Source organism: Amia ocellicauda, chromosome 2 (assembly GCF_036373705.1).
Source record: "Amia ocellicauda isolate fAmiCal2 chromosome 2, fAmiCal2.hap1, whole genome shotgun sequence".
Classification (NCBI taxonomy): domain Eukaryota; kingdom Metazoa; phylum Chordata; class Actinopteri; order Amiiformes; family Amiidae; genus Amia; species Amia ocellicauda.
In genome coordinates, this window is record NC_089851.1 from 55,845,741 (window position 1) to 55,917,829 (window position 72,089).

Sequence of the window (72,089 nt, forward strand, 5' to 3'; positions counted from 1 at the left end):
GGCCGCCTCAAATTTAGGCTGGCTTTTTTCAGACACCCTGTTCACACTTGCGCTTTTAGGAGGCCTAAGTGCGTCACATATGCGGGCGAAAAGCCGGCCTAAACGAAATGCATGCCGGGAAGTAAACAAATCTGCTCAAACAAACCAGTGACGCAGGACATTAGTTCTGCTTACAGGTGTATGCGATGTGTTTATAATCACAACTTATTAATATTGATTGGCTTAACCCTTTGCAGCCAAAGCTTTCTAAAATAATTAAAAATGTGCTGGTTCAATGGGGAATCTAATTCATATATTTCCCTTTTCAGATGTCTATCTTCGGTTCTGCAAGTTTAAAAGTGCTGTTATACAATTCACCCGAAAGCGAAGCACCTTTATTAGGACATCTGCATTAAATCACAAGAAATTGTGTTCATTAGTATGCAATCGTCTGCATCGAAAGCAGCCTGTGTGACGTGTCTATAGTTATATATCCTCAGACAGCAGCGCTGTGCACTTCCTGTGGTTTCTGTTTTAACTTCATCTTCATCCACATTGTAAACAGCGCTGTCATTTCTGCATCATCCCAGTTGTCACCTCTAACGCTGGCATTTGTGAATGTACAGCTCAGCTCAATATAATCGAATTTCGGATTGCATAGTAAATAGCTGGTTTCGTATTAAAATGCACTGATTTGAATGTAAACCTGCTTCGGTTAAATTTATATCGTTTTAATGCAACATTCGGAAAATTAATAAAGTTATGGTCCCGTTCACAATTTCACAATGCAATTTCCACCTGTAAAATGCATACTGTTAAATTTCAGACCTCAATCATACTTAGTACAAGAACAAACAATAGCAAGTTTACCAGCTACACACTTTTATTTTAATCGACCGAGTAGTTTGAACTGTTTACATTATAACTCATTACTTAGCCTAGACTTTTATAATATATATAAAGATGTGAGCTAGCGAAATGTATCAGTACATTTAACGCTATAGATCGATATGACATTCAAACAATAGAGACAATACTGGGCCCTGGGCCAATAGAGACAATACTGGGCCCTGGGCCGGCCTAAATCTCAAGTGTGAACGGGGTCTTATATTCATTATCAGTATTTATTGTATTAGATTTGCACCTGTTATAGTTCTCGTCTGCCTTTCCTTGACTCAGCAAGTTTCTAACTTTCTTTGGAATTCAATCTTGAATATGTTGCAAACCCAATTCTCTGGAACAATGCCTTGATCAATCACCTGTTTGATCATGAATGCTAATTCTTCTGTATTAGGTTTAGGGCTGGTGACAGGTTGACTATTGCACAGAATAATGCATACTCATGTGTTCATTCCATCCACGGAAGACAAAGTACATTTATCTTTTTGTCCACAAAATTGCCAAGCACGAAATAAGCATTTAATGGGACAAAATGTGAATGATGTGCACGGAATTATGAATGACAATAGTAATATAGGGCACTTTTTCGGAAGGGGGGGTGTGGGGGGTTTGACCTTTGACCTGAACTTGAGTTGAAGTCGGGGGGGGGGGGGCTTCCTAGGAGGTGGGGGGGCCCCTTCCTAGGGGGTGGGGGGTGCTTGTACCACGTCACAGAATAATTACCATATTGATGGATTCCGAAGGAATGTGCAGGGTGGTGGGGGTCTTCAACTGTTTTCAAACCCTCCAAAAGATTTGTCTTTAAGCCAGACTGATTCTTTAGTAAAATAGCTATTTTTCTCTATACGTGTGAAGCTCCAAAAGAGCGCTATGTATACCCTTCAGATTCTTTAGAAAACATAGATATTTTTCCCTACGCTAGTGAAGATCCAAAAGAGTTTTAGGGCCTCAACTTAGTTTTCTTTATTGTCACAAATGAGTAAAATGTTGTTGTTTTTTTATTTAAAGTTACGCATTTGTTTCTTTTATCTTACTTTGAAAACCTTTTTCAGCCAACTAATGTCATAAAGACGGAAAGTCTTTGTAAACAGTTATTTCTGATGTGTTTGAGATATTTGGTATTTGAAATTACGTACTAATCTAAGCAGATTCCCCCTGAGTATTTGTTATAAGCTCCCTGTTTGTATTCAGCATTGTGATTTATAATAATGCATTTGATTAAGGTTGAATAAATCCAAAACAATAAAATAAAATAAAATCTTGATCTTTGTTAAAATGAACCTTTGTCTTTAGCCTGTATTTTACTGATAAGTCAAATCCCGCTTAAAAATTGCTTGTACATCGGGCCCAAAAGCCAAATATGTCCACCAGTATAAAAACTGTGTTCATGTGATTTAAAATACATGTGCTGAATAAAACAACAAATCAATAAGATTTTATTAAACATGCTGTTAGAAGGCGATACACATGGCACCATACTTCTTGACAGACCAGAAAAACTGATGTGGTTGAGGCTGTACTTTTCATTTCAGGGGTAATGCAGACAGATGACGGGGTACGAGAGTCAGTGTCCTATGCTGTGGGATGTGTGACGGTGGTTCAACCCCCTTAAAGCCTGAGAAATCCTGTCCCCCAATTTGTGTAACGCACCAGATGATCACTAGTGTTGTATTTTGAATAATGTTCAACCAGGCTTAATAGCCCTGCCCGTTCATTAACTGTGTTGCCCTGAATTCAAGGTAACCATTAAGATGCTACTTATTCTTACAATTACTAATCTGTTAAATCTCAATCATTTAATTTTAAACCCCTCTTAGATGCAATCTTTACACTTTCAAGTTAGTGTATTTTTAATGTCACTATTTGGAAAGTTTAATTTGTCTTTAGTGCGCTCACAGACAGGCGGTGGTGGGTGGTCAGTTTAGTTATTATTGAAGTTATTTGTAATACAAATCAATACAAATGTAAAGTGAAATTAATCTTTTAAAGCACAAACATTTCATTTTATTTTCCTTTAGTTTACTGATCCTGTCTGGAAATGATAATACCTTAGTAAGGAAAAATAAAAACATCAAGACCTTGCAGTTCTCATGCGTTTCTGTACAGCCTTAACAGTGTCAATGCTGAGAATTCATACAACTATCTAACTAACTAGACAGACACCCTGCATTTGCACTGCTGTAATGTGACATTGTGCTGTCCGGTCGGCTCTGGAGGATCTGTGTCAGGGGGTTCAGATCAGAGAGGGGCTGTGAATGTACGGGCCGCATTTCTCGCAGCTTTTCAGGCGGCTCTCCACAGAGGCCGGAGCTTTTTTTTATTTTCTTAGCTGGACTCTCCACCCCCATCGATTTCTCCCCAGCACGGTCAGATCAGACCTTTTTAGCAAAACGTTGGATGACTCAGAGTGTACAGGAGTCAAGGAGGTCATTAAAACAATACTTCTTTAATTTGTATACAGGGACACATCGAACAGGTTGATGTGCATAACTTTTGTCTTTTTAACTACTTTACTTATTTTGAACGTTATTTGGGGTACGAGTTGTACAGTAAAGTGAAATCAGATTTAGCAGAGAGAGACACAAGCCGGTAAGAACATGTTTTTGTACAAGATAAGAATCAGAGAGATATCTATTTTATTAAATGCTTCTTTATTGTTAATAACATACACAAGGTGGGAAGGATGAAAATGATGCTACATCAGCTCAATGTATAGAATATTAATCTGAATTGTGCTGGTGCTGTTTCTGCTCACGTTTCAAAGATAATCAGTAAACTATTGGCCGGGTGACTGAGAATCTGCGATGCGTTTTAATTGGCTAGGGGGGCCCATCGTCTCAAATGTAAACAGAGCCGCTTCTTAAATTGAAAACAGACCCCACCTGTCATCAGTGCCGTTAGCTCCGCCCCCAAATATTTAAATTCTTCAAACCAAACTGTAACGTGATAGGCTATTTCTTCAGTGCCCTGTCAACTCCGCCCCCAAATATACTAATTCTTCACCGATCCGAGGTTACTAAAGACGTAGACATGTCCTCGCCACCCCCACTAGCTCAAAAAGCTCCAGACCGACATAACCCTTGTCCATTTGAAAGAGGTAACCGCTTTGGCCCTGTTGAAGAGGCAGCCTTGCGGATCTCGCTTAAGTAGAAGTATCTATGTTACTAAAGAATCGGGAGGGCTTTAATAGAGCTCTTTTGGAGCCTCACTCGCGTAGGGAAAAATAGCTATTCTACTAAATAAATCGGGAGGACTTAAATACAACTCTTTTGGATCTTCACTAGCGTAGGGGAAACATATCTATGTTTTCTAAAGTATCTGAAGGGTATACATAGTGCTCTTTTCGAGCTTCACATGTATAGAGAAAAGTAGCTATTTTACTAAAGAATCAGTCTGGCTTAAAGACAAATCTTTTGGAGGGTTTGAAAACAGTTGAAGACCCCCACCACCCTGCACATTCCTTCGGAATCCATCAATATGGTAATTATTCTGTGACGCGGTACAAGCACCCCCCCACCCCCTAGGAAGGAGCCCCCCCGAGTTCAACTCAAGTTAAGGTCAAAGGTCAAATCCCCCGCAGCCCCCCCTTCCGAAAGAGATGCATTTTAAATACTTTCGTCACCACATTGTCGACCTTCTGCAGCGCCTACAGACATTCATTGTACGCCAGTCGCCCCAGCACTGCGCGATTGTATCGCGGCTCTCATAATACCCCTGCTCAACCAATCAGCGCTTGCTGGACACACAGGACTGCTGAGACGTGCAACGCGTTGAGCTTTTGAAGGGGTGCACATTGGCTCCTCAGCGAGCTACACTTCTCCTCATCGCTACACAGAGACGCTTAATTGCATCTTCGCAGAAGCATAAATCAGGCTTTAACACACAGAGTCACTCACAGAGTCACTCACAATCTCTTTCGGGGAGGAATTTCAAGGGAGTTCGAGTCCAGTCGGCCTCTGCTCCTCTACTGTGAAGTAGAGCTTGTCAGTTTCGGAGGAGGCAGGATAGAGGTTACAGAGAGGTGGAGACATTTGAACACCCCTCATTGTCTCGCTACATCCCCTATCTGGAGACAGGGCAGAACAGGGACACATCCTCAGTTTGTCAGCTTAAAAAAAAGAACAACGACTTAGAAACAGATCTCCACCATTGCTCTGTTACTAAATTGACTGAATGGTTTGACTAAGAGAACAGTGAAATGAAAATGGTGAGCAGCAGGGACAGCACTTTGTGGAAACTAGTTTCTATTGAAGACAAGAGATGCATTACTACCGCTTCATTGTCATGATTAAATCTTTCTAAAGATCTCTGAAACCACAGTCCCACCGCCTGCTCTCACACACCTTGCAGGCTTATCTGAAATGAATAAGCTTTACAATTCAGAGCCACCTCAGCCGTTGGTCTGGCTGTGAAGACCAATGTATGATTTTAGGTTGCCAAAGAATGATGGACCAGTTTTCTTAAAATATACATTAAAACAAGAAGAGCACTGAAATTAAACCTTAGAAAATTGAATTAATCAGCCTCCATATTGACACTGGGCAGTTTAGTGCATGTATTAGTACTACTGCTGTTGCATAGTTCTTTTGAAATTATACTGAATTACCAAATCATGGCAACTTTTCTCTGTCTCCATCTACACTGACGTTAATTACCTTACTCATAGTCTGCACAGTTTAGCGTGCATTAGGGGGCAAGCCAGGACAGTCCCACTGCAGGACACTGTGCCGGTCCAGAGAGGACAGGGTCAGGTTGCAGGGGTGGGCCACAGGGATGGACTGGGACTGAAAACAGGCCTTGGACTTTGACCGAGACCGGCACACCACAACCGGTCTGTGGATGCTTCACATCGCTGACGCACTCGTTCACACACCAGTACTATTTTCAGAGCACTACAGAACACACACACACACTCGGTAAACTGTTATAAGAGTTGAACAACATCCCATCTTTATCTGAAGCCTAGTATAAAACAGGGATGGTATAACAGCTAGAACACTCACTGAGCCACAGAACAGTGTCTGGCAGGCTTTCATGAAGGGCTGGCTGGCTTCACTCGGTCATAGCAGACAGCTCTACCACAGTTCACAGAGCTGATGGCACAACTACAGACAGCACAGTGGACCAGGAAACATAGACACCAGAAACTCAAGTTACAGAAAAAACTGCTCCTCCAATAAGGTAGGACATATTTCTCAGCAGCTCACACTTCTCTGCAGTTCACCATGTCATTATTCAGGGTCATTCAAATGTGCTTCTCAGAGGTGTCAGAATGAAGGCCTCTAGGTGTTCTTGCAAGAAAGCTTCTCTTAGAGGTAGAGAAACTTTGCTCACAAGCTACCTGGGTGACTAAGAGGGAGAAACTTATATCCAATGCCAATGATAGGATATGCATCAGTCAGCAAGTTGTACGGTCTCAGCATCTGGTAACAACACAGTGGACACTCTTTGCAGGATGAGCAGCTTTTATTTAGAATTTCCACCTCATTTTCTTCTTCATCAGGTCCATCCTCCACTGTCCTGGTCATGTATTGCTCCAATCCTGAGGTTTTCAGTCTTTTCCACTTTTCAGCGAGGCTCCTCAGCTCACACTGCACATTGTTGATAGATGCTCTGCTGTCAATCATAAGCAATCATTTGCCGAGATCTTGAAGGGTTGTCTGGGCAGACCACTGGATAGGACTTGGGCAAAGTTTCTGGGGTCCTGAAGGGCTAGGTCAGCATATAGAGTTCCATAAATTAGAAATCGCCTTACCAATGCACTTGCTCATGTCCAATTTTAGTTTTTCCACGACTACTACTGTCAGCAACTTGACAAAATACTGTGCAGTGGATGCCTCATACTTTACAACAGCCACAAGCCTCTCACGTATGACATCCGTCACATACCTCACAATGACAGAGCACTGGTTGTCCTGAGTTGTGCCGATCTGGACAGAGAACATTCCAGCATCCTCAATTTCACTTGACGTGGTCTCCTGGATAATGCATTGAATTGTGCTAATGACTGTATTGACAGTATTTGTAGCATTTTTGTGCTTAAAGAACCTCTGACTCTTGCCCCAGACTGGTGTAGTTTCCTACTTTTCTCAATGCATTCAGCGAGATGTTGTTTCAAGCAGGCGTCATACTTTCCAAGTAGTATTATCATCTCTAAAAAAGTACCATGATCACCACTGGTGTCCTCTAAAGTATATGCAGCCTCTGACTGAATCCCCCTCTAACTAACAGCCCCTTCTTACCAATGACTTTCTACATCAATGACACGCTCAGCATACGCCTCAGCTATACTGCCTCAGCACTGCTTCTACACATTGACAGCCCCTCTATTTGATCAAATTAATCAATTAGTAATTATTAATATTATTAACCTTTACTGGGCTGGAGAAAAGTAGCTTAGCACTAAAATTCAGTTGAAATTCCTAGTTGTTTTAACTACAGATTATAAATATAACAATAGTGGAAACAATAGCTTATAGTCAGGCTGAATCATGATGAATTTAATTAATAAAAGTGTATTACACATTCTCCACTTAAATAGTGCCATATAAGTAAATTACACATGCATTCATATTTTAGCTGAAGTTGCTCTGAATCCATAGCTACCAAGAACATTGCGGTTCATAACAAAAGCGTGTCATTTATAAACTGAAATGTAAAATTCTCTCAATTAAGTTCAATTTTGCTTTATTGGCATGCCAAAGCATTATACATAATACACAATATTTAAATACTACATAATACATATAAATGTATCGCCCCTCCCTTCACACAGCCCAATTATTAACAGAACAGGTCCCTTCCCACCTCCGCCTTTTCTTTTGATCATCTCAGACAAATATCAGTTACGCAGCTTAAAAAAAAAACATCATATCACAAATTGTTTCCCTATGAATTCATACTTAGTAATAGATTTAGAATTGGGTGAATCTGCCCAAAATTGGGGCTTCACAATTAACAGTGTCAGGGGGTCTCTGAAGGAAAGCGGTGGGGCTACGGGCCAGTCCTGGGACCGCTTGCACAAAAGGTCTTAAATGCTTTTTGACATTTTACTTGGATCTTAGACTTAAATTTAAGCCAAATATAAATAGGCCTGTTGCACAAAAATAGTTTGGCCTTAAATTTAAGTAATTTGTTAAGCCTTGCCTATACCAGGCATAAATGGGAAAAAGGTATGTCTTGCTATATAAACTGACATGAAAGCAACATGGCAGCACATATGCCAGTTCAATTTGAATTTTTAAGGGGCATCTATCTCATAGAGGAAAAATATTTAAGGACAAGTGTAGACAAATTGGTAGTTTGACCCTCTGTGCCAGCCATACCATGATTACGTTCTAACACACTGGCGTGTGCACGTCACAGAAATACATACCTAATGCCGTTATGCATGCTTGCACCTTGGTCTGGTGGTTAATAAAGGTTACCTACTGTTCTCCAATACAAGTGCCTCCACTCGAAAAAATAGCAGTTTTATTTCAGTTCCATATGCCATGTGTGAGAGAGGAAAAATTAAGCATTATTACTTGAAAGCCTTTATGGAAGCACGAGGCCCTGCTCCTTTCCCCGGCTAGATCTTAGAGGGTTTATTCCATTTCTCAAAGGTTTAATTCTGCATTCTGCCTAACAAGATGTTAGAAACACACCATCGACCCTTCAAAGCCAATAGATGAAGCGTGTGTCCACTCCCCACCGACTGACCAGAGAGATCTTGGTCTTCTGCCCCCACTGACCCTCCTCTTTCCAGACACCCCATGAATGTAGCATTGTGTGAAATTACCACCCCGGGCAATTTCCCCATCACTCCCCCTAATTTGTCCTCAAGTTTGAAAACAATTCTGAAATTAAATCCCTTTCAAGACTGCCACGGAGGAGAAAATGGAAACCTCTGCATTTAAAAGCTATACCTGATTTGACTTGTGACTTTTTACAGGAAGAGAAACGACTTACTGGGAGGTGTGTGGCTGTACATCTGTACCAGGGCGGTTTCTCACTGGGCACAGAGCTGGCCAATTCACTTTGGACGAAACTTGATTAAATGACCTACAAGCAATAAGGATTATGGTCATACAAACTTGGCAGACAGTCATAAGGAAGTTTACAAACGAGAGGAGGCCATTCGACCCATCATGTTCATTTGGTGTCCATTAATAACTGAGTGATACAAGGATCCTATCCAGTCTGACTTTAAATGTTCCCAACTTTTCAGCTTCTACCACATCGCTAGGGAGTTTTTTCCAGATTGTGACAACTCTCTGTGTGAAGAAGTGTCTCCTGTTTTCCGTTATGAATGCCTTGAAGCCCAATTTCCATTTGTGTCCCCGGTTGTGTGTGTCCCTGCAGATCTGGAAAAGCTCCTCTGCTTTGATGTGGTCAATGCCTTTCATGATTTTGAAGACTTGGACCAAGTCCCCATGTAGTCTCCTCTGTTCCAGGGTGAAAAGGTTCAGTTCCCTCAGTCTCTCAGTTGGACATTCCCTTCAGACCTGGAATAAGTCTGGTTGCTCTCCTCTGAACTGCCTCTAGAGCAGCAATATCTTTCTTGAAGTGTGGAGCCCAGAATTGTACACAGTATCCAGATGAGCTCTAACTAGTGCATTGTACAGTCTGAACATTACTGCCCTTGTTCTCAATTCTACACTTTTGACAATATATCCTAACAAGCTGTTTGCCTTTTTTATTGCTTCCCCGCATTGTTTGGATGGAGAAAGTGAGGAGTCCACTTTCAATCTACACACGTTTGACTACAAAACGTCAGTACAACGAAATCATGAGTGCTCCTACCATAGCAATACTATACAATCCCAGGCTCTCTCAGCGCTACACAAGCCCAGGTCCAGCGCAGTTTCAGGACATGAAGCGGCAGCAGCAGCTTTAGAGACCCATCAGACCCGCACACAGAGCCGCTGTTTCCAGCGCAGGGGCTGATGGGATTGCTCTGGTGAGCTGCGGTGCTGTGACATGACGTCACTAAATGCCCCTCGAGTGCCAGGCTAATGAATGTGCAGAACAAAACAACATGCCGAGTGAGCCGTCTGTGCACTTTCTTATGTGTCTGTAATGGGAAGAAATAACCACTGTAATCTGTCGCACTTTGTGTTCATTATTATTTGAGTCTATCGGTCCCTCAATACAGAGCCTCTGCATCAGCAGCACTGCGGACCGATGCCAGTGGCTGTTTATTGAAGCTGGGCTTTTATCGCAGTTTGTCAATATGTATTGATTATTACATATGGAGAAGCCAATCAGAAATCAAACTTTGGTGTTCAGTTTCATTGCATTCATATTATTCACTGCATATCATTCTGGTACCATAGTAATAAAGATACTCAGTCGAGGACACTTTATAAGATATTTTTTCTCTCCTCTATGTGGCGCTGCAGGTTAAACATTCTCAGTCTTGGAGTGGCGGCACCAGAGCAGCACTGGGCCCCCAAACAGTGTGGCTTGAAACCTAGATAGAGCCAATCATTTTAACCTTTTGACTTGTCCATTATAACTCCAATTAAATCATTAATATATAACTATTTTAATAATCATTATTGTAATTATCGCTTCACTGCACCGGCTCTTTTCATGTTGTATTACAGCTCGGGCAGTGCTCTGTTCACACAATCTCTCTCTCTCTCTCTCTCTCGTTGTGGGGGTGACTCACGAGAGGTTTATAGACTGTTTTATTCTTTGTTCATGTTTGATTTTAAATAGTTCTAATTGTTCCTTTGTTAGGTTATTGTGGTGGTCTTTTTTGGGCCATTATGGCCCAAAGCGGAGGGGATCCTGTAGACACGGGGTGAGGATCAATACAGAGGAGTATGTCTCTGTGCAGGAGTGTGTTCTTGCTGTGGGGAAGGTAGTTGGGTGTAAGCATGTGTGGCACTATGTGTGCTGAACTTAATGAAAAACATTGCACCCCCATAGTACAGGCCTTTAAATTGGGATAATACAATAGACTGCGTTGTTATAGCTTCCGACCAGCAGGTGGCGAGCGTTATGTCTTCTTTCACTGAAATGCGTCAGTAACGCAATAGTAAACAAGTCCAAAGAAGACGCAAGATAGAACTGCAGTCTGAATAAGTAAAATAATACCCTTTTTCTGTGTTTTACAGAAACAATAAATGTGTTGCACCGGGATGGACTCCGTTCTCTTAATTCTATAAATGCAACATAATATGGCGAGCCAGCCAGGAGAAGTAAATTAGAAGAAAGACTACTTCTCACTCAGAGACGATAACACCACGAGGAAGGGGACCTGCTTCTATATAATAGATTAAAAAAAAAGTCCCACTAGAAGAAACAAAAATAATAATAACAACCAAAAAAAAAAAAAAAAAAAAAAAATGGAGCATTTGCAAGATGAAGTGAGTGAAATTCTACCACAGCTGGAGAAAACTAATCTTATTGAAATTTGTCGATACCTAAAGTGCCCAGAAAAAAGTGATGCAGTTTTCTTCACTAAAACCAGACGAGCTCTTATTAGGATGGCAGAGAAAGTTTTGGAGGAGATTGAGGACAAGCAGGAGGAGGAAGAGGTCTGCCAGTTTCTGAAACACCTCCTGGCATTCATCAAGGGGAGGAAGCAGGGTGTCATGGATGTAGGACCACCACCAGAAGAACTCACCCAGATGAAAGATTTACAGGACAAATACCTCCAATTACAGCAATCTTAAGAACAGGCTCACAAGACTTTAGCAGAAGAGATCAAAGCACTAGGAGATAAAATGAGAGCAAACGGCAACAGGGTGATGAAAGTGGAGGAAATATCAATGCCACTACCAGCCGCTGTGCCAGAAGTGACTCTTCGGAGGGAGTTCAGAATCTGTGGACAGATTGGAGCAGGAGGGCAGAAGGACAAGCTGTCCTATGCAAGCCTGGTCCACCAGATTGAAGCAGGACTCCGAAAGGGACATTCAGAAGTCGAGATCATTGAGGCAGTTATTCGTGCAGTCAGCCCTGGACTTCATCTCAGAGATATGTTGGAGATCAAGAGTGGACTTACTCTCTTGCACATTGAAAACCATACTCAAAGGACACTACAAGGAAGACAGCTCATCTGATTTATTCCACAAGCTGATGAATATATCCCAGGAGCCCAGAGAGTCAGCTCAGAACTTTATATTCAGAGCAATTGAGTTAAAAGAGAAGTTGCGGTGGAAGTCAACCGACAAAGAGACTGAAGATCAGTCTAACCAAACAGAGATACCTTTCATTGGCTGGATTGAGGTGAGATTTCAGTTGGACTGTGATCTAACTGTGACAGAGACACGTACAGTTCCAATTTTAGTATCAAGTGACTCAAATGTGGCTGAAGATCCAATTATTGGTTTCAATGTAATTGAAGAGATAGTAAACCGAGGGAAGGGGGCAACAAAAACAACAACTGATGTTATCCAGATGATGAGTGCAGCGTTTTCTGTACCAGTGAAGACCGCTGAATCCATGTTGAGGCTCATGCAGACCCAAGATGTAGGACATGATGCAGGCATTGCGAGAACAGGACGCAAGAGAGTAGTTCTGCCAGCAGACCAGATTACCCCTGTCCATGCCCGTGCACATGTAGGAGCGCTGTATAAAGACCAAGAGATGCTCTTTGTCCCATCTGAGCTGTGTCCACTTCCAGAAGGCCTCCTCATCAGTGAAGCATTGGTGGCTGTTCGGGAGGTGAGTCCTATCTATGTGCCTGTCCCCATTGCAAATACCACAAAGCATGACATCATACTAGACCAGCACATTATCCTGGGCCACCTACAAACAGTGAAAGCAGTGTATCCAGCAGCAGTGGTACCAGCAAATGATCAGGAACAACAGCAAGAACAAACATGCAACCACTCTGACAATTTGTTTAAGCCTGAAGAAGCAAAATTGAAGGAGCAGGCTGATGTCAGTAGCGGAAGCACTCAGAAGTGGGACCCTCCTGTGAATTTGGACCACTTAAGTGAGGCTCAACAACAAGCGGTTAGACAGATGTTGAGAGATGAGTGTAATGCTTTTGCCTTTGATGACAACAATATTGGTTGCATTCCATCCCTTAACATTCATATTACACTTAAGGACACCATACCTGTTCAGAAAACCTACATGTCAATTCCAAAGTCTCTCCACCAAGAAGTAAAAGAGTATATACAGGATCTGCTCAACCGGGGGTGATTGCCTGTTAAAGCCACCTGTCCTGGGATACCCGGACTTCACACAGCCATTTGTGTTACACTGTGATGCATCACAGGAAGGACTTGGAGCGGTGTTATAACAAAGGCAGTGAGGTAAGATGGTAGTAATTGCATATGGCTCAAGAACACTAACACTGCCAGAGAAAAACTACCATATGCACTCAGGAAAATTATAATTTGTAGCCTTAAAATGGTCTGTTTGTGAGCGATTTAGGGATTATCTGTACCATGCACCATCATTTGTGTTATACACAGACAATAACCCTCTCACCTATGTCCTCACAACAGCCAAATTAAATGCAACAGGCCACCGGTGGGTAGCACAGCTTGCGGATTTCAACTTTACCATCAAATACCGCCCTGGCAAGTCTAATGCTGATGCAGATGGCCTGTCCCGGATGCCATTGGACATAGACAGTTACATGAACCAGTGCACTGAGGAAATACAACTGGTGGTCTGGTGGTTACGGCTTTTGGAGGCCATGGAACACAATGGACATACAGCCTGTTTATTAGTGCGTTACATTGAATATTGTACATTGTTACTATGGACATTAGAATGTGTTTACCTGTAAATTATGGTAAATATGTGTTTATATTTCTTGATTAATACATGAGGACAGTATATCAATGTCTGCTGAAAGGGAAAAAGTATTATCAGACTAAGGTAAACTATGCCGTAAGATTGAGTGTGGTTACAGAAAAGAGTAATGGTAATAAGGGAAGAGAAAAAAACTGGTTAGAGTGAACAATTGTTCTAAAACCCTCAGGTGAAAAGTGACAATTACAGTAGCAAAATAAATATGGTTTAAGCTTAGAGTGCACAATGAGCTTTTCCATAGCCCTTGGTAGACCGTAAGGAGTGTCACTACCAAGCTAATGTCATAGTCCTGTGAATATATAGATTTCGTTTTTTTTAAGAAAACCTACTTCTAACTAGCCAGTTATAAAAAAAAAAAAACGAGCAGACAAAATGTGTTAGCCTTCTGGAAGGGTAAATGTCAGGTAACATTAAAAAGTTTGAGGGGGAGAGTATGGCACTATGTGTGCCTTAACTTAACTTAACGAAAAACATTGCACCCATAGTACAGGCCTTTAAATTGGGATAATACAATACACTGCGTTGTTATAGCTTCCGACCAGCAGGTGGCGAGCATTATGTCTTCTTTCATTGAAATGCGTCAGTAACGCAATAGTAAACAAGTCCAAAGAAGACGCAAGATAGAACTGCAGTCTGAATAAGTAAAATAATACCCTTTTTCTGTGTTTTACAGAGACAATAAATGTGTTGCACCGGGATGGACTCAGTTCTCTTCATTCTATAAATGCAACACATGTCAAGTCCGCGTCCTGTATGAATCGGCCAGTGGTTATATTTTTAGGTAGCGAAATGCTGGTGAATAGACTGGTGGAAGAAGGCGTTATTATGTGTGACATTTTTTTTCCCCGTTTTGCCACTTGCTTCACCTGTAAGTAGGATCACCATTTCTAACGTCCCTCCTTTTATGAGGAATGCGGTTCTGGAGCAGGAGTTGCTTCGATATGGTAAATTAATGTCCCCGATCAAGCGCCAAAACTTTTCCGAGGCAAGTATCATTGATATGCATGACCCGAACATGGTGATAAACACTGTGATGAAATGTAGTGTGGATGGCAGTGTTTATAATGTGTTTGTAACCTCTGAGAAATGTTTTGTTTGTGGTAAAGTGCGGCACATGAAGAGGATGTGTCCTGACAGGAATCATGAGGGCTTGGCAAGGGAGAATGTTGCTGCCATGGACGGCGGGGTTGAGGAGACTGAGCCCCAGGAACGGCAGGAGGGGGGCGGCCGCTCAGTTGAGTTTTTGTAAACCAGCCCTGTTCTGAGGGCAGCGCTGCCCCAGGGGCAGAACAGGATGACGCGCCTGATTGGCTACTATGCCTTTAGAAGGCGGGTCGTAGATCACGCGTTTGATTGGGTTGTTTAATTGTTCTTGGATGCGGGACTTGGCTCTGAGGTGGATTTATTTTGAAGTAAAAAAACGCGAAAAGATTAGTGGAATTAGCAAATGTTACCCTACCAGGCTGTAATCTTAATCATGAAATGTAAGTACAATATATACCGTTTTATATATTTACATTTTGCATAGCATTACTGAGATTAACAAGAATAATTAATATGTATATGTATTGTATATACCCACTGGCACAGGCATGGCTGGAGTCCCATATGTTGCTCAGGCAGCATAAAAAGCAATCCAAAAAAACAAACCCATACTGCAAAAGGCAATCCAAATCCACAGAAATGCAGTACAAAAGCAGTTAAACAACCCAAACAAAACTTGGGTAAAAAAGAACTCCAATTTGGAAGTGTTTTCCACAAAGAGAGCAGTGTGCTGAAACACACTGCCTCCTCTCACAAACTCGCCAAACCGGTATGGTCACTCCCGCAATCAAGCACAAGGTGCGTTCAGGACAGTGTGGCCACAAGCCGAGAGGCCTGGCTGCATGATGTCTCTTAAAGGCAGGCGGGTATTGATGCAACTTCCAGCAAAAAAAAAAAAATGGAGGGAAAAATATCAGTACAGGAAAGGGTGTTGAAAGTAGCCGGGTAGGTGTAGAATACTTCAATTATATCTCCTCCAGACAGAAAGAGAGTAATAAGAGCTATGATGAAGTTACCCAGGAGATGTAAAAAGCTTGCAGCACCTGGTATTTCCAGGAGGTCTCCCATCCAAGTACTGACCAGGTCCTGCCCTGTTTAGCTTCCGAGATCTGACGAGATCAGGTGCATTCAGTACGGTGTGGCCGCAAGATGAGAGGCCTGGCCTCATTATGTCTCTTAAAGGCAGGCGGGCATTGATGCAACTTCCAGCAAAAAAAAAAAAAAAAAAATGGAGGGAGAAATTTCAGTACAGGAAAGGGTGTTGAAAGTAGCCGGGTAGGTGTAGAACACTTCATTTATATCTCCTCCAGACAGAAAGAGTAATAAGAGCTATGATGAAGTTACCCAGGAGACATAAAAATCTTGCAGCACCTGGTATTTCAAGGAGGTCTCCCATCCAAGTACTGACCAGGTCCTGCCCTGTTGAGCTTCCGAGATCGGACGAGATCGGGCATGTTTTTTTTTTGTTTTTTTTTCTTTGTTTTTTTTTTTTTTTTTTTTTGATCTCAGATTGTGCTGAACAACGGATCATTTTGTCGTTCACGTGCATAAAACAGCAAATTGTCATCATCGATCACAGGTAAATGTAAACCAAAAGCAATACTTAGAAAGTATAGAACAGACAGGAGTATCAAGAAAATCATACAGAAAGAATCAGATCATCACCCATCAGTTTTACGATTACATTATTATATAAAAATATCTCTTTGAAACGAGTCATGGCCCTCTCATCCCTCTTACAAAACGAATACACTGAATAGATATCCCGTTTCAGACTCAGTGTGAATAGGTGAACTACATCCAGTGTTTCACCACTAAACAGAGATCGATTTCGCCTCTTGTAAACTGCATGTCGAGCATGACTAAGAAGAAAGTTAATGAATTCCACATTGACTTTGGGGAATACCCCGTGTAACCCAAATAAGAAAAGAGAATCCCAGGACACCGAGTGAAGGTCTTGTTGAATCTCCACATCAGCAAACCCATAGAACCCCTCTAACAACTGGTGTAGATAAATCCCCAACCCCTTCAACTCTGCACACTGTACAAAAAAGTGCATAATGCCTTCCACCCGCTGCTGACACACTGAGCACAAACTAGTGTCTGCAAGATGCAACTTATGGAGAAGCCACTGTGAAAATATGCAGTTGTGCCGCAACCTAAAGTTGAGATCCTCACAGTCAGGGGAATTAAAAGCAATACGTAAGTTCCTCCATAAGTAGGAAACAGACATGGTCGGGCACCTCCTCTGCCAAAGCAATTCAGACTCTGGCCGGACAAAAACGGCACGCAAGAGGGACAGATAAAACAACTGTGTCACACAATCAAGAAAGGGGACAGGAAACTCCCTCCCCTGCAAAATAAATTGCGGGGCAGACCTTGTGGGACAAAGGATAGTGTTACACCCCTCATTAATTACTCTTATCCAACTCTCAGGAAGAGCACGCTTAATGGTATCATACTCCACAGCCACGATTCTAAAAGGCACATCCTCATTCTTCTCCCAAACTGAGTCTGCAAATTGCCTGAGTGGGCAAAAACCCCTCCCAAACCACATACATGATATCCTGCACCCGAAGCACCCCCGCCTCCACAAAACACTGCACATAAAGGGACTTGCCACCTGATTGAAGCAAAGGGTTAAGAAAGAGTGGCTGATTAAGAATCTGCTCCCTACTATCAGGACTAAAAGACAGAGATGGCAAGAATTCGGCCCATGATAGCAACACTTCCTGATAAAACTGGGGAATACCCCGCAGCATAGAAGGTCGAAGACACATACACAAAATACTCTCACCCATCCCCAACCCCCCCCATTTATTAAAATAGTGCAGCAGAAACCCTTTCCACACACTACAATTCCCCCGGTCTAAAAAACGCTTCAGTACTACAATGCAAAAGCTCTTCTTCTTTAATGGCAGGTCTGCAAGCATCAACCCCCCCCTACGAACTTCCCCAATCATGGTGTTATAGCCAATTTTCGCCGGCTTACCCTCCCACAAAAACCTGCCCACTAAGCTTTTCACCTGCATCTCAACCCACTGAGGAAGCTCCATCACATTCAGCAAAAACCAGAGCCGGGAGAGCAACAGGCTATTAATAACCAGAACTCGACCTTTTAAAGTTAAAACTCTGCAAGACCAGAGATTTAAAATCGCCACTAATTTCTGGATCCTGCCCCGCCAGTTCAACTCCACAACCACCTCCTCCTCCAACCCAATGTACACTCCCAAAATCTGTAGCGCATCCCCCACCACCTTAAAAGGAATAGAAAGAGTAGACATTGCAACACTCGGATGAATGGCCAAAATTTCTGATTTGCCTACATTCACCTTTGCCCCTGAAGCTGAGCAGTACATATCAAACACTGCCATCACTGTGGGAACACAAGTCAAACTAGAGAGCGTGAGAGTTGTATCGTCTGCATGTTGATAAAGAAGAGACTGAGTTATGCAATCAGGGATAGCAATACCCACAATCTCCCTATTCTGCTGTAAGGCCAAACTCAAAGGCTCCACCACCAGAGAATAAAGCAAAGCAGATAAAGGGCAACCCTGTCTTACCGACCTCTCCACTGGAAAAAAGTCTGTCAGGTACCCGTTGCATTTAACCCGGCTATAAATACCTGTGTAAAAAATCCCAACCCAAGAAATAAAATGCTTACCAAACCCAAACCGCTGAAGCACCTCAAGAAGATAATCATGCTCTACCCTATCAAAAGCCTTCTCTTGATCGATCTTCAAGATATAGCCCTCCTGCTGCTCCTCCTTCAAATAAGGGACAGGACAGGCTGCTCTCCACGAGTCTCTCAATCCCCTCATTAAAATCCACCTCTTTCAAAAGTTGATTATTAAAACACCAAAGCCCAGGCCCCTTCTGCAATTTACAAAAATTAAGCTCAAAGGAAAAGAAAGCATGGTCACTGAAAGAAGTGTACCCATAAGAGACTTTCCCTATATTGCTCAAAAAAGAGCCATGACAGAGTCCAAAATCAATACGACTCTGCTTTAAAACATTTTGAACGATCTGTCTCCGAGAGAACTCTCTCTTGAATACATTCCTGCTACGCCAGAAATCAATGAACCCACTTTCGAAAAGCAACTGGCCCAACCGATCCCTGGAACAATCCAATCTACTCATAGATACATTAAAATCCCACACCACCAGTACATTATCTCTTAACAAATGTTTCCCCAACCCCTCAAAAAAGGCAAAACAATCTCTCTGCTCATTAGGACAATAAACAGTCAACAACTCAAAACTAAATCCTTGAGTAGAAACAAGCAACTTCAAAAACCTCCCTTCTGAATCGCCTTCAACCCTTGAAACTGTCCCTGGAAAGCAAGATCTCACTAATACTGCCACCCCCCTCCTATGGTTAATGAAATTACTAAAAAATATCTGCCCATCCCACAAATGCTGAAAGCTCCGAACCAAATCATCGTCCCAAAAGGTTTCCTGCAAACAAACCATATCCGTTTTACGGACAGTAGAAAACAGCTTCTGTAACTTGCCCAAGTCACGCAACCCATTCATGTTGAGTGAAAGACAAGAAACCATAATGAAAACAAAAAAACAAAGTCCACAATTCAAACCCATCATCAAGCTTCCTCTTCTTGCAAAACCTCAAATCCACCCCTTTCAACTTTACTTGCCTGCAAAAGCTTGACCTGCTTGGTCTTGTGCTTAACCCTGGAAGTAATATTTTTCAGACAGGGCTTGACCACGACCCTCTTCCTTTTCGGCAACAATTGCAAGCATGTTCCTGACTGACCCCCTTGATGTACCACACCACTCTCAGCTGCCATCCATAGATTCACAGTGGCAGTACATGGGCTTTTTGCGACACCCCAAACATGATGGGGCAGTGCAGCGTCGAACAGAATGGCCCTGTACCCCACAATCAAAGCAAATAAAGGAAGGGCAATTCTTCATCAAGTGGTCAGGGGACAAACAGAGGGAGCAAATTTTATGCTGGTTATTATGCAGAACCCGGAAGTGTCTAAGTCCCTCAGCAGTCATGAACTTGGCACTATAGGGAAGGGATGAAACATATAAAACAAATACAAAATAAATAAAACTACAATTTCGAAGTGTTTTCCACAAAGAGAGCAGTGTGCCGAAACACACTGCCTCCTCTCACAAACTCGCCAAACCGGTCCGGTCACTCCCACAATCAAGGCGCATTCAGGACGGTGTGGCCGCAAGCCAAGAGGCCTGGCTGCATGATGTCTCTTAAAGGCAGGTGGGTATTGACGCAACCTGCAGCAAAAAAAAAAAAAATGGACGGAACAATGTCAGTACAGGAAAGGGTGTTGAAAGTAGCCGGGTAGGTGTAGAACACTTCATTTATATCTCCTCCAGACAGAAAGAGTAATAAGAGCTATGATGAAGTTACCCAGGAGACATAAAAAGCTTGCAGCACCTGGTATTTCAAGGAGGTCTCCCATCCAAGTACCGACCAGGCGCTGCCCTGTTGAGCTTCCGAGATCGGACGAGATCGGGCGCGTTCAGGACGGTGTGGCCGTAAGCCAAGAGCCCTGGCTGCATGATGTCTCTTAAAGGCAGACTAGGTTTTGGCTTGTGCGGGGCGCGATATAAGGCCGCTATACAAGTGATAGCTCATAGAGGATCTTTCATTATGGGTCATGAAGGTGGAAGAGGGAGGATTCTATGTAACGCTGCCTAGTAACGCGTCCCTCGACATTTATCCTAACAACACCATTTCTAGTTTTACGGTCAAATTTGTAAAACCTATAGAACTACAGGGTACCTGGGAGGTGGGGTTGTCAGAATACAGTATCCCCACACTTGGGCTGTAGTACGTGATGGAGACTCTGTCTTTTCAATTTTGGACATCGGAATTAACAAATAGTGGACTTTCGTATTAAAAACGGCTATTATGAAAATATTGAAAAATTATTAGAAGAGATGAACAAACAGATCTCTGTAGGGAAACAACCTGTCAGATTACATTACAGTTCGATTAAAAATAAAGTTTACATGGAGGCCGCGCCTACGATAAGATTTAAAACCAGCGGTAACCTAGGCCGGATTTTAGGGTTTTACGCCAACAATGAGGATGAATTTAAGGATATAATAGCTCCATACCCCGCGGATATCCGCGCAGGATTTTACACCCTTTATGTCTACACGGACATCATTTCACACCATTAGGGCCTGGAGGTAATAAAACCCTTTGAAGCGGGTGAGAGCCGAAATCCCGAAATAGAGCTATGAACCCAGGCCAACCGGCGATTCCAAAAGATGGCATGGATTGACATCAGGCATAAATCGAGCCTCCTCCAATAGGAGACTGGGGGCTGAAACTGAAATCCAATCTCACAAACTCAAGAACCAATCACCTATGATCTATCAGGCATAAAAAGTAAAGCACAGCACTTCTTCTCTCTCTCTCTCTCTCTCACCTGAACCGGTAACTCGCTGCCTCAACTCAACTCTTTTGCCAGAACCGGAACCCGAAACCAACCAAGTCTTTGCTGGCAACAGAAGAGTTTAACTGGGAGAAGGAGATTGAGCTGTATGAAGAATTCTTTTAAAGGACTTTATTTAGTAAAGTACTTTAGAAACTGCGCATGCCCGCCTATACCCATCTGATCAGTGGAGTTTTACAGCTGGACAATCGACTGCAATACGAAAGTGTTCAGTCATTTAAATAGCTATTGAGTCTTAAGAAACTTGACCCTTGGAAACGAACAGGGCCCTGCTTTCCTCAAAGATTTTGTCTTCAAGTAACTACGGTGGAAAATCCTACTTACAAAGAAGACATCCTGTGCACAAACTTGGAGCCTTCAAACCAGTGGAAAATCTGTTTGGAAAAGACTCTATTTTCGCGAAACCCCAACTTCCAGGTGGATCAACTGAGTGGAAGTTATTGGACAAAGCCGAACCAGACTGCCTTCCAGTTTTGAGTCCAGAGCCCTAACCACTACTCCATCTACATACATTACCCTGAATGCCTACAGCTTCCAATTTGAGGATCAGTCTTTGGTGTGGAACCTTATCAAAAGCTTTTTTGAAATCTAAATATATCATATCATATGCTTTCACCTGATCTACAGCTGCAACTGCATTTTCAAAAAATTCTAATAAATTAGTAAGTCATGATCTGCCTCATCTAAACCCATGTCGACTATCTCCAAGAATATGGTTTTCATTAAGATGCTCCTCTATTTTCTGTCTAATCATTTTTTCCAACATTTGCAGTGGTGCAGTGGATTGGTATGAAATTCGCTGTCTTCCAGTCAGTTGGCACATCCCCTGTTCTAAGTGTCATTTGGAATATTTGAGTTAGCGGCCTATAAATAATTTCCCTAATTTCTTTAAGTACCATTGGAAATATCCCATCTGGCCCAGGTGATTTGTTTGTTTTTAATTCTGCTAGTCCCTTTAGTACCTCCTCCTCATTTATCCTGATCTCTTGTTCAAAAGTTTCACCCACAAAGATTCTGTTCCGTTACTGGGATGTAATTTGAGTTCTTCTGCCTCAATGTCATTTTTCACGTATACAGTGAGGGAAAAAAGTATTTGATCCCCTGCTGATTTTGTACGTTTGCTCACTGTTATGACCCCAAGTGGCTGATGTAAGGGGATAAGAGGAACATAACATAAAACACACAAATGCAGTAGTGGGAGAGTGAAGGGAGTGCAAAAACCAACACAATATCAATAAGATATATATATATATATATATAAGAAGGGTTTATTTACAATGGGGAGGGGAGTATGTACAAGTATGTACAGTATACAAAAACACGTGATGATAATGGTACAAATAATGAACAAATATACAGAGGAAAACACCCTGGGCGGTGTCGGCTAACACTGAAACAAAACAAAACCTATCTAAGCTAGTCTAAAAGAGTAAACCACTACCTGACTTGTAGGATGACCCTAACTAGCTACACTAACTAAACTATCTAAACCTAACAACTAGTACAGAGGGGTGATCACCGCCCCTACCTAAATACCTAATGTGCTAGACAACATACATCCCTACGTGTAACCGTGTAAACCCATGGGTATCTCACCTATCTACCCGTTCTCCCCTGAACAGAGCACAATACAGAATACAATGTAAACGGAAACAAAACAGAGAAGAAACAGTGGATATTTACACAAGGAAAAACAATCAATCACAAAGGTATTTTAAACAAACAGACAGGGTAGCAACATGAAATGGCATTGCAATCGGTAGTCTCTCGTAATGGAGGAATGACGGGGTATTTAAGCAGTAGTTGGAGACATCTGATTGGACAGGAACAGCACGGAACAGCGGGGTTGAGTGACGGGGACGAGAGCCAATCACAGCGGGACACCTGCGTACAATAGGGATAGGAGGAGAACAGACACAGAGCACACGCACGTAACGATCAGTGTATACAACAATCGGCAGAGCACTGGAACCAATATAAACTTCAAATAACTGCAATGCTAATAATAATGCTAATTCTTCCTGCTTGATTGTGGAGTAATTGACTTTGCACTTATTGAATTTCTGTGAGAAATAACACACAGGGTGATCAACACCATCACCACCCCCCTGTAACAGGACAGCAGCCGCACCTCGAGCACTCGCATCCACCTCCAACTTGAAAGGACGTCCAAAGTCAGGGGCAGCGAGAACAGGAGTACTGCACAGGAGTGCTTTAGCCTGCTCAAAAACATCCTGGCATTCATCGGACCAAACAAATGCAGACGAGGGACTAAGGAGACTGGTGAGTGGAGCGACTACCGCAGAAAAGTTTCTACAAAAACTACGATAGTAGCCCGCCATGCCTAGAAAACGCTGCAACTCGCACCGGGTCGTGGGCATGGGGAAGGAGACAATAGCAGATACCTTGGCGTCCAGTGGACGCACCTGACCGTGGCCAACCTGTTTGCCAAGGTAGGAAACCGTAGCTTTTCCAAATTCACATTTAGCCAGGTTGAGTGTTAATGACGCCTGTGCGAAACGCTCAAATACAGCTCGTAACGTCATGATATGAGACGACCAGTCGGATGAATAAACAACTAAGTCATCCAGATATGCATCACAGTGTGGAACGTCAGACAAGATTAAATTCACCAAATGCTGAAAAGTGGCAGGAGCGTTGCGCATGCCGAAGGGCATGACAGAGTACTGCAGAAAGTTATCTGGGGTCACGAGGGGTTAATGGTACTTGCCAGTAACCTTTCAGGAGATCCAGCTTACTGACAAAGATGGCGGAGCCAACCTTATCTATGCAATCATCTAATCTTGGTAACGGGAATGAATCTGGGACAGTCACAGCATTCACCTTCCGGTAATCCGTACAAAATTGGTAGGTACCGTTGGGTTTAGGGACCAAAATACAAGGGGAACTCCAGGGACTAGAACTCGGCGTAGCAAGGCCATTTTCTAGCAGATATGCTACCTCCTGTTTCATGATGTCCCTTTTGGTAGAATTAATGTGATAGGCATGTTGTTTAATAGGAGCAGCATTTCCCACGTTTAAATTGTGTTCCAAAACTGTAGTGCGAGTGGGGACATCACCGAAAAGACAGGGGAAATCCTGGATTAATTCCATAATGTCCTCTCTTTGTTCACTAGGTAGATGGGCTAATTGGGAAGGGAAAACCAGCAACATTTCAGAATTAAGCAACCGAGCTCACTGCTGAGGAGTGTTTCGCAATACCAAGCCATCCTCATCACCAAAACTAACCTCCATAGTGTCAACCACAGAGGCTGGGACAGCAGAGCAGACATCGGGCTCTGCAATCTTCTCTGACGACTTTACTGGAGGGGTCAGTCTCGAGTGATATAACTTTAACATGTTAATGTGGCACACTCGAGACTGGCGTCTGCGGTCGGGAGTTCGAATCACATAATCAGTGTCACTTAACTTTTTATCAACCAGGTATGGACCTGAAAACCGGGCAGAGAGGGAGGACCCTGGAATATGCAACAAAACCAGAACCTGGTCACCTGGCTGTAGAGAACGTGTGACCAGGTTCTGGTTTTGTTGCCTCCGCATCCGCACCCGTATTGGCGGCCTCCGCGCTGCCCACACTCTCCTTCAGACCGGGCACGGGCCGCACTGCCGGGGCCGCCGTGCGCATCACCGGGGTGACTGGGGCAGGGGCAGGATCAGGGACACGGGCAGGATCAGGCAACACCGGAGGCACAACGAGCACTTGTCCTTCCACCAACTTATCCATGACGATCTGTCTAAGCTGAGCTTTAACAATGTTCCTCGAAACTGTGAAACAGAAGTGATCCGCTAAAGCATATAAATCAGCCTTGCGACACACATCAAGCTGATCCAGAGACGGGACACTCAGAAAAGTACTTAAATCAAAACTGGCCATAATTGTGACAAAATACACCACAAAAACCAATACCAATAATATAAACACACCACCTGCACAGCACAACACCCACACAAACACTACCACTATTTGCATGCAACTACGGGAAAGAATATAACTCCCGGACGAGCCCCCAATTATGTTACGACCCCAAGTGGCTGATGTAAGGGGATAAGAGGAACCCACCTGCACACAACAAAGAAAAAAGAAATGACAAAGAAATGATAAGTCTATAATTTTAATGGTAGGTGTATTTTAACAGTGAGAGACAGAATAACAACAAAAAAATCCAGAAAAACGCATTTCAAAAAAGTTATACATTGATTTGCATGTTAATGAGGGAAATAAGTATTTGACCCCTTCGACTTAGTACGTGGTGGCAAAACCCTTGTTGGCAATCACAGAGGTCAGACGTTTCTTGTAGTTGGCCATCAGGTTTGCACACATCTCAGGAGGGATTTTGTCCCAATCCTCTTTGCAGATCCTCTCCAAGTCATTAAGGTTTCGAGGCTGACGTTTGGCAACTCGAACCTTCAGCTCCCTCCACAGATTGTCTATGGGATTAAGGTCTGGAGACTGGCTAGGCCACGCCAGGACCTTAATGTGCTTCTTCTTGAACCACTCCTTTGTTGCCTTGGCTGTGTGTTTTGGGTCAATGTCATGCTGGAATACCCATCCATGACCCATTTCCAATGCCCTGGCTGAGGGAAGGAGGTTCTCACCCAAGATTTGACGTTACATGGCCCCGTCCATCGTCCCTTTGATGCGGTGCAGTTGTCCTGTCCCCTTATCAGAAAAACACCCCCAAAGCATAATGTTTCCACCTCCATGTTTGACGGTGGGGGATGGTTTTCTTGGGGTCATTCCTCCTCCTCCAAACACGGCGAGTTGAGTTGATGCCAAAGCGCTCGATTTTGGTCTCATCTGACCACAACACTTTCACCCAGTTCTCTTCTGAATCATTCAGATGTTCATTGGGAAACTTCAGACGGGCCTGTACATGTGCTTTCTTGAGCAGGGGGACCTTGCAGGTGCTGCAGGATTTCAGTCCTTCACGGTATAGTGTGTTACCAATTGTTTTCTAGGTGACTATGGTTATTCCTCACCGTTCTCATGATCATTGAAACTCCACGAGGTGAGATCTTGCATGGAGCCCCAGACCGAGGGACACTGACAGTTATTTTGTGTTTCTTCCATTTGCGAATAATTGCACCAACCGTTGTCACCTTCTCACCAAGCTGCTTGGCGATGGTCTTTTAGCCCATTCCAGCCTTGTGTAGGTCTACAATCTTGTCCCTGACATCCTTGGACAGCTCTTTGGTCTTGGCCATGGTGGAGAGTTTGGAATCTGATTAATTGATTGCTTGGTTTCAACCCCGTAATAACTGGGTGCTGGGTAGGGTCCTCTATAATTCTGTGTTTCGACCATGTTAAAAAAGTGGCCGCTCAATTTCATGGGTAGGAAGTTGAACGAGTCTATGTACCAAAACTTAGCAAATTGAGGACCAAAAAACATTGGTCAAAATGGTTTAATAGAGGTATGCAAAAAAATATCAAGAGAAAAACAATGTTGTATAGCACATACAAAAGGGACGGAGATTAAACAAAATACATAGAATATGTTGAGCTGCAAGGAGACCTTAAGAAAGGGGTCAGGAAAGCAAATAGGGAAATAGAAAGAAACATAGCTCTTGGAACTAAAACTAATGCAAAGAGCTTTTCAATACTGCCACAGCAAGAGGTCAATAAAGTAGGAAGTGAAACAGATAAAGGGCAAAAATTGAAGTATCTTGGAAAATGAACAAGATGTGGCAAATGTTCTAAATGAGTTTTTCACAGAGATTTTTACAAAGGAAAAAAACAGATAACATGCCACAGGTTAACAACCAGTCCAGTCAAATCCTAAGAGAGATTAGGGTAAAGGATGAGGAGGTACTAAAGGGACTTGCAGAATTAAAAACAAACAAATCACCTGGGCCAGATGGTATATTTCCAACAGTACTTAAAGAAATTAGGGAAATTATTTATAGGCCTCTAACTCAAATATTCCAAATGACACTTCAAACAGGGGATGTGCCAACTGACTGGAAGACAGCAAACGTCATACCAATCCACAAGAAAGGGGACAAAACTGAGCCAGGAAATTACAGACCAATCAGTCTCACCTGCATCACCTGTAAAATATTGGAAAAAATGATTACACAGAAAATAGAGGAGCATCTTAATGAAAACCATATTCTTGGAGATAGTCAACATGGGTTTAGACGAGGCAGATCATGTTATACTAATTTATTAGAATTTTTTGAACATGCAACTGCAGCTGTGGATCATGTGAAAGCATATGATATGATATACTTAGATTTTCAAAAAGCATTTGATAAGGTTCCATACCAAAGACTGAGCCTCAAATTGGAAGCTGTAGGCATTCAGGGTAATGTAAGTAGATGGATTATGAACTGGTTGATGTATAGGAAGCAGAGGGTGTCGATTAGAGGAGTTGCTTCTAACTGGAGTGAGGTTGTTAGTGGAGTTCCACGGTGATCAGTACTAGGGCCTGTGCTTTTTCTAATCTATATTAATGATCTGGACTCTGGGATAGTTAGCAAACTTGTCAAATTTGCAGATGATACTAAAATAGGTGGCTCAGCAGATACAATCTCGGCAGCACAGGCTATTCAAAGGGACTTAGATAATATTCAGTTGTGGGCCGACACCTGGCAAATGAAATTCAATGTGGACAAGTGCAAGGTAATACATACAGGTAACAAAAATGTCCACTATAATTACTCTATGGGAGGAATAGAAGTAATGCATGAGAAAGACCTAGGAGTCTATGTGGACTCCTCACTTTCTCCATCCAAGCAATCTGTGGAAGCAATAAAAAAGGCAAACAGAATGTTAGGGTATATTGTCAAAAGTGTAGAATTGAGAACAAGGGCAGTAATGTTGAGACTGTACAATGCACTAGTTAGAGCTCATCTGGAATACTGTGTACAGTTCTGGGCTCCACACTTCAAGAAAGATATCGCTGCTATAGAGGCAATTCAGAGGAAAGCAAGGAGGCCCCAAGGCATTCAAGACACTTCTTCACACAGAGAGGCGTCACAATCTGAACAAACTCCCCAGCAATGTGGTAGAAGATGAAAGTTTGGGAATATTCAAAAACAGACTGGATAGGATCCTTGGATCACTTAGTTATTAATGGACACCAAATGAGCATGATGGGTCGAATGGCCTCCTCTCGTTTGTAAACTTTCTTATGTTCTTATACATTGTAACGAGTTGAGGGGGCGGGTCTTCGATCACCGCTATGTGCCTGCCCTAATGCTCTCTTTTGCCATAGACAGGACCATGGACAGCAGAGCCAGACACTCCATGGATCAGGACCATGGACAGCCCAATGGAAAAACACTGGCGAGGCAGCAGAACAGCCGCACCTGCCTTTGATTACAAATCACCCAGACTGCAAGCAGGTGTGGCTGATCAGTACAGACTATTTAAACTCACACTGTGGTTTCTTCTTTGTCTTAGAAGTGGGGGGGGGTGGACGGAAAGACAAGGAGGGTGAACAGAGGAGCAAAAGAAAGGACAAAGTAACTGGATTGGAAACTAGATGACAAGTTGGACTGGCTGAGGACCTTGAAAGGCGTTTGGATTGTTTTGGAAGACTACGACCCTGGTGAAGACCCCTGAAACCCTTTTTGACCACGAGACTACCTAACCCCTCAAGACTGTTTAGTTTGTCTGTCTTTGTTTTGTTAACCCTGGGAAACAGCTTAGCTTTCCAAGGCTAGTCAGGGATTTTGTTTTTGTGTAGCAGACCATTCCTGCTACAGAAAGTGCTCTGTACAAAGAGCTAGGTTTTTGTTTTCAAGTTTCAATATCCACGACAGAACTAAAATAAACCAACAGCGTGGGCTTTATTATCCTCTTCCTTGGTTTGTCTTGTGTTTTGACATTTATTCCCCGCCTAAAATCATTTGGCTGCAGTAACCCAACCCCGCACCTCGTTACAGTGGTGAAGAATGCAGACAGGTTCAGATTTCACAACATAGAACCAGAAAGGAGAACATGGACGATCTGCTGAAACAACTTGTTACTGCCAATCAGGCTCAACAGGAGACCAACCGCCTCCTGTTGGAAGAACAACAAAGATGTCAGCAGAAGATGGAGCTGGACATGCAGATGATGTCTGCTGAACTAGCTGTTGCCAAGGTCAACTTCCAAGCAGCCTCAGTCCCCATCGTTGCTACACGATCCCTCCAAAAAAATAACTCTGGCTGATGACGTGGAAGCCTTCCTGAAGACGTTCGAGCGGACGGCTGAGCGTGAAGGCTGGACGGAGGACAAGTGGGCTGGAATCCTTGCACCGTTCCTCTGTGGGGAAGCACAAAAAGCCTGCTCCGACTTGGAGGCTGCTGATGCCAATGACTATAAGAAATTAAAGAGAAATTCTTGCTCGGATAGGGGTCACCCCAGCGTTACGGGCTCAGCGGTTTCATGCTTGGACATTTCAAACTGAGCAAGCACCTCGATTGCAAATGTTTGACCACTTGGCCAAGAAATGGTTAGAACCGGCTAGCCTCAACCTGGGGGCTATGGTGGAACGAACCGTGGTGGACCGGTTCATTAGGGGACTGCCTTTTGAACTCAAAAAAATAATCCGCCAGTGCAGCCCTACCACAGCTGATACGGTTGTGGACTTGGTGGAGCGATGTCACACCTCAAACGAACTGTTGAAGCCAGAGGATTGAGAAACCTGGGGAGAAGAAGAACCCCAGCCCCCGCCCCTAAACTGGATGACCAGGAGCGATCACCAGCGCCAGGGAAGCAACACCCACCCAGAACCCCAGGGGACTAGTGGACAGAGATGGACGGGAATGTTTCATCTGTGGGGACAAAGGACATGTATCATGGAACTGCCCCAAGAGAGAGGAACCCATGCAGGTGGGCATGGCCTCCACCAAACCCGGTCATGTGAAATCCACCCATGGGAGTTCCAGTAATGAACCTCCCCGTCTCAGCCCGGTCAACATAGGGGGCCGCAGAGTTGATGCCCTGCTGGATTCAGGTAGCATGGTCACCTTGGTGATCCCTGACATCATGCCCAAAACCCAGAGGAAGCGGCTTGCTCCTATTTCAATCACCTGCATACATGGGGACATGAAAAGATACCCCTTTGCCCAAATGAGGATCTACACACCGAAAGGACGATGCGTGATTTCCACCAGATCTGACCCAGTACTGTGGGAGATTTGGGACTGCCCAGATGGAAGACCTTACCCTTCAAAACGCCCGGCGGAATGTGCAGGTAATAAATGGGACGGCTGTGGACCCCACCCGACCACTTTCATATCCTCATTTCGCCATGCGCCCTAACCTGTTGTATCAAATGACAAAGAAAAATAATGTTGTCTATGCACAGCTCCTTGTACCCACCCCTTTCAGGCACACTGTTCTGAATCTCTCCCATAGCCACCTGCTTGGGGGACACCTGGGAAGAGCGAAAACCCTGGAGAGGCTGCTGCAAAGATTCTTTTGGCCAGAGGTATATGCTGAGGTTATACGTTACTGTCAAAGCTGTCCAGAATGCCAGCGTACGGCCCCCATGCCATCGTTCCGCAACCCTCTCATACCAATTCCGGTAATAGGCATGCCTTTTGAGAGAATAGGCATGGATTTAATTGGACCTTTACCCAAGTCGGCCAAAGGTTTCCAGCACATCCTGGTGGTAGTGGACTATGCCAAAAGGTACTCTGAGGCCATGCCTTTGCGTATGCCACCACAAAAAATATAGCCCAAGAGCTAATCCAAATGGTTTCCAGAGTCGGGCTGCCCAAAGAAATTTTGGTACACCGTTCATGTCCAAGGTAATGAAAGATGTGTGCCATCTTCTCCGAATTAAGTCTTCACACTTCTGTTTACCATCAACAGACGGACGGGCTAGTGGAGCGGTTTAACAAAACGTTAAAAAGCATGCTGAGGAGGACGATGGAAAGGGATGGGCGTAACTGGGATCAACTGCTCCCTTTTCTCATATTCACCATCTGGGAAGTACCCCAATCTTCCACAGGTTTTTCACCTTTTGAGCTTTTTTTTTCCCACAGATCGCGAGGCCTCCTCAACATCACAAAAGAAAACTGGGAACAGCAACCCTGCCCAGGGAAGGTCGCTATCACAGAGGAGGTAAGGAAAATGCTTGAGCTTGGTGTCAGATGGCCTCTACCAAGCGGCTCGTGTCCGGCCACTGGGCTGGCCCGGTGTTCTCGCCCACCATGCACCTGCAACCAGGTAAGAGATCTGTGTTAGGAAGCATCCTTCACACCTCATAGTCACTACTTACAGGCACATACTCGTATTCATCTGCTTCTCAGCAGTGATTTAAAATGTGTCTTTATATCACACCTCTTCAAGCTGTCCACTCCCGGAGCGACTGAAGACCTCCTCCCAGCTTTGAAGCGCCCCTGAGTCAGCCTGTCCTTGTGACGGGACGGGTACAAGAGGCGCTGCTTGTCTCCCTCGGGGAGCTGCTGCCACAGGTGTACCAGCTCCGCCACCTGGCGATTGGTCAGGAATGCCTGGGCTCTCAGGTCCACCAGACAGCTGGCCAACTGCTGGACGTGCTGGAGCCCAGGAACGCCATCAGGGCCGCACGATTCCTGAAACAACAGGATACAGACGACAGTCAGTTACAGGACCATGTTCTGGCAATAGCTATCATTCCAGGGTTTTGTGCACTACAATGTAAGAGACGAGCTGAGCGCCATCACTGCCTCCTCACCTCGGGATTAGCAACGGGGGGGCGTCTCCTGCAGCGCAGGGGGGCTCCATCTCGGGAGACGGGGGCAGTCGGGCCATTGACCGCGCAGGAGACAGGGGCAGTCGGGCCGTTGACCGCACAGGAGACGGGGGCAGTCGGGCAGGAGACGGGGCGAAGGGGTTGGAGATGGTGGGGTCATCGTCTTCCTCAAAGCCCTCGTCGTCACTCTCCTTCCTGTCTGAGTCTTGGCCAGCTGCCTCATCCGGGACGTTGGGGTCGCTGTGCACACGTTGGAGCTCTTTCCCTGTCTGTGAGTACAGGTACTTGATCCCAATGAGCTCCCCTTCAACACAATCATAACAGAAGCATGGGTTCACCGCTTTTATTATTTTCATAACACTGCTAAAGAGCACCTTACAAATCAACCCCCCACACTGACACGCTCACTGACGCGTGTACACGCCTGACTTCACGAACCCCTCCGACAGGTCCCTGGCCAGCACCTTCTGGCTCAGGGTGCCCAGGGCGTTCTGTACTGCACTGTAGGAGCACAGAAGCTTGCCAGCATCCTCCATGGCCGCCACTGCACGGTCCGCGTTCCACCTCACCAGGCCCTCCAGCAGAAATGCCAGGAAGTGCACATCGCTGGCACTGGTGCCTGAGCAGAGCAGGAGGAAACAGAAACACACACTTCAATACAGTTCAAAATATACTCTTCACAAAGCCATAGTATATAAATATACACGTACTGTAACAATTACAGAAAAAAAAAACTAGTCTACTGATCCACTGGGTTCAAAAAGCATAATAGAATCTGGCGTCTTTATTTGCGGTGCAGCTGGCACTAACCTGGGATGAAAAGGTCCAGGTGGAGGTGGAAAGACTCCAAGGAGATCGATCCACGGGCGCAGCGGTATACTGGCAGCAGCACACCCCCCTTCCGCAGCTGCCCTGTCTGGGTATACAGCTGCACCCCCTCGGGGTCCTGAATGCAGGCGAGGTGGGTGTCCAGCCCCCTCCTGCTGTCAAAAATGTCCAGCAGCTCCTGGATGAGCCGCTCCGTATCCTGTGCCCCCCGGCCACCTTCGACCGTCCAGCCACAGAGCAGCAGTCCCAGTCCACATACAGGATCTGAGGGGGAGCCTCTCCGGCCAAGCGGTACCACTCCACCAGCCCAGCAGCCATGGGCTGCAGCCCCTCACCCTCTCCGCATGTTAGCACCGAGTTCAGGACCTGCCCGAACTCATTGCCGACGTTGGTGGCCCACGCTGCCGTGCCAGTAGCTGCTCCTGCGAGCTTCCTGGTCAACTGAAAAATGTATGAGACACATTAAGTTATTAGGTCTTTAATTGTAATGCGTTCAGCTGAGCGGCACCACGATGCACCAAGTGGCCGCTGAGACAGCAGCACAAAAAATCTGACTGACGATACTCACCTTCTTTGTCGAGTCCAGTTTTAAAATGGACCCGAACACAGACGTGACCTGGGCCTTTACCTCGGCCAGCTGCTCCAGCACGTCGAGGTCATACACTGCCAGCAGCCACTTGGGTCCAGGCACCGGTGGCATGGGTGGCGGTGGCCGGAAGCTCGGGACTACAGGTGCAGAGGTCACAAAGGGCTCACAGTCTGCGAGGTACCGCAGGGTTTTTACGCTGCCACGCCTCGCTGTGCTGCTCCTGCAGCTGTTTGCACAGCCGGGTGGCGCTGTTCCCCAGGGTGTGCTCCCTCATGAGACTCAGCACCGTGTAGTCGCAGGACAGCCTGCCCAAGACACAGCAGTACAGCAGTTAGAGTTCAGGAAACATTTCAGCAGAGAGGGAGGGGGGGAGGGAAAGCACAGATGCTGTGTGGTGAATTGTCTCCATACGGGTAGGTGAGGATGGCCGGGAACTGGCTCCGATGAGCCACATCCAGCTGCTGCAGCACATCTCCGGACCAGCCTGCATACTTCTTTGAGCCTGTGTCCCTCACACTGGGGCTGGATGCAGGTGAGCTTCACAGCCCAAATGCGGTAGGGCATCCACAGGAACAGCGGCCGAGCGAAGTGCAGGCTGGGAGAGGCCGGGGGCTGCCGATACACCGGGCAGGGCTAGGGAGGGAACAACCACAGACGCAGGTCCGAGGTCAGCTCCAGCTTCCCAAACCTGCTCCTAGTGAACAGGGCCTTGGAGACCCACTGCAGCTGCTCAGCGGGCAGCGTCTGCTTCCAGCCCTCAGGAAGCAGGACCTGCAGAAACACAGGGACAGACAGACAGACAGACAGACAGACAGTGACAGGAGTTGCCAGGACACTACGGATACTGCACCCAGATTTAACAAACACACAAAGACACACTCACACACACACACACACACACACACACCACTCTTACCCCCACCAGGCTGCTCCGCTGAACCGAGCGGTGTCGGCTGCTGAGCTGAGCTAGCCATGGCCGCTGCCCCCGGCTCCTGCACTGAAGACACTAGAGATAAAACGGGAGATTCAAAATCTCGCAACAACAGAGATGTAACTAATGGTGAAATTATCCAAATCTATGTTAATTCCAAGGTGACTAGGTCTATGAAGCCTTATCATTCAATCAACCATGTTACTGTGCCACTACATCATATCACACCATGCCACTACATCACGCCATGCCACTACACTATATCACAGCGTGCCACTCCACATGCACAGCACACACGGTGAGGATGCAACGCATAGCAAACATGCAGCTCAGCGCATAAAGCCAGGGGTCACAGATACTTGGGGGTGTCGAGGCAGGGCAGACGAGGTGACTGTAAAGCGATATGTAGCCAAAGCACCGTGTGGACCCCGGGTCCATCTCACTTACCTTACACTGGGAGATCCATCCATCTTAAGCTAACAAAATACAACAATACAAGTTAGTTTGTGCCAAATGGCAAGAACTCCATCTTGAACCTGAAATGAATGACATTTAGACATGTATTGAAATAGGCTGATATTTGTAACAGCTGCGTGAAGACTTACGCGGGGGGGCCATGTCCTCCACAGCTGCCAGCAGCTCAGCGTCAGTGAGTGCATCGTTGCTGAAGGCCAGTGACGGGCGCTCCTTCCTGGACACCGTTGGAAGGAGGAGTAAACGTGCGCTGTAACGGTGGGCATTTGGTACAGGGGTCATGGTAACTGGTGTATTTTGTTTTTGAAATCACAAAATGTGTGCGATTATCGTGTGTTTGCCGTCGGTCTGTTTTAAGTGTGAACTTTAAATTGTGTGATAGCCCTGGTATAACTGTTTACCTAATTGCTGCCTTAATAAACTACATTTAATTCTAATTGCTCAAATCACACACTTCCACAAAATGAACCTTTTGCCACTGGAGCTCTGGACTTGGTGGCAGACGAGGAGAAGGTGGGAGTCGACTGCGAGGCACTCGTCCTGGGAGGCTGGCAGGGTGCAGGCACCGAGGGTGTGGGCTGGGAGGAGGCAGGCTGTGCTGCTGGCTTCTGGGCCTGTGACTCCCTGTCCCGCCGCAGGATGTATGCCAGGAATTTGGCCATCTGCGTTCCGGGCTGGGGAGTCTGCCTCCTTATCCATCTCACATACCTGTAATAAACCCAGGTTCTCTGTCTAACTACAACTACACTGACTATACAACTGCAGGCCAGGGTGCTCTTAATTCCCTGAAACATACATAAACTAGAGTAGGCAATAGTTATTAGAATAGATTAATACACACCCTCTCCTCTCCTTGTCTGTGGCCTCGTAGAGCTCCTGCCAGGTCTGGCCCTTGTGGGCCCCGAAGCCCACCACCTGCTGGTCCTCCCGGCCACTCTGGGACGCCATGGCGCGGGTGGCATTCCTGGCCCTCCGGTCACCCACAGCGATGGTGACTTTTGGGAAGCCACAGGCGTAGCTGGCCAGCGCGTCCTTGTTGGCCATGTACACCGTGTCAGACATGTCCATCTCCCGCTCCTTCTGATGAGCGGCCACGAGAGACACGGCGTACCCACCGTCGTTCTCCAGGATCCACTTGAATGTCTGACCCCGGTACCTGCCAAACTGCAGGGTACTCTGGCTGAGTACCAGTTTGGCATTCCCGGGGTCACCCCCCTGAGACAGGATGCGGGCCACAGCATCCTTCCGGACCTCACGAGGTGTGAGGGGGACAAATGGATCGCTGGAGGACTTGGTGGCAGACGCGACGCTTTTAGCTTCAGTTGTGGCTTGCAGGACCAGCAGGGAGCTGAACTGTGGGGTGGCCTTCATGTTCCTGTACAGCAGGTACAAATAGTCAGGAAGTCACTGACAAACAATATTGAATAAGGAGATCATTACAATTAGTATGTTTTATTATTATTATGAATAGTAATAATAATAGTAATAATAATAATAATAATAATAATAATAATAATAATATTAAAAAATAACAATACTTTCAATTAAATGACAACAAATAATACAAGATATGTTATAATTCATCATATACCTTGTATCACTGCTACAATTATTCGTATTATGATTCGTACTAGTACTATTATCATCATCCTCATTATTATTTCTATTATTATGATGATGATGATGTGACGCAGTGAAACGCTACACGATTTTTTCTGTTTTATGTTTCAATGCAGCACATACTACTACTACTACTACTACTACTACTACTAAATAGTATTTTAATACCATTATTAATACTATTATGATGATGATGTGACACAATGACTAATAATAATAATAATAATAATAATAATATCGTCTCCGGCTTCCCCACGACCCTCACCAGGATAAGCAGTTTCGAAAATGAATGGATGGATGGATGGATGGATGGATGGAATAATAATAATAATAATAATAATAATAATAATAATAATCATTATTATTAATACTATTCTTATTCTTATCATTATGTGACGCAGTGAAACACTATACGTTTCTTTGACTTTTTTACGGTTCAAAACACTTCTCTCTCAACAGTATAGAAGACACATACCATACACAAAACACCAGGGTTATTATCAAATGTATAAAAAGCATGAAATAACACCGCAAACACAGCAGGTCATATAAACAGATCGTATTAACACATTAATCGACAGACCGATTGATCAATTAAGAAAATGCTTACTTACGTGGATCGATAGCAAAAAAATAAAATAATAGGAAGGAAGGAAGGAAGGAAGGAAAGAAGGAGGGAGGGAGGGAGGGATGGAGGGAGGCATAGATAGAAAAATAGATCGATAGATAAAGATAAAGCTAGATTGATAGAATATATATATAGATAGAGACAGAGAGAGAGATATTGATGTCTGTCTGTATGTCTGTCTGTAAGTCTCAAAGATTCTTTTCACTCCCTAGGCAACGTCTGACAAAACACGTATTTACTATTAGAAGTCCACCCGCAAAGCCCGCCTCTCCGGGTCATGTAGCCAACCAGCTGAAAGAAAACACATTGAGTGGCGTGGGAAATCGGGGGTTGTTCCAGCGGCAATTGTAAGCAATCCATGCAGGCTGAGGCTGCCAATTTCAGTGGAATTTTAGAAAAAGCAGGCGTTCCCATTGGTTACATTTTAGTATGTCGATACAGAGCACATTCAGCCTATCTGGGCGCAAGGATGACACGCAAATTCTTGAAGCGTTCCATATTTTGGTCAGGTTCTCCGCAGCGCGCCGGTTCCCCTTGGCATCGCGGACATCTGGTGCTTGCGTCGCGGGCGGTTTGTCGCACTGCGGCAGCTCTCCCTCTCGCACTCCTGCGTCGCAGCGGATCTATCGACCCCTTTCGATGCGGGCGAATTTTCCCGCCGTTTCTTCCTTTTTTTTTGGGGGGGGGGGGGAGGCGTGCAGACGACCGATTGTCATTTCTCACTACTTCTTTCTTAGCAGACACCCTGGGCTCAGGGTGAAAAGGGTCACATGCATATGAGATGTTTGGGCAATGCGAGTTCTCGACTACAAATCCGAATTTCCGGGGTTTTCTCCTTGTCCTCATGCAATTCCAATGGCTTGACATTTGGGAGATCGTCCAATACCAACGTCAAACCATAAGCACGGCTTCCTTCGAGCCGGAATTGAACCAGCGACCTAAGGATGCCCGCTGCCTGAAACCTACAGTCCTCCGCTCTACCAACTGAGCTATCGAAGGGAAGCCTCTCACCACCTTCCCCTGGCAGTCTCAGTGGCCGTGCAAATGCAAGAAGCACCGTGGCTTGGCTCAGTGGTTTTCAACCCGTGTGCCTTGAGGACTACCCAATTGTGTCTTGAGATTTTTATCCCCTCAAAAATATTATGTCATTTCGTTAGGTCAACTTCATGAATCTTGTATCAAATCAAACTTATTCAAATTTGTGAAAATGTTACATTTATACATCACCTGTAGAAAGCGTTTCATAACTGAAATGTTGTGTTTGCCGGACTGAACGCACACCTACACTGAGTTGCAGTGCTATCAGTGGTACTGAAAGGCAATTGATGAAAGGGACAGATGGTGAATTCCTTTATATCTTGCACTCTGCTTGTCCTTTTTCTAAGTTGGACTGGTGAACGAAATCTATTTTATCAATATTATTCAATGTGTTTGTTCTTGCCCTTTTGGTAGGCTTATTTTTTTGATACTGTAACGGAGATGGAGAAGCAGCACCGCCCCTCTCGATTAATATGCGGCCATCTCCGTAGGGGCTGCTGGGAGATAAGAGAAAGGACTGTAAAGAGTGAATTAAGGGCCTGTTCATTGTTATGTATTGATTGTGTACTGTACCGTTGTGTACTGTTGTTGGATGTCTCCTGTTCCTCTAAGTCTCATTTGGCTTTGGTTTCCCCCCTCTTTGATGAATAATCGGGCTCTAAATAGCCCCGGCATTTCTCCTGCAGTTCTTCGTTCTTTCCACTGCTAGCGCTGCCTTTGTGAAGGCGGATGGTGCTTGTGAGAAGTCAACAGCGTGTCCACCGAAAAGGGTGTCTGACTCCTGGTTTTGGATCCGGAAGGGTTGATAACAAACCGAAACGATTACAATATGATACCGCCTAGATTAACTGTGGATATGTATTGTGATCGTGCTCGGCTCAGGTGTGCGTTCAGTCCGAACACAAAACATTTCGGTCGCGAAACGTCTAATCAAATCGAATGAAACGGCGGGGATAGCATGTTTGATCTGTGTGCTATTGTTTTTCAACAATTGTAATGCCCTTTGTAACGTTTAACCACATCGTTGAAAAGAGCTTGTTATAGGATACTGTGAACTCATGTTTGATCCGTGTGCTATTGTTTTTCAACAATTGTAATGCCCTTTGTAACATTTAACCACTTCGTTGAATAGAGCTTGTTATAGGATATTGTGAACTCATGTTTGATCCGTGTGCTATTGTTTTTCAACAATTATAATGGCCTTTGAAACGTTTAACCACTTCGATGAATAGAGCTTGTTATAGGATATTGTGAACTGAACCTATTTCGCTGTGAATTTATATTTACTGCGAATAGTTTATTGTGTCTCGTCTTAGTCTGTCTGCAGTAAATAAATGATTTGTATCAAGTAATTATTTAGTTTGTCTGTCTACTTTTTTACCTAACCACTAAAGGTCACTCCTTGCACTTCACACATTTGCCCTTTTAATTACTCCCTTACTGACATACTTTAAAATGCAATGTGCAATGTGTCATAATAGTTTTAGCACCCTGTTGCCATTCAGGTGAGACAATACCTAGTAAATCCTTATTTTTTTTCATGTTGGGGCGCCGCGAAGGTTTTTGGTCTCAGCAAAGTGTGCGGTGGCATTACAACGCTTGGGAACCACTGGCTTGGCTTGTTGGGCATCCAGGTATGCACTGAGATTACGATCGGCACGATGATTGTCAATCTCAGGAGAATTGTGTTTCTTTACTGATCACGTTCTCTGTCGCTTTTTACACAGTTCTTACAAGTGGCACATTGGGGATGAGGAGCAGGGCATGCTGATACGCATAGCTGTGGACTTCTGCATGGCATGTGGCCACAGGTCATTCCAAGTATTTCAAGACGCCAGCAAATGTGTGGACACATTGTGTAGGCCCAACCCTCACAGATTGTGCCAAGTCAAGTAGGGATGCATGTTGTCCTGTTCTAAAGTGACACGTCGTCAACAGCAAAAACATCTCTCACAGTTCCTGGCTTGACTTGACTCTGGAAGACAACACTTGCCCAGGCTGGATATTTGCCGAAAGAAGCAAAGAGGACAGGACACCTTGCCTAGCCGCAACTGCGTATCTCATTGTCACCAGGAAGGCCGTCCAGGATTTTCACCGCCATGGCCCTCGGTCAACAAGGTCTCAAAACAGCGCCAGAACAGGGACTTGAACCCTGGACCCTCAGATTAAAAGTCTGATGCTCTACCTGCTGAGCTACCCGGGCTTCAGAGAAGCGCTTAACAATGTGTTGGCTTCATGATTGTTCCAGACCGCTTTCTGGTCGGTTTAGAAAACTGGGCTCACGGTGAAAAGGGTGACATGCATATGAGATGTTTGGGCAATGCGAGTTCTCGACTACAAATACAAATTTCCGGGGTTTTCTCCTTGTCCTCATGCAATTGCAATGACTTAACATTTGGGAGCTCGTCCAATACCGACGTCAAACCATAAGCACGGCTTCCTTCGAGCCGGAATTGAACCAGCGACCTAAGGATGCCCGCTGCCTGAAACCTACAGTCCTCCGCTCTACCAACTGAGCTATCGAAGGGAAGGCTCTCACCATCTTCCCCTGGCAGTCTCAGTGGCCGTGCAAAGCCATGACGCACCGTGGCTTGGCTCAGTGGTTTTCAACCCGTGTGCCTTGAGGACTACCCAATTGTGTCTTGAGATTTTTATCCCCTCAAAAATATTATGTCATTTCGTTAGGTCAACTTCATAAATCTTGTGTCAAATCAAACTTATTCAAATTTGTGAAAATGTTACATTTATACATCACCTGTAGAAAGCGTTTCATAACTGAAATGTTGTGTTTGCCGGACTGAACGCACAACTACACTGAGTTGCAGTGCTATCAGTGGTACTGAAAGGCAATTGATGAAAGGGACAGATGGTGAATTCCTTTTAATCTTGCACTCTGCTTGTCCTTTTTCTAAGTTGGACTGGTGAACGAAATCTATTTTATCAATATTATTCAATGTGTTTGTTCTTGCCCTTTTGGTAGGCTTATTTTTTTGATACTGTAACGGAGATGGAGAAGCAGCACCGCCCCTCTCGATTAATATGCGGCCATCTCCGTAGGGGCTGCTGGGAGATAAGAGAAAGGACTGTAAAGAGTGAATTAAGGGCCTGTTCATTGTTATGTATTGATTGTGTACTGTACCATTGTGTACTGTTGTTGGATGTCTCCTGTTCCAATAAGTCTCATTTGGCTTTGGTTTCCCCCCTCTTTGATGAATAATCGGGCTCTAAAAAGCCCCGGCGTTCCTCCTGCAGTTCTTCGTTCTTTCCACTGCTAGCGCTGCCTTTGTGAAGGCGGATGGTGCTTGTGAGAAGTCAACAGAGTGTCCACCGAAAAGGGTGTCTGACTCCTGGTTTTGGATCCGGAAGGGTTGATAACAAACCGAAACGATTACAATATGATACTGCTTAGATTAACTGTGGATATGTATTGTGATCGTGCTCGGCTCAGGTGTGCGTTCAGTCCGAACACAAAACATTTCGGTCGCGAAACGTCTAATCAAATCGAATAAAACGGCGGGGATAGCATGTTTGATCCGTGTGCTATTGTTTTTCAACAATTGTAATGCCCTTTGTAACGTTTAACCACTTCGTTGAATAGAGCTTGTTATAGGATATTGTGAACTCATGTTTGATCCGTGTGCTATTGTTTTTCAACAATTGTAATGCCCTTTGTAACGTATAACCACTTCGTTGAATAGAGCTTGTTATAGGATATTGTGAACTGAACCTATTTCGCTGTGGATTTATTTTTACTGCGAATAGTTTATTGTGTCTGGTCTTGGTCTGTCTGCACTAAATAAATGATTTGTATCAAGTAATTATTTAATTTGTCTGTCTACTTTTTTACCTAACCACTAAAGGTCACTCCTTGCACTTTACACATTTGCCCTTTTAATTACTCCCTTACTGACATACTTTAACATGCAATGTGCAATGTGCGATAATAGTTTTAGCACCCTGTTGCCATTCAGGTGAGACAATACCTAGTAAATCCTTATTTTTTTTCATGTTGGTGCGCCATGAAGGTTTTTGGTCTCAGCAAAGTGTGCGGTGGCATTACAACGCTTGGGAACCACTGGCTTGGCTTGTTGGGCATCCAGGTATGCAATGAGATTACGATCGGCACGATGATTGTCGTTCTCAGGAGAATTGTGTTTCTTTGCTGATCACGTTCTCTTTCGCTTTTTACACAGTTCTTACAAGTGGCACATTGGGGATGAGGAGCAGGGCATGCTGACACGCATAGCTGTGGACTTCTGCATGGCATGGGGCCACAGGTCATTAGGGTTAGGGTTAGGGTTAGGGTTAGGTTTAAAAAAATAGGTTATTGAGGTTGTCAGGTGAATCAAACCTTTGGTTCCTCTGACATCCTCAAGTGCACTGGCACTGACAGGTGTTGAGGCTATTGTTGTGTCCTTAAAAGATGCATCCGAAAGTATTCGTTCTATAGTCTGTTTTGTTAAGGTAATTCAGTGGGATGAGATGTGGTGTAATTGAATGATGTGAAGTTTGTATGTACAAGAATACGTCTTAAAAGTAAGGGGAATGTATGGAATTGGGATTAAAATTTAATTATAGAGTCTGGAAGTCTATTACCTAGGTTTTTAAGGGAGTCTGGGTTTTGTTTTGGGGGGAAATAAGTTATGGGGAATAAATTTAAGGATAAGTTGTGAAATTGATTATTGAGGATAGGATTGAGGGATACATTTGAATAATGGTTAGGTTTAGGGATTGGGTTTAGAGGTTGGTTTGAGTGCCTAGTTAAATTATGGGCTAATTATATTTTAGGGTTAGGGTTAGGGGTTAGGGGTTAGGGTTAGGGTTAGGATCACGGACCACTGTCAATCAGGTGCTTGCCTTGCCGTCCATCCATCCATCCATCTATCTATCTATCTATCTATGACTCTCGATATCTAACTCTCTTGCTTGCTATCGCTCCCCCAATGGTCAGTAGCATAGTAGCATAACAGCAGATCACGGACCACTGTCAATCAGATGCTTGCCTTGCCGTCCATCCATCTATCTATCTATCTATCTATGACTCTTGATATCTAACTCTCTTGCTTGCTATCGCTCCCCCAATGGTCAGTAGCATAGTAGCATAACAGCAGATCACGGACCACTGTCAATCAGATGCTTGCCTTGCCATCCATCCATCCATCCATCTATCTATGACTCTCGATATCTAACTCTCTTGCTTGCTATCGCTCCCCCAATGGTCAGTAGCATTGTAGCATAACAGCTGATCACGGACCACTGTCAATCAGATGCTTGCCTTGCCGTCCATCCATCCATCCATCTATCTATGACTCTCGATATCTAACTCTCTTGCTTGCTATCGCTCCCCCAATGGTCAGTAGCATAGTAGCATAACAAAAGATCACGGACCACTGTCAATCAGATGCTTGCCTTGCCGTCCATCCATCCATCTATCTATCTATGACTCTTGATATCTAACTCTCTTGCTTGCTATCGCTCCCCCAATGGTCAGTAGCATAACAGCAGATCACGGACCACTGTCAATCAGATGCTTGCCTTGCCGTCCATCCATCTATCTATCTATCTATCTATGACTCTCGATATCTAACTCTCTTGCTTGCTATCGCTCCCCCAATGGTCAGTAGCATTGTAGCATAACAGCTGATCACGGACCACTGTCAATCAGATGCTTGCCTTGCCGTCCATCCATCCATCCATCTATCTATGACTCTCGATATCTAACTCACTTGCTTGCTATCGCTCCCCCAATGGTCAGTAGCATAGTACCATAACAAAAGATCACGGACCACTGTCAATCAGATGCTTGCCTTGCCGTCCATCCATCCATCTATCTATCTATGACTCTTGATATCTAACTCTCTTGCTTGCTATCGCTCCCCCAATGGTCAGTAGCATAGTAGCATAACAGCAGATCACGGACCACTGTCAATCAGATGTTTGCCTTGCCGTCCATCCATCCATCTATCTATCTATCTATCTATCTATCTATGACTCTCGATATCTAACTCTCTTGCTTGCTATCGCTCCCCCAATGGTCAGTAGCTAGTAGCATAACAGCAGATCAAGAACCACTGTCAATCAGATGCTTGCCTTGCCGTCCATCCATCCATCTATCTATCTATCTATCTATGACTCTTGATATCTAACTCTCTTGCTTGCTATTGCTCCCCCAATGGTCAGTAGCATAACAGCAGATCACGGACCACTGTCAATCAGATGCTTGCCTTGCCGTCCATCCATCCATCCATCTATCTATCTATGACTCTTGATATCTAACTCTCTTGCTTGCTTTCGCTCACCCAATGGTCAGTAGCATAGTAGCATAACAGCAGATCACGGACCACTGTCAATCAGATGCTTGCCTTGCCGTCCATCCATCCATCTATCTATCTATATATCTATGACTCTCTATATCTAACTCTCTTGCTTGCTATCGCTCCCCCAATGGTCAGTAGCATTGTAGCATAACAGCAGATCACAGACCACTGTCAATCAGATGCTTGCCTTGCCGTCCATAGATCCATCCATCCATCTATCTATCTATGTATCTATGTCTCTCGATATCTAACTCTCTTGCTTGCTATCGCTCCCCCAATGGTCAGTAGCATAGTAGCATAAGAGCAGATCACGGACCACTGTCAATCAGATGCTTGCCTTGCCGTCCATCCATCTATCTATCTATCTATCTATGACTCTTGATATCTAACTCTCTTGCTTGCTATTGCTCCCCCAATGGTCAGTAGCATAGTAGCATAACAGCAGATCACGGACCACTGTCAATCAGATGCTTGCCTTGCCGTCCATCCATCCATCCATCTATTTATCTATGACTCTTGATATCTAACTCTCTTGCTTGCTATCTCTCCCCAATGGTCAGAAGCATAGTAGCATAAAAGCAGATCACGGACCACTGTCAATCAGATGCTTGCCTTGCCGTCCATCCATCCATCTATCTATCTATCTATCTATCTATCCATCTATCTATCTATCTATCTATGACTCTCGATATCTAACTCTCTTGCTTGCTATCGCTCCCCCAATGGTCAGTAGCATTGTAGCATAACAGCTGATCACGGACCATTGTCAATCAGATGCTTGCCTTGCCGTCCATCCATCCATCTATCTATCTATCTATCTATCTATGACTCTCGATATCTAACTCTCTTGCTTGCTATCGCTCCCCCAATGGTCAGTAGCTAGTAGCATAACAGCAGATCAAGAACCACTGTCAATCAGATGCTTGCCTTGCCGTCCATCCATCCATCTATCTATCTATCTATCTATGACTCTTGATATCTAACTCTCTTGCTTGCTATTGCTCCCCCAATGGTCAGTAGCATAACAGCAGATCACGGACCACTGTCAATCAGATGCTTGCCTTGCCGTCCATCCATCCATCCATCTATCTATCTATGACTCTTGATATCTAACTCTCTTGCTTGCTTTCGCTCACCCAATGGTCAGTAGCATAGTAGCATAACAGCAGATCACGGACCACTGTCAATCAGATGCTTGCCTTGCCGTCCATCCATCCATCTATCTATCTATATATCTATGACTCTCGATATCTAACTCTCTTGCTTGCTATCGCTCCCCCAATGGTCAGTAGCATTGTAGCATAACAGCAGATCACAGACCACTGTCAATCAGATGCTTGCCTTGCCGTCCATCCATCCATCCATCCATCTATCTATCTATGTATCTATGTCTCTCGATATCTAACTCTCTTGCTTGCTATCACTCCCCCAATGGTCAGTAGCATAGTAGCATAAGAGCAGATCACGGACCACTGTCAATCAGATGCTTGCCTTGCCGTCCATCCATCTATCTATCTATCTATCTATGACTCTTGATATCTAACTCTCTTGCTTGCTATTGCTCCCCCAATGGTCAGTAGCATAGTAGCATAACAGCTGATCACGGACCACTGTCAATCAGATGCTTGCCTTGCCGTCCATCCATCTATCTATCTATCTATCTATGACTCTTGATATCTAACTCTCTTGCTTGCTATTGCTCCCCCGATGGTCAGTAGCATAGTAGCATAACAGCAGATCACGGACCACTGTCAATCAGATGCTTGCCTTGCCGTCCATCCATCCATCCATCTATTTATCTATGACTCTTGATATCTAACTCTCTTGCTTGCTATCGCTCCCCAATGGTCAGAAGCATAGTAGCATAAAAGCAGATCACGGACCACTGTCAATCAGATGCTTGCCTTGCCGTCCATCCATCCATCTATCTATCTATCTATCTATCTATCCATCTATCTATCTATCTATCTATGACTCTTGATATCTAACTCTCTTGCTTGCTATCGCTCCCCCAATGGTCAGTAGCATAGTAGCATAACAGCAGATCACGGACCACTGTCAATCAGATGCTTGCCTTGCCGTCCATCCATCCATCTATCTATTTATCTATCTATGACTCTCGATATCTAACTCTCTTGCTTGCTATCGCTCACCCAATGGTCAGTAGCATAGTAGCATTACAGCAGATCAAGAACCACTGTCAATCAGACGCTTGCCTTGCCGTCCATCCATCCATCTATCTATCTATCTATCTATGACTCTCGATATCTAACTCTCTTGCTTGCTATCGCTCCCCCAATGGTCAGTAGCATAACAGCAGATCACGGACCACTGTCAATCAGATGCTTGCCTTGCCGTCCATCCATCCATCCATCTATCTATCTATGACTCTTGATATCTAACTCTCTTGCTTGCTATCGCTCCCCCAATGGTCAGTAGCATAGTAGCATAAAAGCAGATTACAGACCACTGTCAATCAGATGCTTGCCTTGCCGTCCATCCATCCATCCATCTATCTGTCTATCTATGACTCTTGATATCTAACTCTCTTGCTTGCTATCGCTCCCCCAATGGTTAGTAGCATTGTAGCATAACAGCAGATCATGGACCACTGTCAATCAGATGCTTGCCTTGCCGTCCATCCATCCATCTATCTATCTATCTATCTATGACTCTTGATATCTAACTCTCTTGCTTGCTATTGCTCCCCCAATGGTCAGTAGCATAACAGCAGATCACGGACCACTGTCAATCAGATGCTTGCCTTGCCGTCCATCCATCCATCCATCTATCTATCTATGACTCTTGATATCTAACTCTCTTGCTTGCTTTCGCTCACCCAATGGTCAGTAGCATAGTAGCATAACAGCAGATCACGGACCACTGTCAATCAGATGCTTGCCTTGCCGTCCATCCATCCATCTATCTATCTATATATCTATGACTCTCGATATCTAACTCTCTTGCTTGCTATCGCTCCCCCAATGGTCAGTAGCATTGTAGCATAACAGCAGATCACAGACCACTGTCAATCAGATGCTTGCCTTGCCGTCCATCCATCCATCCATCCATCTATCTATCTATGTATCTATGTCTCTCGATATCTAACTCTCTTGCTTGCTATCGCTCCCCCAATGGTCAGTAGCATAGTAGCATAAGAGCAGATCACGGACCACTGTCAATCAGATGCTTGCCTTGCCGTCCATCCATCTATCTATCTATCTATCTATGACTCTTGATATCTAACTCTCTTGCTTGCTATTGCTCCCGCAATGGTCAGTAGCATAGTAGCATAACAGCAGATCACGGACCACTGTCAATCAGATGCTTGCCTTGCCGTCCATCCATCCATCCATCTATTTATCTATGACTCTTGATATCTAACTCTCTTGCTTGCTATCTCTCCCCAATGGTCAGAAGCATAGTAGCATAAAAGCAGATCACGGACCACTGTCAATCAGATGCTTGCCTTGCCGTCCATCCATCCATCTATCTATCTATCTATCTATCTATCCATCTATCTATCTATCTATCTATGACTCTCGATATCTAACTCTCTTGCTTGCTAAAGCTCCCCCAATGGTCAGTAGCATTGTAGCATAACAGCTGATCACGGACCATTGTCAATCAGATGCTTGCCTTGCCGTCCATCCATCCATCTATCTATCTATCTATCTATCTATCTATGACTCTCGATATCTAACTCTCTTGCTTGCTATCGCTCCCCCAATGGTCAGTAGCTAGTAGCATAACAGCAGATCAAGAACCACTGTCAATCAGATGCTTGCCTTGCCGTCCATCCATCCATCTATCTATCTATCTATCTATCTATGACTCTTGATATCTAACTCTCTTGCTTGCTATTGCTCCCCCAATGGTCAGTAGCATAACAGCAGATCACGGACCACTGTCAATCAGATGCTTGCCTTGCCGTCCATCCATCCATCCATCTATCTATCTATGACTCTTGATATCTAACTCTCTTGCTTGCTTTCGCTCACCCAATGGTCAGTAGCATAGTAGCATAACAGCAGATCACGGACCACTGTCAATCAGATGCATGCCTTGCCGTCCATCCATCCATCTATCTATCTATATATCTATGACTCTCGATATCTAACTCTCTTGCTTGCTATCGCTCCCCCAATGGTCAGTAGCATTGTAGCATAACAGCAGATCACAGACCACTGTCAATCAGATGCTTGCCTTGCCGTCCATCCATCCATCCATCCATCTATCTATCTATGTATCTATGTCTCTCGATATCTAACTCTCTTGCTTGCTATCACTCCCCCAATGGTCAGTAGCATAGTAGCATAAGAGCAGATCACGGACCACTGTCAATCAGATGCTTGCCTTGCCGTCCATCCATCTATCTATCTATCTATCTATGACTCTTGATATCTAACTCTCTTGCTTGCTATTGCTCCCCCAATGGTCAGTAGCATAGTAGCATAACAGCTGATCACGGACCACTGTCAATCAGATGCTTGCCTTGCCGTCCATCCATCTATCTATCTATCTATCTATGACTCTTGATATCTAACTCTCTTGCTTGCTATTGCTCCCCCAATGGTCAGTAGCATAGTAGCATAACAGCAGATCACGGACCACTGTCAATCAGATGCTTGCCTTGCCGTCCATCCATCCATCCATCTATTTATCTATGACTCTTGATATCTAACTCTCTTGCTTGCTATCGCTCCCCAATGGTCAGAAGCATAGTAGCATAAAAGCAGATCACGGACCACTGTCAATCAGATGCTTGCCTTGCCGTCCATCCATCCATCTATCTATCTATCTATCTATCTATCCATCTATCTATCTATCTATCTATGACTCTTGATATCTAACTCTCTTGCTTGCTATCGCTCCCTCAATGGTCAGTAGCATAGTAGCATAACAGCAGATCACGGACCACTGTCAATCAGATGCTTGCCTTGCCGTCCATCCATCCATCTATCTATCTATCTATCTATGACTCTCGATATCTAACTCTCTTGCTTGCTATCGCTCACCCAATGGTCAGTAGCATAGTAGCATTACAGCAGATCAAGAACCACTGTCAATCAGATGCTTGCCTTGCCGTCCATCCATCCATCTATCTATCTATCTATCTATGACTCTCGATATCTAACTCTCTTGCTTGCTATCGCTCCCCCAATGGTCAGTAGCATAACAGCAGATCACGGACCACTGTCAATCAGATGCTTGCCTTGCCGTCCATCCATCCATCCATCTATCTATCTATGACTCTTGATATCTAACTCTCTTGCTTGCTATCGCTCCCCCAATGGTCAGTAGCATAGTAGCATAAAAGCAGATTACAGACCACTGTCAATCAGATGCTTGCCTTGCCGTCCATCCATCCATCCATCTATCTATTTATCTATGACTCTTGATATCTAACTCTCTTGCTTGCTATCGCTCCCCCAATGGTTAGTAGCATTGTAGCATAACAGCAGATCATGGACCACTGTCAATCAGATGCTTGCCTTGCCGTCCATCCATCCATCTATCTATCTATCTATCTATGACTCTTGATATCTAACTCTCTTGCTTGCTATCGCTCCCCCAATGGTTAGTAGCATTGTAGCATAACAGCAGATCATGGACCACTGTCAATCAGATGCTTGCCTTGCCGTCCATCCATCCATCCATCTATCTATCTATCTATCAATGACTCTCGATATCTAACTCTCTTGCTTGCTATCGCTCCCCCAATGGTCAGTAGCATAGTAGCATAACAACAGATCACGGACCACTGTCAATCAGATGCTTGCCTTGCCGTCCATCCATCCATCTATCTATCTATCTATCTATGACTCTTGATATCTAACTCTCTTGCTTGCTATCGCTCCCCCAATGGTCAGTAGCATTGTAGCATAACAGCAGATCACGGACCACTGTCAATCAGATGCTTGCCTTGCCGTCCATCCATCCATCCATCTATCTATCTATGACTCTTGATATCTAACTCTCTTGCTTGCTATCGCTCCCCCAATGGTCAGTAGCATAGTAGCATAACAGCAGATTACGGACCACTGTCAATCAGATGCTTGCCTTGCCGTCCATCCATCCATCTATCTATCTATCTATCTATGACTCTTGATATCTAACTCTCTTGCTTGCTATCGCTCCCCCAATGGTCATTAGCATTGTAGCATAACAGCAGATCACGGACCACTGTCAATCAGATGCTTGCCTTGCCGTCCATCCATCCATCCATCTATCTATCTATGACTCTTGATATCTAACTCTCTTGCTTGCTATCGCTCCCCCAATGGTCAGTAGCATAGTAGCATAACAGCAGATTACGGACCACTGTCAATCAGATGCTTGCCTTGCCGTCCATCCATCCATCTATCTATCTATCTGTCTATGACTCTTGATATCTAACTCTCTTGCTTGCTATCGCTCCCCCAATGGTCAGTAGCATAGTAGCATAACAGCAGATTACGGACCACTGTCAATCAGATGCTTGCCTTGCCGTCCATCCATCCATCTATCTATCTATCTATCTATAAATGACTCTCGATATCTAACTCTCTTGCTTGCTATCGCTCCCCCAATGGTCAGTAGCATAGTAGCATAACAGCAGATCACGGACCACTGTCAATCAGATGCTTGCCTTGCCGTCCATCCATCCATCTATCTATCTATCTATCTATGACTCTCGATATCTAACTCTCTTGCTTGCTATCGCTCCCCCAATGGTCAGTAGCATAGTAGCATAACTGCAGATCACGGACCACTGTCAATCAGATGCTTGCCTTGCCGTCCATTCATCCATCTATCTATCTATCTATCTATCTATGACTCTTGATATCTAACTCTCTTGCTTGCTATCGCTCCCCCAATGGTCAGTAGCATTGTAGCATAACAGCAGATCACGGACCACTGTCAATCAGATGCTTGCCTTGCCGTCCATCCATCCATCTATCTATCTATCTATCTATGACTCTCGATATCTAACTCTCTTGCTTGCTATCGCTCCCCCAATGGTCAGTAGCATAGTAGCATAACAGCAGATCACGGACCACTGTCAATCAGATGCTTGCCTTGCCATCCATCCATCCATCTATCTATCTATCTATCAATGACTCTCGATATCTAACTCTCTTGCTTGCTATCGCTCCCCCAATGGTCAGTAGCATAGTAGCATAACAGCAGATCACGGACCACTGTCAATCAGATGCTTGCCTTGCCGTCCATCCATCCATCTATCTATCTATCTATCTATGACTCTCGATATCTAACTCTCTTGCTTGCTATCGCTCCCCCAATGGTCAGTAGCATAGTAGCATAACAGCAGATCACGGACCACTGTCAATCAGATGCTTGCCTTGCCGTCCATCCATCTATCTATCTATCTATCTATCTATGACTCTCGATATCTAACTCTCTTGCTTGCTATCGCTCCCCCAATGGTCAATAGCATTGTAGCATAACAGCTGATCACGGACCACTGTCAATCAGATGCTTGCCTTGCCGTCCATCCATCCATCCATCTATCTATGACTCTCGATATCTAACTCTCTTGCTTGCTATCGCTCCCCCAATGGTCAGTAGCATAGTACCATAACAGCAGATCACGGACCACTGTCAATCAGATGCTTGCCTTGCCGTCCATCCATCCATCTATCTATCTATCTATCTATCTATCTATGACTCTCGATATCTAACTCTCTTGCTTGCTATCGCTCCCCCAATGGTCAGTAGCATAGTAGCATAACAGCAGATCACGGACCACTGTCAATCAGATGCTTGCCTTGCCGTCCATCCATCCATCTATCTATCTATCTATCTATGACTCTTGATATCTAACTCTCTTGCTTGCTATCGCTCCCCCAATGGTCAGTAGCATTGTAGCATAACAGCTGATCACGGACCACTGTCAATCAGATGCTTGCCTTGCCGTCCATCCATCCATCCATCTATCTATCTATGACTCTTGATATCTAACTCTCTTGCTTGCTATCGCTCCCCCAATGGTCAGTAGCATAGTAGCATAACAGCAGATCAAGAACCACTGTCAATCAGATGCTTGCCTTGCCGTCCATCCATCTATCTATCTATCTATCTATCTATCTATCTATCTATTTATCTATCTATCTATCTATCTATCTATGACTCTCGATGTCTAACTCTCTTGCTTGCTATCGCTCCCCCAATGGTCAGTAGCATAGTAGCATAACAACAGATCACGGACCACTGTCAATCAGATGCTTGCCTTGCCGTCCATCCATCCATCTATCTATCTATCTATCTATGACTCTTGATATCTAACTCTCTTGCTTGCTATCGCTCCCCCAATGGTCAGTAGCATTGTAGCATAACAGCAGATCACGGACCACTGTCAATCAGATGCTTGCCTTGCCGTCCATCCATCCATCCATCTATCTATCTATGACTCTTGATATCTAACTCTCTTGCTTGCTATCGCTCCCCCAATGGTCAGTAGCATAGTAGCATAACAGCAGATTACGGACCACTGTCAATCAGATGCTTGCCTTGCCGTCCATCCATCCATCTATCTATCTATCTATCTATGACTCTTGATATCTAACTCTCTTGCTTGCTATCGCTCCCCCAATGGTCATTAGCATTGTAGCATAACAGCAGATCACGGACCACTGTCAATCAGATGCTTGCCTTGCCGTCCATCCATCCATCCATCTATCTATCTATGACTCTTGATATCTAACTCTCTTGCTTGCTATCGCTCCCCCAATGGTCAGTAGCATAGTAGCATAACAGCAGATTACGGACCACTGTCAATCAGATGCTTGCCTTGCCGTCCATCCATCCATCTATCTATCTATCTGTCTATGACTCTTGATATCTAACTCTCTTGCTTGCTATCGCTCCCCCGATGGTCATTAGCATTGTAGCATAACAGCAGATCACGGACCACTGTCAATCAGATGCTTGCCTTGCCGTCCATCCATCCATCCATCTATCTATCTATGACTCTTGATATCTAACTCTCTTGCTTGCTATCGCTCCCCCAATGGTCAGTAGCATAGTAGCATAACAGCAGATTACGGACCACTGTCAATCAGATGCTTGCCTTGCCGTCCATCCATCCATCTATCTATCTATCTATCTATCAATGACTCTCGATATCTAACTCTCTTGCTTGCTATCGCTCCCCCAATGGTCAGTAGCATAGTAGCATAACAGCAGATCACGGACCACTGTCAATCAGATGCTTGCCTTGCCGTCCATCCATCCATCTATCTATCTATCTATCTATGACTCTCGATATCTAACTCTCTTGCTTGCTATCGCTCCCCCAATGGTCAGTAGCATAGTAGCATAACTGCAGATCACGGACCACTGTCAATCAGATGCTTGCCTTGCCGTCCATTCATCCATCTATCTATCTATCTATCTATCTATGACTCTTGATATCTAACTCTCTTGCTTGCTATCGCTCCCCCAATGGTCAGTAGCATTGTAGCATAACAGCAGATCACGGACCACTGTCAATCAGATGCTTGCCTTGCCGTCCATCCATCCATCTATCTATCTATCTATCTATGACTCTCGATATCTAACTCTCTTGCTTGCTATCGCTCCCCCAATGGTCAGTAGCATAGTAGCATAACAGCAGATCACGGACCACTGTCAATCAGATGCTTGCCTTGCCATCCATCCATCCATCTATCTATCTATCTATCAATGACTCTCGATATCTAACTCTCTTGCTTGCTATCGCTCCCCCAATGGTCAGTAGCATAGTAGCATAACAGCAGATCACGGACCACTGTCAATCAGATGCTTGCCTTGCCGTCCATCCATCCATCTATCTATCTATCTATCTATGACTCTCGATATCTAACTCTCTTGCTTGCTATCGCTCCCCCAATGGTCAGTAGCATAGTAGCATAACAGCAGATCACGGACCACTGTCAATCAGATGCTTGCCTTGCCGTCCATCCATCTATCTATCTATCTATCTATCTATGACTCTCGATATCTAACTCTCTTGCTTGCTATCGCTCCCCCAATGGTCAATAGCATTGTAGCATAACAGCTGATCACGGACCACTGTCAATCAGATGCTTGCCTTGCCGTCCATCCATCCATCCATCTATCTATGACTCTCGATATCTAACTCTCTTGCTTGCTATCGCTCCCCCAATGGTCAGTAGCATAGTACCATAACAGCAGATCACGGACCACTGTCAATCAGATGCTTGCCTTGCCGTCCATCCATCCATCTATCTATCTATCTATCTATCTATCTATGACTCTCGATATCTAACTCTCTTGCTTGCTATCGCTCCCCCAATGGTCAGTAGCATAGTAGCATAACAGCAGATCAAGAACCACTGTCAATCAGATGCTTGCCTTGCCGTCCATCCATCCATCTATCTATCTATCTATCTATGACTCTTGATATCTAACTCTCTTGCTTGCTATCGCTCCCCCAATGGTCAGTAGCATAACAGCAGATCACGGACCACTGTCAATCAGATGCTTGCCTTGCCGTCCATCCATCCATCCATCTATCTATCTATGACTCTTGATATCTAACTCTCTTGCTTGCTATCGCTCCCCCAATGGTCAGTAGCATAGTAGCATAACAGCAGATCAAGAACCACTGTCAATCAGATGCTTGCCTTGCCGTCCATCCATCTATCTATCTATCTATCTATCTATCTATCTATCTATCTATCTATCTATGACTCTCGATGTCTAACTCTCTTGCTTGCTATCGCTCCCCCAATGGTCAGTAGCATAGTAGCATAACAGCAGATCACGGACCACTGTCAATCAGATGCTTGCCTTGCCGTCCATCAATCCATCCATCTATCTATCTATCTATCAATGACTCTCAATATCTAACTCTCTTGCTTGCTATCGCTCCCCCAATGGTCAGTAGCATAGTAGAATAACAGCAGATCACGGACCACTGTCAATCAGATGCTTGCCTTGCCGTCCATCCATCCATCCATCTATCTATCTATCTATCAATGACTCTCGATATCTAACTCTCTTGCTTGCTATCGCTCCCCCAATGGTCAGTAGCATAGTAGCATAACAGCAGATCACGGACCACTGTCAATCAGATGCTTGCCTTGCCGTCCATCCATCCATCTATCTATCTATCTATCTATGACTCTCGATATCTAACTCTTTTGCTTGCTATCGCTCCCCCAATGGTCAGTAGCATAACAGCAGATCACGGACCACTGTCAATCAGATGCTTGCCTTGCCGTCCATCCATCTATCTATCTATCTATCTAGGATTCTCGATATCTAACTCTCTTGCTTGCTATCGCTCCCCCAATGGTCAGTAGCATTGTAGCATAACAGCTGATCACGGACCACTGTCAATCAGATGCTTGCCTTGCCGTCCATCCATCCATCCATCTATCTATGACTCTCGATATCTAACTCTCTTGCTTGCTATCGCTCCCCCAATGGTCAGTAGCATAGTAGCATAACAGCAGATCACGGACCACTGTCAATCAGATGTTTGCCTTGCCGTCCATCCATCCATCTATCTATCTATCTATCTATCTATCTATGACTCTCGATATCTAACTCTCTTGCTTGCTATCGCTCCCCCAATGGTCAGTAGCATAGTAGCATAACAGCAGATCAAGAACCACTGTCAATCAGATGCTTGCCTTGCCGTCCATCCATCCATCTATCTATCTATCTATCTATGACTCTTGATATCTAACTCTCTTGCTTGCTATCGCTCCCCCAATGGTCAGTAGCATAACAGCAGATCACGGACCACTGTCAATCAGATGCTTGCCTTGCCGTCCATCCATGCATCCATCTATCTATCTATGACTCTTGATATCTAACTCTCTTGCTTGCTATCGCTCCCCCAATGGTCAGTAGCATAGTAGCATAACAGCAGATCACGGACCACTGTCAATCAGATGCTTGCCTTGCCGTCCATCCATCCATCTATCTATCTATCTATCTATGACTCTCGATATCTAACTCTCTTGCTTGCTATCGCTCCCCCAATGGTCAGTAGCATAGTAGCATAACAGCAGATCAAGAACCACTGTCAATCAGATGCTTGCCTTGCCGTCCATCCATCCATCTATCTATCTATATATCTATGACTCTCGATATCTAACTCTCTTGCTTGCTATCGCTCCCCCAATGGTCAATAGCATTGTAGCATAACAGCAGATCACGGAACACTGTCAATCAGATGCTTGCCTTGCCGTCCATCCATCCATCCATCTATCTATGACTCTCGATATCTAACTTTCTTGCTTGCTATCGCTCCCCCAATGGTCAGTAGCATAGTTGCATAACAGCAGATCACAGACCACTGTCAATCAGATGCTTGCCTTGCCGTCCATCCATCCATCCATCCATCTATCTATCTATGTATCTATGTCTCTCGATATCTAACTCTCTTGCTTGATATCGCTCCCCCAATGGTCAGTAGCATAGTAGCATAACAGCAGATCACGGACCACTGTCAATCAGATGCTTGCCTTGCCGTCCATCCATCTATCTATCTATCTATCTATGACTCTTGATATCTAACTCTCTTGCTTGCTATCGCTCCCCCAATGGTCAGTAGCATAGTAGCATAACAGCAGATCACGTACCACTGTCAATCAGATGCTTGCCTTGCCGTCCATCCATCCATCTATCTATCTATGTATCTATGACTCTCGATATCTAACTCTCTTGCTTGCTATCGCTCCCCCAATGGTCAGTAGCATAACAGCAGATCACGGACCACTGTCAATCAGATGCTTGTCTTGCCGTCCATCCATCCATCCATCTATCTATCTATGACTCTTGATATCTAACTCTCTTGCTTGCTATCGCTCCCCAATGGTCAGTAGCATAGTAGCATAAAAGCAGATCACGGACCACTGTCAATCAGATGTTTGCCTTGCCGTCCATCCATCCATCTATCTATCTATCTATCTATCCATCTATCTATCTATCTATCTATGACTCTTGATATCTAACTCTCTTGCTTGCTATCGCTCCCCCAATGGTCAGTAGCATAGTACCATAACAAAAGATCACGGACCACTGTCAATCAGATGCTTGCCTTGCCGTCCATCCATCCATCTATCTATCTATGACTCTTGATATCTAACTCTCTTGCTTGCTATCTCTCCCCCAATGCTCAGTAGCATTGTAGCATAACAGCTGATCACGGACCACTGTCAATCAGATGCTTGCCTTGCCGTCCATCCATCCATCTATCTATCTATCTATCTATGACTCTCGATATCTATCTCTCTTGCTTGCTATCGCTCCCCCAATGGTCAGTAGCATAGTAGCATAACAGCAGATCACGGACCACTGTCAATCAGATGCTTGCCTTGTCGTCCATCCACCCATCTATCTATCTATCTATCTATCAAAGACTCTCGATATCTAACTCTCTTGCTTGCTATCGCTCCCCCAATGGTCAGTAGCATAGTAGCATAACAGCAGATCACGGACCACTGTCAATCAGATGCTTGCCTTGCCGTCCATCCATCCATCCATCTATCTATCTATGACTCTTGATATCTAACTCTCTTGCTTGCTATCGCTCCCCCAATGGTCAGTAGCATTGTAGCATAACAGCAGATCACGGACCACTGTCAATCAGATGCTTGCCTTGCCGTCCATCCATCCATCTATCTATCTATCTATCTATGTCTCTCGATATCTCACTCTCTTGCTTGTTATCGCTCCCCCAATGGTCAGTAGCAGAGTAGCATAACAGCAGATCACGGACCACTGTCAATCAGATGCTTGCCTTGCCGTCCATCCATCCATCCATCTATCTATCTATCTATCAATGACTCTCGATATCTAACTCTCTTGCTTGCTATCGCTCCCCCAATGGTCAGTAGCATTGTAGCATAACAGCAGATCACGGACCACTGTCAATCAGATGCTTGCCTTGCCGTCCATCCATCTATCTATCTATCTATCTATGACTCTTGATATCTAACTCTCTTGCTTGCTATCGCTCCCCCAATGGTCAGTAGCATAGTAGCATAACAGCAGATCACGGAACACTGTCAATCAGATGCTTGCCTTGCCGTCCATCCATCCATCTATCTATCTATCTATCTATCTATCTATCTATCTATCTATGACTCTCGATATCTAACTCTCTTGCTTGCTATCGCTCCCCCAATGGTCACGTATGTTGCATTCAATGACAAAGAAAATCATGTGCTGGAAATGATTTTTGGCAACTGTGAAGGAACTGCACGACTGCAGCGACCACAACACCTCTCTGTGGCGCAATCAGTCAGCGCATTTGGCTGTTAAGCGAAAGGATGTTGGTTCGAATCCACCAAGGGACAGCCCACTTTTCCCCCCGCCCCTTGTTATTGTTTCTACTTCTGGCGGTCAGCTTGCCAGACTGCGGCTACAGTAACCTAAAGCTGCTTGCTGCGGACGGCCATCTTGCAAAAATGTATTGAGCGTTTAGAAACTTCCTTTCCATTGCCTAGGCCAACATAAACCAAGGCACTGCTGGGAGTCGAACCCAGGGTTTCCTGTTTACAAGACAGGCGCTTTGACCAACTAAGCCACGGTGCCAGGACTCTCCCATTCCCCAGTGCCTACACTCAGGCGTAAGGCACAAAACAAAACAAAACAAAACAAAACAAAACAAAACAAAACAAAACAAAACAAAACAAAACAAAACAAAACAAAACAAAACAAAACAAAACAAAACAAAAATTGGATGCAGGCTGCAACAAAGGAAGCACACAGAGGTGAAAACGTAAGGTTGACGGGAGCAACAAGCTCCCTGTTGCGACTGTCCAGGGGCAGCAATGGGAATTGGACGTTGGCCGTTAGGTGCGCGTAGCGCGTGTCCTTTGGGTTCTGGTTCTTCTTTACAAACCGGCGTCTGTCCAGTTGGCTTTCCAGTTCAATACGTCCTCTGATGGCTTTACGATAAGCCTATCTTGCTAAAGCTGATGGTCGACAAAGCGGAAGCACAAGCTTCGCAAGGAGCACAGAAAGCCCGCCTAAGGCTCCACTGGGATTTGAACCCAGGACTTCCTGTTTACTAGACAGGCGCTTTAACCAACTAAGCCTCGGCGCCAAATCTGCCGCTGCTGCTGCTGATAGTAGCATAACAGCAGATCACGGACCGCTGTCAATCAGGTGCTTGCCTTGCCATCCATCCATCCATCCATCCATCCATCCATCTATCTATCTATCTATCTATCTATGACTCTCGATATCTAACTCTCTTGCTTGCTATCGCTCCCCCAATGGTCAGTAGCATAGTAGCATAACAGCAGATCACGGACCACTGTCAATCAGATGCTTGCCTTGCCGTCCATCCATCCATCCATCTATCTATCTATCTATCAATGACTCTCGATATCTAACTCTCTTGCTTGCTATCGCTCCCCCAATGGTCAGTAGCATTGTAGCATAACAGCAGATCACGGACCACTGTCAATCAGATGCTTGCCTTGCCATCCATCCATCCATCTATCTATCTATTTATCTATGACTCTCGATATCCTCTCTTGCTTGCTATCGCTCCCCCAATGGTCAGTAGCATAGTAGCATAACAGCAGATCACGGACCACTGTCAATCAGATGCTTGCCTTGCCGTCCATCCATCTATCTATCTATCTATCTATGACTCTTGATATCTAACTCTCTTGCTTGCTATCGCTCCTCCAATGGTCAGTAGCATAGTAGCATAACAGCAGATCACGGACCACTGTCAATCAGATGCTTGCCTTGCCATCCATCCATCCATCTATCTATCTATCTATCAATGACTCTCGATATCTAACTCTCTTGCTTGCTATCGCTCCCCCAATGGTCAGTAGCATAGTAGCATAACAGCAGATCACGGACCGCTGTCAATCAGGTGCTTGCCTTGCCATCCATCTATCTATCTATTTATCTATCTATCTATGACTCTCGATATCTAACTCTCTTGCTTGCTATCGCTCCCCCAATGGTCAGTAGCATAGTAGCATAACAGCAGATCACGGACCACTGTCAATCTGATGCTTGCCTTGCCGTCCATCCATCCATCCATCTATCTATCTATCTATCAATGACTCTCGATATCTAACTCTCTTGCTTGCTATCGCTCCCCCAATGGTCAGTAGCATAGTAGCATAACAGCAGATCACGGACCACTGTCAATCAGATGCTTGCCTTGCCGTCCATCCATCCATCCATCTATCTATCTATCTATCTATGACTCTTGATATCTAACTCTCTTGCTTGCTATCGCTCCCCCAATGGTCAGTAGCATAGTAGCATAACAGCAGATCACGGACCACTGTCAATCAGATGCTTGCCTTGCCGTCCATCCATCCATCCATCTATCTATCTATGACTCTTGATATCTAACTCTCTTGCTTGTTATCGCTCCCCCAATGGTAAGTAGCATAGTAGCATAACAGCAGATCACGGACCACTGTCAATCAGATGCTTGCCTTGCCGTCCATCCATCCATCTATCTATCTATCTATCTATGACTCTCGATATCCTCTCTTGCTTGCTATCGCTCCCCCAATGGTCAGTAGCATAGTAGCATAACAGCAGATCACGGACCACTGTCAATCAGATGCTTGCCTTGCCGTCCATCCATCCATCTATCTATCTATCTATCTATGACTCTTGATATCTAACTCTCTTGCTTGCTATCGCTCCCCCAATGGTCAGTAGCATTGTAGCATAACAGCAGATCACGGACCACTGTCAATAAGATGCTTGCCTTGCTGTCCATCCATCCATCTATCTATCTATCTATCTATGACTCTCGATATCTAACTCTCTTGCTTGCTATCGCTCCCCCAATGGTCAGTAGCATAGTAGCATAACAGCAGATCACGGACCACTGTCAATCAGATGCTTGCCTTGCCGTCCATCCATCTATCTATCTATCTATCTATGACTCTTGATATCTAACTCTCTTGCTTGCTATCGCTTCCCCAATGACAGTAGCATAGTAGCATAACAGCAGATCACGGACCACTGTCAATCAGATGCTTGCCTTGCCGTCCATCCATCCATCTATCTATCTATCTATCTATCTATGACTCTTGATATCTAACTCTCTTGCTTGCTATCGCTCCCCCAATGGTCAGTAGCATAGTAGCATAACAGCAGATCACGGACCACTGTCAATCAGATGCTTGCCTTGCCGTCCATCCATCCATCCATCTATCTATCTATCTATCTATGACTCTTGATATCTAACTCTCTTGCTTGCTATCGCTCCCCCAATGGTCAGTAGCATAGTAGCATAACAGCAGATCACGGACCACTGTCAATCAGATGCTTGCCTTGCCGTCCATCTATCCATCCATCTATCTATCTATGACTCTTGATAACTAACTCTCTTGCTTGTTATCGCTCCCCCAATGGTCAGTAGCATTGTAGCATAACAGCAGATCACGGACCACTGTCAATCAGATGCTTGCCTTGCCGTCCATCCATCAATCTATCTATCTATCTATCTATGACTCTCGATATCTAACTCTCTTGCTTGCTATCGCTCCCCCAATGGTCAGTAGCATAGTAGCATAACAGCAGATCACGGACCACTGTCAATCAGATGCTTGCCTTGCCGTCCATCCATCCATCTATCTATCTATCAATCTATGACTCTTGATATCTAACTCTCTTGATTGCTATCGCTCCCCCAATGGTCAGTAGCATTGTAGCATAACAGCAGATCACGGACCACTGTCAATCAGATGCTTGCCTTGCCGTCCATCCATCCATCTATCTATCTATCTATCTATGACTCTCGATATCTAACTCTCTTACTTGCTTTCGCTCACCCAATGGTCAGTAGCATAGTAGCATAACAGCAGATCACGGACCACTGTCAATCAGGTGCTTGCCTTGCCATCCATCCATCCATCCATCTATCTATCTATCTATCTATCTATCTATCTATCTATCTATCTATGACTCTCGATATCTAACTCTCTTGCTTGCTATCGCTCCCCCAATGGTCAGTAGCATAGTAGCATAACAGCAGATCACCGACCACTGTCAATCAGATGCTTGCCTTGCCGTCCATCCATCCATCCATCTATCTATCTATCTATCTATCAATGACTCTCGATATCTAACTCTCTTGCTTGCTATCGCTCCCCCAATGGTCAGTAGCATTGTAGCATAACAGCAGATCACGGACCACTGTCAATCAGATGCTTGCCTTGCCGTCCATCCATCTATCTATCTATCTATCTATCTATGACTCTTGATATCTAACTCTCTTGCTTGCTATCGCTTCCCCAATGACAGTAGCATAGTAGCATAACAGCAGATCACGGACCACTGTCAATCAGATGCTTGCCTTGCCGTCCATCCATCCATCTATCTATCTATCTATCTATCTATCAATGACTCTCGATATCTAACTCTCTTGCTTGCTATCGCTCCCCCAATGGTCAGTAGCATAGTAGCATAACAGCAGATCACGGACCACTGTCAATCAGATGCTTGCCTTGCCGTCCATCCATCTATCTATCTATCTATCTATGACTCTCGATATCTAACTCTCTTGCTTGCTATCGCTCCCCCAATGGTCAGTAGCATAGTAGCATAACAGCAGATCACGGACCACTGTCAATCGGATGCTTGCCTTGCTGTCCATCCATCCATCTATCTATCTATCTATGTAAGACTCTTGATATCTAACTCTCTTGCTTGCTATCGCTCCCCCAATGGTCAGTAGCATAGTATCATAAAAGCAGATCACGGACCACTGTCAATCAGATGCTTGCCTTGCCGTCCATCCATCCATCTATCTATCTATCAATCTATGACTCTTGATATCTAACTCTCTTGCTTGCTATCGCTCCCCCAATGGTCAGTAGCATAGTAGCATAACAGCAGATCACGGACCACTGTCAATCAGATGCTTGCCTTGCCATCCATCCATCCATCTATCTATCTATCTATCAATGACTCTCGATATCTAACTCTCTTGCTTGCTATCGCTTCCCCAATGACAGTAGCATAGTAGCATAACAGCAGATCACGGACCACTGTCAATCAGATGCTTGCCTTGCCGTCCATCCATCCATCCATCTATCTATCTATCTATCTATGACTCTTGATATCTAACTCTCTTGCTTGCTATCGCTCCCCCAATGGTCAGTAGCATAGTAGCATAACAGCAGATCACGGACCACTGTCAATCAGATGCTTGCCTTGCCGTCCATCTATCCATCCATCTATCTATCTATGACTCTTGATATCTAACTCTCTTGCTTGTTATCGCTCCCCCAATGGTAAGTAGCATAGTAGCATTACAGCAGATCACGGACCACTGTCAATCAGATGCTTGCCTTGCCGTCCATCCATCCATCTATCTATCTATCTATCTATGACTCTCGATATCTAACTCTCTTGCTTGCTATCGCTCCCCCAATGGTCAGTAGCATAGTAGCATAACAGCAGATCACGGACCACTGTCAATCAGATGCTTGCCTTGCCGTCCATCCATCCATCCATCTATCTATCTATCTATCTATCAATGACTCTCGATATCAAACTCTCTTGCTTGCTATCACTCCCCCAATGGTCAGTAGCATAGTAGCATAACAGCAGATCACGGACCACTGTCAATCAGATGCTTGCCTTGCCGTCCATCCATCTATCTATCTATCTATCTATGACTCTTGATATCTAACTCTCTTGCTTGCTATCGCTCCCCCAATGGTCAGTAGCATAGTAGCATAACAGCAGATCACGGACCACTGTCAATCAGATGCTTGCCTTGCCGTCCATCCATCCATCTATCTATCTATCTATCTAAGACTCTTGATATCTAACTCTCTTGCTTGCTATCGCTCCCCCAATGGTCAGTAGCATAGTATCATAACAGCAGATCACGGACCACTGTCAATCAGATGCTTGCCTTGCCGTCCATCCATCCATCTATCTATCTATCAATCTATGACTCTTGATATCTAACTCTCTTGCTTGCTATCGCTCCCCCAATGGTCAGTAGCATTGTAGCATAACAGCAGATCACGGACCACTGTCAATCAGATGCTTGCCTTGCCGTCCATCCATCCATCTATCTATCTATCTATCTATGACTCTCGATATCTAACTCTCTTACTTGCTTTCGCTCACCCAATGGTCAGTAGCATAGTAGCATAACAGCAGATCACGGACCACTGTCAATCAGGTGCTTGCCTTGCCGTCCATCCATCCATCCATCTATCTATCTATCTATCAATGACTCTCGATATCGAACTCTCTTGCTTGCTATCGCTCCCCCAATGGTCAGTAGCATAGTAGCATAACAGCAGATCACGGACCACTGTCAATCAGATGCTTGCCTTGCCGTCCATCCATCCATCCATCTATCTATCTATCTATCAATGACTCTCGATATCGAACTCTCTTGCTTGCTATCGCTACCCCCAATGCTCAGTAGCATAGTAGCATAACAGCAGATCACGGACCACTGTCAATCAGATGCTTGCCTTGCCGTCCATCCATCCATCCATCTATCTATCTATCTATCAATGACTCTCGATATCTAACTCTCTTGCTTGCTATCACTCCCCCAATGGTCAGTAGCATAGTAGCATAACAGCAGATCACGGACCACTGTCAATCAGATGCTTGCCTTGCCGTCCATCCATCTATCTATCTATCTATCTATGACTCTTGATATCTAACTCTCTTGCTTGCTATCGCTCCCCCAATGGTCAGTAGCATAGTAGCATAACAGCAGATCACGGACCACTGTCAATCAGATGCTTGCCTTGCCGTCCATCCATCCATCTATCTATCTATCTATCTATGACTCTCGATATCTAACTCTCTTGCTTGCTATCGCTCCCCCAATGGTCAGTAGCATAGTAGCATAACAGCAGATCACGGACCACTGTCAATCAGATGCTTGCCTTGCCGTCCATCCATCCATCCATCTATCTATCTATCTATCTATCAATGACTCTCGATATCAAACTCTCTTGCTTGCTATCACTCCCCCAATGGTCAGTAGCATAGTAGCATAACAGCAGATCACGGACCACTGTCAATCAGATGCTTGCCTTGCCGTCCATCCATCTATCTATCTATCTATCTATGACTCTTGATATCTAACTCTCTTGCTTGCTATCGCTCCCCCAATGGTCAGTAGCATAGTAGCATAACAGCAGATCACGGACCACTGTCAATCAGATGCTTGCCTTGCCGTCCATCCATCCATCTATCTATCTATCTATCTAAGACTCTTGATATCTAACTCTCTTGCTTGCTATCGCTCCCCCAATGGTCAGTAGCATAGTATCATAACAGCAGATCACGGACCACTGTCAATCAGATGCTTGCCTTGCCGTCCATCCATTCATCTATCTATCTATCAATCTATGACTCTTGATATCTAACTCTCTTGCTTGCTATCGCTCCCCCAATGGTCAGTAGCATTGTAGCATAACAGCAGATCACGGACCACTGTCAATCAGATGCTTGCCTTGCCGTCCATCCATCCATCTATCTATCTATCTATCTATGACTCTCGATATCTAACTCTCTTACTTGCTTTCGCTCACCCAATGGTCAGTAGCATAGTAGCATAACAGCAGATCACGGACCACTGTCAATCAGGTGCTTGCCTTGCCGTCCATCCATCCATCCATCCATCTATCTATCTATCTATCAATGACTCTCGATATCGAACTCTCTTGCTTGCTATCGCTCCCCCAATGGTCAGTAGCATAGTAGCATAACAGCAGATCACGGACCACTGTCAATCAGATGCTTGCCTTGCCGTCCATCCATCCATCCATCTATCTATCTATCTATCAATGACTCTCGATATCGAACTCTCTTGCTTTCTATCGCTACCCCCAATGCTCAGTAGCATAGTAGCATAACAGCAGATCACGGACCACTGTCAATCAGATGCTTGCCTTGCCGTCCATCCATCCATCCATCTATCTATCTATCTATCAATGACTCTCGATATCTAACTCTCTTGCTTGCTATCACTCCCCCAATGGTCAGTAGCATAGTAGCATAACAGCAGATCACGGACCACTGTCAATCAGATGCTTGCCTTGCCGTCCATCCATCTATCTATCTATCTATCTATGACTCTTGATATCTAACTCTCTTGCTTGCTATCGCTCCCCCAATGGTCAGTAGCATAGTAGCATAACAGCAGATCACGGACCACTGTCAATCAGATGCTTGCCTTGCCGTCCATCCATCCATCTATCTATCTATCTATCTATGACTCTCGATATCTAACTCTCTTGCTTGCTATCGCTCCCCCAATGGTCAGTAGCATAGTAGCATAACAGCAGATCACGGACCACTGTCAATCAGATGCTTGCCTTGCCGTCCATCCATCCATCCATCTATCTATCTATCTATCTATCAATGACTCTCGATATCAAACTCTCTTGCTTGCTATCACTCCCCCAATGGTCAGTAGCATAGTAGCATAACAGCAGATCACGGACCACTGTCAATCAGATGCTTGCCTTGCCGTCCATCCATCTATCTATCTATCTATCTATGACTCTTGATATCTAACTCTCTTGCTTGCTATCGCTCCCCCAATGGTCAGTAGCATAGTAGCATAACAGCAGATCACGGACCACTGTCAATCAGATGCTTGCCTTGCCGTCCATCCATCCATCTATCTATCTATCTATCTAAGACTCTTGATATCTAACTCTCTTGCTTGCTATCGCTCCCCCAATGGTCAGTAGCATAGTATCATAACAGCAGATCACGGACCACTGTCAATCAGATGCTTGCCTTGCCGTCCATCCATCTATCTATCTATCTATCAATCTATGACTCTTGATATCTAACTCTCTTGCTTGCTATCGCTCCCCCAATGGTCAGTAGCATTGTAGCATAACAGCAGATCACGGACCACTGTCAATCAGATGCTTGCCTTGCCGTCCATCCATCCATCTATCTATCTATCTATCTATGACTCTTGATATCTAACTCTCTTGCTTGCTATCGCTCCCCCAATGGTCAGTAGCATAGTAGCATAACAGCAGATCACGGACCACTGTCAATCAGATGCTTGCCTTGCCGTCCATCCATCCATCTATCTATCTATCTATCTATGACTCTCGATATCTAACTCTCTTGCTTGCTATCGCTCCCCCAATGGTCAGTAGCATAGTAGCATAACAGCAGATCACGGACCACTGTCAATCAGATGCTTGCCTTGCCGTCCATCCATCCATCCATCTATCTATCTATCTATCTATCAATGACTCTCGATATCAAACTCTCTTGCTTGCTATCACTCCCCCAATGGTCAGTAGCATAGTAGCATAACAGCAGATCACGGACCACTGTCAATCAGATGCTTGCCTTGCCGTCCATCCATCTATCTATCTATCTATCTATGACTCTTGATATCTAACTCTCTTGCTTGCTATCGCTCCCCCAATGGTCAGTAGCATAGTAGCATAACAGCAGATCACGGACCACTGTCAATCAGATGCTTGCCTTGCCGTCCATCCATCCATCTATCTATCTATCTATCTAAGACTCTTGATATCTAACTCTCTTGCTTGCTATCGCTCCCCCAATGGTCAGTAGCATAGTATCATAACAGCAGATCACGGACCACTGTCAATCAGATGCTTGCCTTGCCGTCCATCCATCTATCTATCTATCTATCAATCTATGACTCTTGATATCTAACTCTCTTGCTTGCTATCGCTCCCCCAATGGTCAGTAGCATTGTAGCATAACAGCAGATCACGGACCACTGTCAATCAGATGCTTGCCTTGCCGTCCATCCATCCATCTATCTATCTATCTATCTATGACTCTCGATATCTAACTCTCTTACTTGCTTTCGCTCACCCAATGGTCAGTAGCATAGTAGCATAACAGCAGATCACGGACCACTGTCAATCAGGTGCTTGCCTTGCCGTCCATCCATCCATCCATCTATCTATCTATCTATCAATGACTCTCGATATCGAACTCTCTTGCTTGCTATCGCTCCCCCAATGGTCAGTAGCATAGTAGCATAACAGCAGATCACGGACCACTGTCAATCAGATGCTTGCCTTGCCGTCCATCCATCCATCCATCTATCTATCTATCTATCAATGACTCTCGATATCGAACTCTCTTGCTTGCTATCGCTACCCCCAATGCTCAGTAGCATAGTAGCATAACAGCAGATCACGGACCACTGTCAATCAGATGCTTGCCTTGCCGTCCATCCATCCATCCATCTATCTATCTATCTATCAATGACTCTCGATATCTAACTCTCTTGCTTGCTATCACTCCCCCAATGGTCAGTAGCATAGTAGCATAACAGCAGATCACGGACCACTGTCAATCAGATGCTTGCCTTGCCGTCCATCCATCTATCTATCTATCTATCTATGACTCTTGATATCTAACTCTCTTGCTTGCTATCGCTCCCCCAATGGTCAGTAGCATAGTAGCATAACAGCAGATCACGGACCACTGTCAATCAGATGCTTGCCTTGCCGTCCATCCATCCATCTATCTATCTATCTATCTATGACTCTTGATATCTAACTCTCTTGCTTGCTATCGCTCCCCCAATGGTCAGTAGCATTGTAGCAATACAGCAGATCACGGACCACTGTCAATCGGATGCTTGCCTTGCCGTCCATCCATCCATCCATCTATCTATCTATCTATCAATGACTCTCGATATCGAACTCTCTTGCTTGCTATCGCTCCCCCAATGGTCAGTAGCATAGTAGCATAACAGCAGATCACGGACCACTGTCAATCAGATGCTTGCCTTGCCGTCCATCCATCCATCCATCTATCTATCTATCTATCAATGACTCTCGATATCGAACTCTCTTGCTTGCTATCGCTACCCCCAATGCTCAGTAGCATAGTAGCATAACAGCAGATCACGGACCACTGTCAATCAGATGCTTGCCTTGCCGTCCATCCATCCATCCATCTATCTATCTATCTATCAATGACTCTCGATATCTAACTCTCTTGCTTGCTATCACTCCCCCAATGGTCAGTAGCATAGTAGCATAACAGCAGATCACGGACCACTGTCAATCAGATGCTTGCCTTGCCGTCCATCCATCTATCTATCTATCTATCTATGACTCTTGATATCTAACTCTCTTGCTTGCTATCGCTCCCCCAATGGTCAGTAGCATAGTAGCATAACAGCAGATCACGGACCACTGTCAATCAGATGCTTGCCTTGCCGTCCATCCATCCATCTATCTATCTATCTATCTATGACTCTTGATATCTAACTCTCTTGCTTGCTATCGCTCCCCCAATGGTCAGTAGCATTGTAGCAATACAGCAGATCACGGACCACTGTCAATCGGATGCTTGCCTTGCCGTCCATCCATCCATCTATCTATCTATCTATCTAAGACTCTTGATATCTAACTCTCTTGCTTGCTATCGCTCCCCCAATGGTCAGTAGCATAGTATCATAACAGCAGATCACGGACCACTGTCAATCAGATGCTTGCCTTGCCGTCCATCCATCCATCTATCTATCTATCTATCTATGACTCTTGATATCTAACTCTCTTGCTTGCTATCGCTCCCCCAATGGTCAGTAGCATTGTAGCATAACAGCAGATCACGGACCACTGTCAATCAGATGCTTGCCTTGCCGTCCATCCATCCATCTATCTATCTATCTATCTATGACTCTTGATATCTAACTCTCTTGCTTGCTATCGCTCCCCCAATGGTCAGTAGCATAGTAGCAAAACAGCAGATCACGGACCACTGTCAATCAGATGCTTGCCTTGCCGTCCATCCATCCATCTATCTATCTATCTATCTATGACTCTTGATATCAAACTCTCTTGCTTGCTATAGCTCCCCCAATGGTCAGTAGCATAGTAGCATAACAGCAGATCACGGACCACTGTCAATCAGATGCTTGCCTTGCCGTCCATCCATCCATCCATCTATCTATCTATCTATCTATGACTCTTGATATCTAACTCTCTTGCTTGCTATCGCTCCCCCAATGGTCAGTAGCATAGTAGCATAACAGCAGATCACGGACCACTGTCAATCAGATGCTTGCCTTGCCGTCCATCTATCCATCCATCTATCTATCTATGACTCTTGATATCTAACTCTCTTGCTTTGTATCGCTCCCCCAATGGTAAGTAGCATAGTAGCATAACAGCAGATCACGGACCACTGTCAATCAGATGCTTGCCTTGCCGTCCATCCATCCATCTATCTATCTATCTATCTATGACTCTCGATATCTAACTCTCTTGCTTGCTATCGCTCCCCCAATGGTCAGTAGCATAGTAGCATAACAGCAGATCACGGACCACTGTCAATCAGATGCTTGCCTTGCCGTCCATCCATCCATCCATCTATCTATCTATCTATCTATCAATGACTCTCGATATCAAACTCTCTTGCTTGCTATCACTCCCCCAATGGTCAGTAGCATAGTAGCATAACAGCAGATCACGGACCACTGTCAATCAGATGCTTGCCTTGCCGTCCATCCATCCATCCATCTATCTATGACTCTCAATATCTAACTCTCTTGCTTGCTATCGCTCCCCCAATGGTCAGAAGCAAAGTAGCATAACAGCAGATCACGGACCACTGTCAATCAGATGCTTGCCTTGCCGTCCATCCATCCATCCATCTATCTATCTATCTATCAATGACTCTCGATATCTAACTCTCTTGCTTGCAATCGCTCCCCCAATGGTCAGTAGCATAGTAGCATAACAGCAGATCACGGACCACTGTCAATCAGATGCTTGCCTTGCCGTCCATCCATCCATCTATCTATCTATCTATCGATGACTCTTGATATCTAACTCTCTTGCTTGCTATCGCTCCCCCAATGGTCAGTAGCATAGTAGCATAACAGCAGATCACGGACCACTGTCAATCAGATGCTTGCCTTGCCGTCCATCCATCCATCCATCTATCTATCTATCTATCAATGACTCTCGATATCGAACTCTCTTGCTTGCTATCGCTACCCCCAATGCTCAGTAGCATAGTAGCATAACAGCAGATCACGGACCACTGTCAATCAGATGCTTGCCTTGCCGTCCATCCATCCATCCATCTATCTATCTATCTATCAATGACTCTCGATATCTAACTCTCTTGCTTGCTATCACTCCCCCAATGGTCAGTAGCATAGTAGCATAACAGCAGATCACGGACCGCTGTCAATCAGGTTCTTGCCTTGCCGTCCATCCATCCATCCATCTATCTATGACTCTCAATATCTAACTCTCTTGCTTGCTATCGCTCCCCCAATGGTCAGTAGCATAGTAGCATAACAGCAGATCACGGACCACTGTCAATCAGGTGCTTGCCTTGCCGTCCATCCATCCATCTGTCTATCTATCTATCTATGACTCTTGACATCTAACTCTCTTGCTTGCTATCGCTCCCCCAATGGTCAGTAGCAAAGTAGCATAACAGCAGATCACGGACCACTGTCAATCAGATGCTTGCCTTGCCGTCCATCCATCCATCTGTCTATCTATCTATCTATGACTCTTGACATCTAACTCTCTTGCTTGCTATCGCTCCCCCAATGGTCAGTAGCAAAGTAGCATAACAGCAGATCACGGACCACTGTCAATCAGATGCTTGCCTTGCCGTCCATCCATCCATCCATCCATCTATCTATCTATGACTCTTGATATCTAACTCTCTTGCTTGCTATCGCTCCCCCAATGGTCAGTAGCATAGTAGCATAACAGCAGATCACGGACCACTGTCAATCAGATGCTTGCCTTGCCGTCCATCCATCCATCTATCTATCTATCTATCTATGACTCTTGATATCTAACTCTCTTGCTTGCTAT

The 72,089-nt window shown here is 44.7% G+C and overlaps 6 non-coding genes and 1 pseudogene across 6 annotated transcripts; all 7 read right to left on the reverse strand.

Annotated features, from left to right (window-relative positions):
- Positions 1-15,719: 15,719 nt before the first annotated feature.
- LOC136713406 (5S ribosomal RNA) lies at positions 15,720-15,838 on the reverse strand. The gene has a single exon (XR_010804949.1). It is a non-coding gene; the product is annotated as a 5S ribosomal RNA (ribosomal RNA).
- Positions 15,839-20,101: 4,263 nt separating this feature from the next.
- On the reverse strand, positions 20,102-20,220 carry LOC136713373 (uncharacterized; annotated as a pseudogene).
- Positions 20,221-37,817: 17,597 nt separating this feature from the next.
- trnay-gua (transfer RNA tyrosine (anticodon GUA)) lies at positions 37,818-37,906 on the reverse strand. Its single transcript is given in 2 exon segments — positions 37,818-37,853; positions 37,870-37,906. It is a non-coding gene; the product is annotated as a tRNA-Tyr (tRNA).
- Positions 37,907-40,075: 2,169 nt separating this feature from the next.
- On the reverse strand, positions 40,076-40,148 carry trnak-uuu (transfer RNA lysine (anticodon UUU)). Its single transcript has one exon. It is a non-coding gene; the product is annotated as a tRNA-Lys (tRNA).
- A 235-nt stretch (positions 40,149-40,383) lies between these two features.
- Positions 40,384-40,472, reverse strand: trnay-gua (transfer RNA tyrosine (anticodon GUA)). The gene is given in 2 exon segments: positions 40,384-40,419; positions 40,436-40,472. It is a non-coding gene; the product is annotated as a tRNA-Tyr (tRNA).
- Positions 40,473-58,747: 18,275 nt separating this feature from the next.
- On the reverse strand, positions 58,748-58,821 carry trnat-ugu (transfer RNA threonine (anticodon UGU)). The gene has a single exon. It is a non-coding gene; the product is annotated as a tRNA-Thr (tRNA).
- Positions 58,822-59,261: 440 nt separating this feature from the next.
- On the reverse strand, positions 59,262-59,335 carry trnat-agu (transfer RNA threonine (anticodon AGU)). The gene has a single exon. It is a non-coding gene; the product is annotated as a tRNA-Thr (tRNA).
- Between the last annotated feature and the right edge of the window lie 12,754 nt (positions 59,336-72,089).